This window comes from Lolium rigidum, chromosome 3 (assembly GCF_022539505.1).
Source record: "Lolium rigidum isolate FL_2022 chromosome 3, APGP_CSIRO_Lrig_0.1, whole genome shotgun sequence".
In the NCBI taxonomy this organism is placed as follows: domain Eukaryota; kingdom Viridiplantae; phylum Streptophyta; class Magnoliopsida; order Poales; family Poaceae; genus Lolium; species Lolium rigidum.
Genome location: NC_061510.1, coordinates 344,070,053 through 344,142,141, shown reverse-complemented (window position 1 = coordinate 344,142,141; position 72,089 = coordinate 344,070,053). Strand labels below are relative to the sequence as shown.

The window sequence follows — 72,089 nt, the reverse complement described above, 5'->3', positions numbered from 1 at the left end:
GTCGATGAAGAAGGAGATGTCTTGGGCATCCCCAAGCTTAGACGCTTGAGTCTCCTTATAATATGCAGGGGTGAACCACCGGGGCATCCCCAAGCTTAGAGCTTTCACTCTCCTTGATCATATTGCATCATACTCCTCTCTTGATCCATGAAAACTTCCTCCACACCAAACTCGAAACAACTCATTAGAGGATTAATGCATAATAAAAATTCACATGTTCAGAGGTGACACAATCATTCTTAACACTTCTGGACATTGCATAAAGCTACTGGACATTAATGGATCAAAGAAATTCATCCAACATAGCAAAAGAGGCAATGCAAAATAAAAGACAGAATCTGTCAAAACAGAACAGTCCGTAAAGATGGATTTTATTAGGCCACCAGACTTGCTCAAATAAAAATGCTCAAATTGAATGAAAGTTGCGTACATATCTGAGGATCATGCACGTAAATTGGCTTAATTTTCTGAGCTACCTACAGGGAGGTAGACCCAGATTCGTGACAGCAAAGAAATCTAGAACTGCGCAGTAATCCAAATCTAGTACTTACTTTACTATCAAAGACTTTACTTGGCACAACAAAACTCAAAACTAAGATAAGGAGAGGTTGCTACAGTAGTAAACAACTTCCAAGACACAAATATAAAACAAAAATACTGTAGTAAAAACATGGGTTGTCTCCCATAAGCGCTTTTCTTTAACGCCTTTCAGCTAGGCGCGAAAGTGTATATCAAGTAACATCAAGAGACGAAGCATCAACATCATAATTTGTTCTAATAATAGAATCATAAGGTAACTTCATTCTCTTCCTAGGGAAGTGTTCCATACCTTTCTTGAGAGGAAATTGATATTTAATATTACCTTCCTTCATATCAATAGTAGCACCAACGGTTCGAAGAAAAGGTCTTCCCAATATAATGGGGCAAGATGCATTGCATTCAATATCCAAGACAACAAAATCAACGGGGACAAGGTTATTGTTAACCATAATATGCACATTATCAACTCTCCCCAAAGGTTTCTTTTTAGCATTATCAGCGAGATTAACATCCAGATAACAGTTTTTCAATGGTGGCAAGTCAAGCATATCATAGACTTTTTTAGGCATAACAGAAATACTTGCACCAAGATCACATATAGCATTACAATCAAAATCTTTGACTCTCATTTTAATGATGGGCTCCCAACCATCCTCTAGCTTTCTAGGAATAGAAGTTTCAAGTTTTAGTTTCTCTTCTCTAGCTTTTATGAGAGCATTTGTAATATGTTTTGTGAAAGCCAAGTTTACAGCGCTAGCATTGGGACTCTTAGCAAGTTTTTGCAAGAACTTTATAACTTCAGAGATGTGGCAATCATCAAAATCTAAATCATTACAATCTAAAGCAATGGGATTATCATTCCCAAGGTTGGAAAAAATTTCAGCAGTTTTATCACAAGCAGTTTCAAGCAGTTTTAGCAGGTTCGAGGTAATTTTGCGCGCTTTGCACTAGGAGTAGAAGCATTGCCAACACCAATTATTTTACCATTGATAGTAGGAGGTGCAGCAACATGTGAATCATTAGCATTGCTAGTGGTGGTGATAGTCCAAACTTTAGCTACATTTTCCTCTTTAGCTAGTTTTTCATTTTCTTCTCTATCCCACCTAGCATGCAGTTCAGCCATTAATCTTATATTCTCATTAATTCTAACTTGGATGGCATTTGCTGTAGTAACAATTTTATTTTCAATATCCCTATTAGGCATAACTTTCGATTTCAAAAGATCAACATCAGAGGCAAGACTATCAACTCTAGAAACAAGAATATCAATTTTATTGAGCTTTTCTTCAACAGATTTGTTAAAGGCAGTTTGTGTACTAATAAATTCTTTAAGCATAGCTTCAAGTCCAGGGGGTGTATTCCTATTATTGTTATAAGAATTCCCATAAGAATTAGCATAACCGTTACCATTATTATAAGGATATGGCCTATAGTTATTACTAGAATCGTTCCGATAAGCATTGTTGTTGAAATTATTATTTTTAATGAAGTTTACATCAACATGTTCTTCTTGGGCAACCAATGAAGCTAATGTAACATTATTAGGATAAACATTAGTCCTATCATTCGCAAGCATAGACATAATAGCATCAACCTTATCATTCAAGGAAGAGGATTCTTCAACAGAATTTACCTTCTTACCTTGTGGAGCTCTTTCCGTGTGCCATTCGGAGTAATTAACCATCATATTATCAAGGAGCTTTGTTGCTTCACCAAGAGTGATGGACATAAAGGTACCTCCAGCAGCTGAATCCAATAAATTCCGCGAAGAAAAATTTAGTCCTGCATAGAAGGTTTGGATGATCATCTAAGTAGTCAGTCCATGGGTTGGGCAATTTTTAACCAAAGATTTCATTCTTTCCCAAGCTTGAGCAACATGTTCATTATATAATTGTTTAAAATTCATTATGCTACTCCTCAAAGATATAATTTTAGCAGGGGGATAATATCTACCAATAAAAGCATCCTTGCATTTAGTCCAGGAATCAATACTATTCTTAGGCAGAGATAGCAACCAATCTTTAGCTCTTCCTCTTAATGAGGAAGGAAACAATTTTAATTTTATAATGTCACGATCTACATCTTTATACTTTTGCATTTCACATAGTTCAACAAAATTATTAAGATGGACAGCAGCATCATCAGAACTAACACCGTGAAAATTGCTCTCTCATGACAAGATTAAGTAAAGCAGGTTTAATTTCAAAGAATTCTGCTGTAGTAGCAGGTGGAGCAATAGGTGTGCATAGGAAATCATTATTATTTGTGCTAGTGAAGTCACACAACTTAGTATTTTCAGGGGTAGCCATTTTAGCAGTAGTAAATAAAGCAAACTAGATAAAGTAAATGCAAGTAAACTAATTTTTTTGTGTTTTTGATATAGCAAACAAGACAAGTAAATAAAGTAAAACTAGCAACTAATTTTTTTGTGTTTTGATATAATGCAGCAAACAAAGTAGTAAATAAAATAAAGCAAGACAAAAACAAAGTAAAGAGATTGAGAAGTGGAGACTCCCTTGCAGCGTGTCTTGATCTCCCCGACAACGGCGCCGTAAAATATGCTTGATGGCGTGTATTTCACACGTTCGTTGGGCAACCCCAAGAGGAAGGTATGATGCGCACAGCAGCAAGTTTTCCCTAGAAAGAAACCAAGGTTTATCGAACCAGGAGGAGCCAAGAAGCACGTTGAAGGTTGATGGCGGCGGGATGTAGTGCGGCGCAATACCAGGGATTCCGGCGCCAACGTGGAACCTGCACAACACAACCAAAGTACTTTTCCCCAACGAAACAGTGAGGTTGTCAATCTCACCGGCTTGCTGTAACAAAGGATTAACCAAATTGTGTGGAAGATGATTGTTTGCAGAGGAAACAGTAAAAACAAGTATTGCAGCAGATTTGTATTTCAATATTAAAGAATGGACCGGGGTCCACAGTTCACTAGAGGTGTCTCTCCCATAAGATAAAAGCATGTTGGGTGAACAAATTACAGTCGGGCAATTGACAAATAGAGAGGGCATAACAATGCACATACATGTCATGATAAGTACGAGTGAGATTTAATTGGGCATTACGACAAAGTACATAGACCGCCATCCAACCGCATCTATGCCTAAAAAGTCCACCTTCAGAGTTATCGTCCGAACCCCTCCGATATTAAGTTGCTAAACAACAGACAATTGCATTAAGTATGGTGCGTAATGTAATCAACAACTACATGCTCGGACATAGCGCCAATGTTTTATCCCTAGTGGCAACAACGACAACACAACCTTAGAACTTTCGTCACTCGTCCCGGTGTCAATGCAGGCATGAACCCACTATCGAGCATAAATACTCCCTCTTGGAGTTACTAGCATCAACTTGGCCGGAGCCTCTACTAATAACGGAGAGCATGCAAGATCATAAACAACACATATGCAATAACTTGATAATTAACATAACATGGTATTCTCTATCCATCGGATCCCGACAAACACAACATAGAGTATTACAGATAGATGATCTTGATCATGTTAGGCAGCTCACAAGATCCAACAATGAAGCACAATGAGGAGAAGACAACCATCTAGCTACTGCTATGGACCCATAGTCCAGGGGTGAACTACTCACTCATCACTCCGGAGGCGACCATGGCGTCGTAGAGTCCTCCGGAAGATGAATCCCCTCTCCGGCAGGGTGCCGGAGGAGATCTCCAGAATCCCCCGAGATGGGATTGGCGGCGGCGGCGTCTCTGTAAGGTTTTCCGTATCGTGGTTTTTCGCATCAGGGGTTTCACGACGGAGGCTTTAAGTAGGCGGAAGGGCGAGTCGGGGGCCGACGAGGGGCCCACACCACAGGGCGGCGCGGGCCCCCTTGGCCGCGCCGCCTTGTGGTTTGGCCACCTCGTGGCCCCACTTCGTATGCTCTTCGGTCTTCCGGAAGGTTCGTGGCGAAATAGGCCCCTGGGTCTTTGTTTCGTCCAATTCCGAGAATATTTCGTTACTAGGATTTCGAAACCAAAAACAGCGTAGAAACGAGAACCGGCACTTCGGCATCTTGTTAATAGGTTAGTTCCGTAAAATGCACGAATATGACATAAAGTGTGCATAAAACATGTAGGTATCATCAATAATATGGCATAGAACATAAGAAATTATCGATACGTCGGAGACGTATCAAGCATCCCCAAGCTTAGTTCTGCTCGTCCCGAGCGGTAAAAACGATAACAAAGATAATTTCTGAAGTGACATGCCATCATAACCTTGATCATACTATTTGTAAACATATGTAATGAATGCAGCGATCAAAACAATGGTAATGACATGAGTAAACAAGTGAATCATAAAGCAAAGACTTTTCATGAATAGTACTTCAAGACAAGTATTAATCTTTACTATTAAATTGGAGTTGGTCGTTTGACACTCAACGCGTTTGATGGTCGTCATTGGAAGCATCCGGACCATCCAATATAATCTTACGGTCTCCGCTTCGTCCGATCTAATTTCATTGCAAGTTGCCTCCTTCCATTTGTCAACCCTCACAACATATCAGTCACGATTGAAATTAACTAGGAAACAATCTCATTCCCTTTGTTAATGCGGCAGCAATGAATTAGGAAATTAATTATGAAGAAAACAATCTCAAGCGCTTTAGGAAACAAATCAATCACGTTCTAAAGATACCTTTCCTTGCCAGAAGAAAATATATCTCTCAGTCTGGTGCATACTCATACATGTCTTGGAAACAATCTCTCAGCACCACACAGATGAATGACGTGCGGGAGTATACGCGCCTGCTAGCAGCCGCCTCCGGCCTCCCCCTCTCCCAATAATGTCGCCCGCCACCGCTCATACGTCGCCCTCCGCCCTAAGATCCGACGAGGCTTGTCTACTAGAGAGTGACCAGCTTCACAACCAAAGAGAGGAAGGGCCTTGGGGCATAAACACGCTGAAATCAGATGATCACGTGCTGGACTATGAAGGTAACATGTTCATATTCATTGAATTTTTAAAACGATTAAGGAGTTGGATTTACCCGTTATATCACTGAAATACTATGCCAAGGAGCATATAGTACAGATAAGCTAGAACAGTGACAGTCTGTCAAAAGGGCTAATCTATTCTCGAACTTACAGAAATCCAGTCAATGCAAAACAAGTCTAATTAATATAGAATACACAATATTTCATGGAATGAAGTATTGCACTGAGAAGTTCCATGTCCATGTCCAGCTGCCAGAATTTGTCTGCTTGTTTTTGTGTTATTTAAATAGGAAGCACGTCGGACAGTTTATGCACCACGATGTTGGCAAAAGTTTGACATCAGGGACTTCTCAGCATTCTACAAACTTTGACCACCGGTTGCATTATTATTTTCTTTTTCAGGATTCACAATGGATGGACTCCCACGTGATGCCGTGGTTCATGATGTTTCTTTTTCAGGATTCACAATGGAGGGACTCCATGCATGATGCCGTGGTCCATGATATCTGGAGCCTGAGATGATGGAGAATTGTAAGGACAAGGTTAACTTTTAGATGCAAAACTTCTTTGCCACGCATACTTAAAACACTGCATTTATTTTCTTACTTATCAAATAGACTACTCATCACATTACTATAAGCTTAACTCTGATATTTAATTGGGCTATTATTGAATTTGGTTATTTCCTAGGCATGGTTGTCCGTGTACTTTTTCTAAATGAGGTTACATGTGCACCATTTTGTGTTGACGATTATAGTTTTGCATTACCTTTCGCACTATGCCTACTGACATGAAGTTCTATGCTATCATACTGTGGTTAAATTATGTTCATCGTTTGCTTCTAATTCTCAATCTTTAACTAGCTTTGATTTTCTCAGAAGGTGAAATAATGATCTACTTCGAGTTCTAGCGACTATTCATGTTTATCGACTGAGTGTTTACAATCTATTCATACAAGGGTATAAGCTATGAAGCTGTGTTCAAGTATGTAAATTCCTATGGGGTCACAAGGTTATTTATATGGGTATTATGTTGGTGCACATGCAAGTGTCTACATTGAGTGTAAGTACATATATTTATCCAGAATTTAGATGTGCAAATGGTTCAATTTATTGATGTAGTATGCTTTTTTCAGACTTTAAATTAGGTGATACTTTTTGGTCATTTATTTTCTTCTCCAAAAATTAATTGGTAACTTTTTAGGTGATAAGTTTGTAACTACTCTGACACGGTTAATATGTTGCATTTCTGAACTTTCAACATTTTCGTTTGGTTCATCAACATTACTAACATCATTACCTTTTTTATATTTTCTAACTCTAACATCATTACATTTTTATTACTAACATCATGCGCGCGGGCCAACTAGCCAGCGGACCGAATGGGCCGCGCCGCTTCGCGTGTTGTCCGGGCAGGCCGGACAGCGCGACACATCCTATCCGCGGGCCGACCCAAAGGGACAAAAATGAACCGTTTGGGTCGCTGATTTGGATCAGTCCACTGGAAATGCCCTTAGTTCCTGTACAACTACCTCAGATGTGCCATGTCCGTGTGAATAATCTCATTTGTACTTTAATTTTTATGTTCTATTATTTCAGCTTCAACAGAAAACACTTTTACATTGAATCTAATTCTCCTAGATCACATCTCTTTGATTAATATCTCACTTGTGCGATATAGCTTTCGAACGGCTCAGATATTACAGTCGAGCAGCTAATGGCGCGCGAATGACCTTCCAAAGCGGATCACCTTGTTGTTCCAGTGGTCATATATTAAGCACACCAATGAGTATCTAAAAAAAAAAGAGGTGTTTACTTTATTTCGTAAATCCAAGAAAACTTTTCTGTACTTATGTTCGCCAATTTTCCTTTGATAAAAACTTGTGTTGTTATAACTTATGATGTAGGCTTTCATAAAATTGACACGGATTGTCACGCTAAAAATATTTGCATCACCTGACTTGGGATGGCCAGATGGGATAAAGTGTGGTTGTAAATTTGGTGAAAGGATCTACGTGTCATCAGCAAAGAAAATAGTTGTGTATGTGCCGAGAGACATTTGATATTTCATAATAATTGTTTTTTAAACACTAGATACCTCTCTTCTTGAAACTAACAAACTTTAGCTTACACTACATCGGTATTTTTTTCGGAGTAGCCAATAGTTCTCTCGATTTTACTTTTCTATGAATATGCATATTTCGTCAAACTACATGAATTGGAAATTCTAACGTTTACATAATACTATGTGGCTATATTTTTTATGTGCATTTTACATGTGTGACATATGTGGCGATGAAAATAAATATATGTGACCGTAGCAACGCACGGGCATTAAACTAGTAAGTCTTGCATAAGAGTTAACTCATAAAGCAATAAATCAAAGTAAAGGTATTGAAGCAACACAAAGGAAGATTAAGTTTCAGCGGTTGCTTTCAACTTGTAACATGTATATCTCATGGATAATTGTCAACATAGAGTAATATAACAAGTACAATATGCAAATATGTAGGAATCAATGCATAGTTCACACAAGTGTTTGCTTCTTGAGGTGGAGAGAGATAGGTGAACTGACTCAACATAAAAGTAAAAGAATGGTCCTTCAAAGAGGAAAGCATCGATTGCTATATTTGTGCTAGAGCTTTTATTTTGAAAACATGAAACAATTTTGTCAACGGTAGTAATAAAGCATATGAGTTATGTAAATTATATCTTACAAGTTGCAAGTCTCATGCATAGTGTACTAATAGTGCCCGCACCTTGTCCTAATTAGCTTGGACTACCGGATCTTTGCAATGCACATGTTTTAACAAAGTGTCACAATGGGGTACCTCCATGCCGCCTGTACAAAGGTCTAAGGAGAAAGCTCGCATTTTGGATTTCTCGCTTTTGATTATTCTCAACTTAGACATCCATACCGGGACAACATGGACAACAGATAATGGACACCTCTTTAATGCATAAGCATGTGGCAACAATTATTATTCTCATATGAGATTGAAGATATGTGTCCAAAACTGAAACTTCCACCATGAATCATGGCTTAAGTTAGCGGCCCAATGTTATTCTCTAACAATATGCATGCTCCAACCATAAAGGTGGTAGATCTCTCTTACTTCGGACAAGACGGACATGCATAGCAACTCACATGATATTCAACAAAGAATAGTTGATGGCGTCCCCGAAGCATGGTTATCGCACAACAAGCAACTTAATAAGAGACAAAGTGCATAAGTACATATTCAATACCACAATAGTTTTTAAGCTATTTGTCCCATGAGCTATATATTGCAAAGGTGAATGATGGAATTTTAAAGGTAGCACTCAAGCAATTTACTTTGGAATGGCGGATAAATACCATGTAGTAGGTAGGTATGGTGGACACAAATGGCATAGTGGTTGGCTCAAGTATTTTGGATGCATGAGAAGTATTCCCTCTCGATACAAGGTTTAGGCTAGCAAGGTTATTTGAAACAAACACAAGGATGAACGGTGCAGCAAAACTCACATAAAAGACATATTGTAAACATTATAAGACTCTACACCGTCTTCCTTGTTGTTCAAAACTCAATACTAGATATTATCTAGACTCTAGAGAAACCAAATATGCAAACCAAATTAGCAAGCTCTAAGTATTTCTTCATTAATGGGTGCAAAGTATATGATGCAAGAGCTTAAATATGAGCACAACAATTGCCAAGTATCAAATTATCCAAGACATTTTAGAGTTACTACATGTAGCATTTTCCAATTCCAACCATATAACAATTTAACGAAGAAGAAACTTCGCCATGAATACTATGAGTAAAGCCTAAGGACATAATTGTCCATATGCTACAGCGGAGCGTGTCTCTCTCCCATAAAGTGAATGCAAGGATCAATTTTATTCAAACAAAACAAAAACAAAAACAAACCGACGCTCCAAGCAAAGTGCATAAGATGTGACGGAATAAAAATATAGTTTCAGGGGAGGAACCTGATAATGTTGTCGATGAAGAAGGGGATGTCTTGGGCATCCCCAAGCTTAGACGCTTGAGTCTCCTTATAATATGCAGGGGTGAACCACCGGGGCATCCCCAAGCTTAGAGCTTTCACTCTCCTTGATCATATTGCATCATACTCCTCTCTTGATCCATGAAAACTTCCTCCACACCAAACTCGAAACAACTCATTAGAGGGTTAATGCATAATAAAAATTCACATGTTCAGAGGTGACACAATCATTCTTAACACTTCTGGACATTGCATAAAGCTACTGGACATTAATGGATCAAAGAAATTCATCCAACATAGCAAAAGAGGCAATGCAAAATAAAAGACAGAATCTGTCAAAACAGAACAGTCCGTAAAGATGGATTTTATTAGGCCACCAGACTTGCTCAAATGAAAATGCTCAAATTGAATTAAAGTTGCGTACATATCTGAGGATCATGCACGTAAATTGGCTTAATTTTCTGAGCTACCTACAGGGAGGTAGACCCAGATTCGTGACAGCAAAGAAATCTGGAACTGCGCAGTAATCCAAATCTAGTACTTACTTTACTATCAAAGACTTTACTTGGCACAACAAAACTCAAAACTAAGATAAGGAGAGGTTGCTACAGTAGTAAACAACTTCCAAGACACAAATATAAAACAAAAATACTGTAGTAAAAACATGGGTTGTCTCCCATAAGCGCTTTTCTTTAACGCCTTTCAGCTAGGCGCGAAAAGTGTATATCAAGTAACATCAAGAGACGAAGCATCAACATCATAATTTGTTCTAATAATAGAATCATAAGGTAACTTCATTCTCTTTCTAGGGAAGTGTTCCATACCTTTCTTGAGAGGAAATTGATATTTAATATTACCTTCCTTCATATCAATAGTAGCACCAACGGTTCGAAGAAAAGGTCTTCCCAATATAATGGGGCAAGATGCATTGCATTCAATATCCAAGACAACAAAATCAACGGGGACAAGGTTATTGTTAACCATAATATGCACATTATCAACTCTCCCCAAAGGTTTCTTTTTAGCATTATCGACGAGATTAACATCCGGATAACGAGTTTTTCAATGGTGGCAAGTCAAGCATATCATAGACTTTTTTAGGCATAACAGAAATACTTGCACCAAGATCACATAAAGCATTACAATCAAAATCTTTGACTCTCATTTTAATGATGGGCTCCCAACCATCCTCTAGCTTTCTAGGAATAGAAGTTTCAAGTTTTAGTTTCTCTTCTCTAGCTTTTATGAGAGCATTTGTAATATGTTTTGTGAAAGCCAAGTTTACAGCGCTAGCATTGGGACTCTTAGCAAGTTTTTGCAAGAACTTTATAACTTCAGAGATGTGGCAATCATCAAAATCTAAATCATTACAATCTAAAGCAATGGGATTATCATTCCCAAGGTTGGAAAAAATTTCAGCCGTTTTATCACAAGCAGTTTCAGCAGTTTTAGCAGTTTCAGGTAATTTTGCGCGCTTTGCACTAGGAGTAGAAGCATTGCCAACACCAATTATTTTACCATTGATAGTAGGAGGTGCAGCAACATGTGAATCATTAGCATTGCTAGTGGTGGTGATAGTCCAAACTTTAGCTACATTTTCCTCTTTAGCTAGTTTTTCATTTTCTTCTCTATCCCACCTAGCATGCAGTTCAGCCATTAATCTTATATTCTCATTAATTCTAACTTGGATGGCATTTGCTATAGTAACAATTTTATTTTCAATATCCCTATTAGGCATAACTTTCGATTTCAAAAGATCAACATCAGAGGCAAGACTATCAACTCTAGAAACAAGAATATCAATTTTATTGAGCTTTTCTTCAACAGATTTGTTAAAGGCAGTTTGTGTACTAATAAATTCTTTAAGCATAGCTTCAAGTCCAGGGGGTGTATTCCTATTATTTTTATAAGAATTCCCATAAGAATTAGCATAACCGTTACCATTATTATAAGGATATGGCCTATAGTTATTACTAGAATCGTTCCGATAAGCATTGTTGTTGAAATTATTATTTTTAATGAAGTTTACATCAACATGTTCTTCTTGGGCAACCAATGAAGCTAATGTAACATTATTAGGATCAACATTAGTCCTATCATTCGCAAGCATAGACATAATAGCATCAACCTTATCATTCAAGGAAGAGGATTCTTCAACAGAATTTACCTTCTTACCTTGTGGAGCTCTTTCCGTGTGCCATTCAGAGTAATTAACCATCATATTATCAAGGAGCTTTGTTGCTTCACCAAGAGTGATGGACATAAAGGTACCTCCAGCAGCTGAATCCAATAAATTCCGCGAAGAAAAATTTAGTCCTGCATAGAAGGTTTGGATGATCATCCAAGTAGTCGATCCATGGGTTGGGCAATTTTTAACCAAAGATTTCATTCTTTCCCAAGCTTGAGCAACATGTTCATTATCTAATTGTTTAAAATTCATTATGCTACTCCTCAAAGATATAATTTTAGCAGGGGGATAATATCTACCAATAAAAGCATCCTTGCATTTAGTCCAGGAATCAATACTATTCTTAGGCAGAGATAGCAACCAATCTTTAGCTCTTCCTCTTAATGAGAAAGGAAACAATTTTAATTTTATAATGTCACGATCTACATCTTTATACTTTTGCATTTCACATAGTTCAACAAAATTATTAAGATGGGCAGCAGCATCATCAGAACTAACACCAGAAAATTGCTCTCTCATGACAAGATTAAGTAAAACAGGTTTAATTTCAAAGAATTCTGCTGTAGTAGCAGGTGGAGCAATAGGTGTGCATAGGAAATCATTATTATTTGTGCTAGTGAAGTCACACAACTTAGTATTTTCAGGGGTAGCCATTTTAGCAGTAGTAAATAAAGCAAACTAGATAAAGTAAATGCAAGTAAACTAATTTTTTTGTGTTTTTGATATAGCAAACAAGACAAGTAAATAAAGTAAAACTAGCAACTAATTTTTTTGTGTTTTGATATAATGCAGCAAACAAAGTAGTAAATAAAATAAAGCAAGACAAAAACAAAGTAAAGAGATTGAGAAGTGGAGACTCCCCTTGCAGCGTGTCTTGATCTCCCCGGCAACGGCGCCGTGAAAATATGCTTGATGGCGTGTATTTCACACGTTCATTGGGCAACCCCAAGAGGAAGGTATGATGCGCACAGCAGCAAGTTTTCCCTCGGAAAGAAACCAAGGTTTATCGAACCAGGAGGAGCCAAGAAGCACGTTGAAGGTTGATGGCGGCGGGATGTAGTGCGGCGCAACACCGGGGATTCCGGCGCCAACGTGGAACCTGCACAACACAACCAAAGTACTTTGCCCCAACGAAACAGATGAGGTTGTCAATCTCACCGGCTTGCTGTAACAAAGGATTAACCGAATTGTGTGGAAGATGATTGTTTGCAGAGGAAACAGTAAAAACAAGTATTGCAGCAGATTTGTATTTCAGTATTAAAGAATGGACCGGGGTCCACAGTTCACTAGAGGTGTCTCTCCCATAAGATAAAAGCATGTTGGGTGAACAAATTACAGTCGGGCAATTGACAAATAGAGAGGGCATAACAATGCACATACATGTCATGATAAGTACAGTGAGATTTAATTGGGCATTACGACAAAGTACATAGACCGCCATCCAACTGCATCTATGCCTAAAAAGTCCACCTTCAAGTTATCGTCCGAACCCCCTCCAGTATTAAGTTGCTAAACAACAGACAATTGCATTAAGTATGGTGCGTAATGTAATCAACAACTACATCCTCGGACATAGCGCCAATGTTTTATCCCTAGTGGCAACGAGCACAACACAACCTTAGAACTTTCCGTCACTCTGTCCCGGTGTCAATGCGGGCATGAACCCACTATCGAGCATAAATACTCCCTCTTGGAGTTACTAGCATCAACTTGGCCGAGCCTCTACTAATAACGGAGAGCATGCAAGATCATAAACAACACATATGCAATAACTTGATAATTAACATAACATGGTATTCTCTATCCATCGGATCCCGACAAACACAACATAGAGTATTACGGATAGATGATCTTGATCATGTTAGGCAGCTCACAAGATCCAACAATGAAGCACAATGAGGAGAAGACAACCATCTAGCTACTGCTATGGACCCATAGTCCAGGGGTGAACTACTCACTCATCACTCCGGAGGCGACCATGGCGGCGTAGAGTCCTCCGGAAGATGAATCCCCTCTCCGGCAGGGTGCCGGAGGAGATCTCCAGAATCCCCCGAGATGGGATTGGCGGCGGCGGCGTCTCTGTAAGGTTTTCCGTATCGTGGTTTTTCGCATCAGGGGTTTCACGACGGAGGCTTTAAGTAGGCGGAAGGGCAGAGTCGGGGGGCTGACGAGGGGCCCATACCACAGGGCGGCGCGAGCCCCCCCTTGGCCGCGCCGCCTTGTGGTTTGGCCACCTCGTGGCCCCACTTCGTATGCTCTTCGGTCTTCTGGAAGGTTCGTGGCGAAATAGGCCCCTGGGTCTTTGTTTCGTCCAATTCCGAGAATATTTCGTTACTAGGATTTCGAAACCAAAAACAGCAGAAAACAGGAACTGGCACTTCGGCATCTTGTTAATAGGTTAGTTCTAGAAAATGCACGAATATGACATAAAGTGTGCATAAAACATGTAGGTATCATCAATAATATGGCATAGAACATAAGAAATTATCGATACGTCGGAGACGTATCAGTGACTATAGCCCAGTTTTGGTGAAGCAATTCTTTGCCACTTTGGCAATCAAGAGAGATGAGGAACGCACTATGGAATGGATGACTGGCTCCACTCACTGCAGTGCCACTCTGCGCCAATTTGCTGGTTTTCTTGGAGTTCCTGTTGATGGGGGTCGTCGCCTTCATGGACCACAACAGACAGATAAGAATGCTCTTATGCATCTCTATACCTCAGCGGGAAAAATTGGTTTTACTAAGGGGCTGCTTCCCATATACAATCAGCTGCTTCGGTTCTTTCGGGCAACCATTTGCCCAAGTGGTGGTAACAATGATGCTCTCCGGGGAGTCCTTGTGAACCTTATGCACCTCGGCTATAAGTGTGCTCGTGATGTGTCCGAGGAACGGAACTACACTCGTTGATGTCATGGACTTTATCTTCCATGAGATCCATGATGCCATGGTTTCCCGGACCACCATACCCTATGCTCCCTACATTCAGCTTCTCATCAACAACTCTGTGGCTGTGGTTGGTGAAGACTTGAGTGGGTACCCTTTGGTGAAGCACCATGTCAAGAAGGCCTACAAGGTTAAGCCAGTCTCTTCAGCTGTACCTGCTCCTGACTCTTTCATGGGTGATGCTCGTTCTAGTGGTTATGCTCCCGCTCGTCATCGTGATGTCCCGGCTATGAGGAAGCAAGTGACCCGGCTTAGTTGGTTCCAGCGCCACATCCTTTGCATGAACATTGAGATACATAAGGAGAACTATGCAGCTAGCCGAGAGCGTTCTGAGATTAAGCATACTCAGGCGGTTATTCTTCACAAGCTCAGTGGTGATCAAGGACCCCCGCCTCAGCCTCCAACTCACCAGGGTTACAGTGGATGGCACTCAGCACAGGTTCCATGGAGTGATCTTGATGATTGCCTTCAAAGATCCAACACATCTCGCCGTTCTCCGGATGCTCCTGACACTGATGAGGAAGAAGAGGATGCGGCGTACGAGTCCGATGATGATGATGCCTCCGAGTGATTCCCATGGGACGTGTAGCATCGCGCTTGTCCCCTTTTTGGCGTCTCGATGTCAAAGGGGGAGAAGTGTTCTATTAGGATTCTCGGGGATTTGCATGGTTTGGGCACAAGCATATGCGTTTATCATTCTTATATTGCTTGTGTTCCTTCTTATTTGAACTATTTGGTTTGTTTGTGTGCCGTTCAAAACTATGTGCTATGTGGTGTGAGACATTGTTATGGTTTTCGGATTTCTATTTGTTGAGATCAAGGATATTACATTATGTGTGATGCTATATCTCCGCATTATATATCTACACATGGGTATGATTTCTTGCATCCTATCTCAACTTCATATGTGTCAATGTCTTTTGTTAGAGCTCATGTTGGATATCTCTTGTGTTGAGGCACCATACTCCTATGTGTTGTGTATTTGTATTCAAATGCAAATTACTTATATGCACACATGTAGGGGAGTGCCTCTATGTTTTGCCATCATGCTTGTCTCTATAGTGATTCCTTTGCAAATCCGTATATTGTCATCAAACACCAAAAAGGGGAGATTGAAAGAACATCTCTCACATTATGTTTTGTGTGTTTGATGTCAATATATGTGTTACACTAATGTTTGTTTAAGTGGTACAGGGATTACATAGATATTTATTCATGTGTGTTGGATTTGATCGTCTGTCAAAAGTTATCAGAAAAATTTGGCCAGGCCGGATAATCCGGGCCGGATATTGTTGAAATATCCGGCCCCCTGTTTTTGGCTAAGTCTTCGAGGAAAAGCTTCTCTGGCATAGGGCCGGACTTTTGCCCGGATATTGTCCCGGTTTTGTACCAGGGCCGGAATATCCGGGCCGGATATTTTGGAAATATCCGCCCCCCCCCCCCGATTTTGGCTAAGGACTGGAAGAAATGCTTCTCTGGCATAGGGCCGGACTTTTGGCCGGATAATGTCACGGTTTTGTTCGATAGGCCGGATTATCCGGGGGGGCGGATTATCCGGCCCTTACTTAGGCCGGATTATCCGGCCCCCCGGCAGCTGCAACGGCTCATTTTTGAGAGGGGGTATAAATACCCCCTTCTTCTACCTTGGTTGCTTGCTCAATCATTATACAAGAAATCTGCCAAGCCACCTCCATTAGAGCCACCTCAAGAAACACAAGATTTGCAAGATCTCCTTCCTCCCCCAACCAAAGCTCTTGATCTTTGGAGATTCGAAGGAGAAGACACCGATCTACATCCTCACCGAAGCGTTCTTCATTTCCCCTCTCTTGTTTGAGGGATCTCATGCTAGTGTTCCTATTTGGTTCCCTAGTTGATTTGTTGTTGATGTGTTGTTGTTGATTGTTGTATTGTTACAGATTTGGGAGCCTCCAATTTGGTTGTGGATGTGTGCCCCAAGAACTTTGTAAAGGCCCGGTTTCCGCCTCGAGGAAATCCCTTAGTGGAAGTGGGCTAGGCCTTCGTGGCGTTGCTCACGGGAGATCTGAGTGAAGCCTTCGTGGCTGTTGGTTTGGCTTGCGTAGCAACCACACTCCTCCAAACGTAGACGTACCTTCTTGCAAAGGAAGGGAACTACGGGAATCATCTCCGTGTCACCGCGTGCTCCACTCTCGGTTACCTCTATCCCACTCTATCTACTATTGCGTAGCTATACCTTGCTTAGTTGATATCCTTGTCATATAGGTAAATTCACTTAGTTGCATATCTAGAGAATTTACCTTTTGTGTCAAGCCTAAATTGAAAAAGAACTAAAAATTGGTTAGCACCTATTCACCCCCCCCTCTAGGTGCGGCATACGATCCTTTCAGACGGCAACAATGTTCGTTCATGCTGATTGCTGATCACTTTGTTATCCTTGTGCACCATGTATCTGCCATGAGTGATTTATATGTGTTAGAACTATCCGTGGCTTGCTTGAATTTTCATTTGGAAAACCCTGTAGCTTTGAACCTTCGACCATTGGCAAACAATAGTTACTCGTCATACAATTGATTCACCGGACTAGAGTTTTTGTAATCCTCCTTGCCTCCCTGTTATTCTGTTGGTGGTATGTCACTTTAGGTCATTTTATTTTGGTTGGACAGATAACTGAATTCTTTCACTATACCATGCTTTTTCATTGGATGAATTTTTGGTTTCTTAAACAACATTGCAGACTTTGGTCAGCTATTATGATCTTACTCCATGTTTGACCAAAGGTAAATATAAGAACTTATTAAAAAGCATTCCTGGCGACATATTTTGTTCCTTATTAAAGAGTAGACTTGTTTACTTGCTCTCCAGTTTTGTTGATACCTTCCTAATTCCTACTACATTCGAAGGAATTATTCATGTATATAGTTCTAAATCTGAAACTGTTAATATAATCATTAGTTTTACCATCTTATATTTGTTAATATCACTGCTTCTAATTCACTGGAAACTTTTCAAACAGATTGCGTCCAAGAAATACAGTACTCTTGGCGATGAATCCACAGCAACGATTATTTTGGACCTACAAATCTTGAGCATGGGCTTATTGGCTGTTGCCAACAGTGCTAACCCAGTTGCTTTGCTTTGGGAAAGGGCATTGACAAATTGTTCATGAACTGATTGTGATCTTGAAGACTAAATGTATCACCTGTGAGTACAAAGGGGGACATAAAAAGTAATCTTCATCTCCTGGGAAATCCCTGATGTTGGATGAAAAAATGCCAAAAAACAAGAATGAATAAGCTACTACTGGTTTTTGTTCTCAGATGTTGTTACCGAATTTTCAGCATGTAAGTTGATGCAATTCAAAAATGTCAGAGTAATATAATGCAGACGAAATGATCTTTTGTGTTGTTCCCAAATACTATCACCTGGTGGAACGACCATAACTTTATTAGTACAACAACTATTTAATTGTACTTTCGATGCTTTGCAATTCTACTTGTCCACAAAGATGTAAATGGTGTAGGTTTGTGATGTAGCATGTCCTCTGGCTGGTCGAGGCTACAGGGTTACCGCCAACGTCCACACTTCCGTGTATAGGGTTTAAACTGTTGCTACGATTGTCTCTTGGGCATGTCTATTGGGGGCCTTGCCCAAAGCCAATCGTCGAGTTTCAGATCTGGGACGCCCAAACAAAGCCCGATATGCCGGCCCATGCCACATGAACCTTCACAGATCTCATTGCGCTTCGATCTTCCGCCGGCAACGGCAGCTTGAATCAATTTGTCACATCTGATCTCTGATGTGGGTCACGGATGATTCCTGACACTACATGTCATATTCATCTCACACCTCCTCTCTGGCTCTCTCTTCGAATACTTCCTCGACTCCACCCATAGACAAGCCATCTGAGGCGGGGGCAATGGAGAGTTTGCCTCCCTAGCGACCTCAAATGCCTAGCTGCAGGTCACGTCGTCCGGTGGATCAACAGAGGCGGTGCAAAGCTGGTGCCGCCGGCCATCATTTGTCTGCTCTGCGCTGCCGGACATCCATTGAGTTCTCGCGTCGCTAAGACACTGTGGAGCCGCCATATTCTTCGCCAAGGACCACCTTTCCCTCTGGTTCTTCCCGTTTCAAGATAAATGGAGTTCAAAATCACTATCTCGTGCACTGATTATATGTATTTCCTGGTCCCATTATTGTTTCTTGATATGATTCTTTTCTCCACTTGTTACATGTACAAAAGCAGTACGGATTATTTTTTGCTGCTACAAATACACAAGATTCATAGTACCATATTTTAATACGCTCTTTCTTCTGTAAAGATAAGGCACGTTTTGCACGTGCTCTCGAAAAAAAAAATATTTTAATGTACAGTCAGAAAATTATCTAGAGAAAAGCAATGAGATAATGCTATTGGTTAAACTGCAGTTTGTTGAATGGTGATTCTATATGTGCTTTGTATTGTAAATTTTGTAAAAAAAAAAACTTGGACGCATGTGTTCATGGACACCTTCATACACGACCAATGATTGAGACTCACAGCTCCAGCCACACCTTTTGTGCGATGCGACAAGGAGGAACGAAGCTTGTCGGCATCTGGTTCGTCCACTTTGGAACATATTTGATATAGTATGCCACTAATGTGTTTGGTAGCATTTTCTATTGTAATCTGACAGTAAGGGTGACCACAACGCGTCGAGCCGGGGCACTCAGCTCCTATAACTTATGCCTGCACAACAATGAACTACGAGGAACACCTCTCCCTCGGTGCCGTTGGCTGAGAGAGAGTACTTCACAGGACCGTCTTCACTAGGACCTTGGCACCAGTATGCGACTCTGCTATCTACCGTCACCAACATGAGAATACATGCACGTGTTGTCGGACGCTTCATCGCCATTCCAGATCAGGTGAGATGAAAGGTTTAGGCCAAGTTTGGTTGCAAAGTATTCAGAAAACCAAAGTATTAGAAAACTGCACTACTCTTTTGCGCTTCGACACACCATAGTACTAGCATCGAGAATACTATGACATGTTTGGTCATTGTCGTCATGAACTATATAGAAGATGGCCATGTGGACGTTGAGCATGGCCTCATTGGCAGCACACGTCTCCTAGGTCTACCGTTTTTGTGCACGTACTAAGTCATCGATAAGGGGAAATCATGATAAGCTCTTGAGGCTACAGGATGACGGTGGCGACTAGGAACGACGATGACGAGCAGCGTTGCATTTCTCAGTTTTAGAAGAAAGGGTTATGGGGCGCCTTTTTCAACATTTCAAAAAACACAGTTTTCGGCATACTATCGATTTTAAAACTTACTTTTGTAAGACCAAACACCTCAAAGAGCCATAGGAACCCGTTATCACCAAACCTGCCTAGAGGACTATGCAACAATTACATATCTCCGGTGTTGCTAGACTTGTTCCTTCTTACATGGCACCAACAACTTAAGAGATCGTAGCAACGCACGGGCATTCAACTAGTACCACATAGGGTAGCACCCTAGAGAAAGACGCTACTTAGAATGGTTATTTTTATGAAATAGTTTTGGCTAGAGTTTTTCATCACAAGGGTTAGTTTTGTCGTTTTCATCACATTTTTTGCTCCAATTAGACAGATCTCCTAGAACACCACGGACACAGGTGGATGCAATTAGAATACCGATATCAGAAGCCGGCAAAGGTGGATGCGATTTGAATACCCATCTGCCATCTGGAAGGCTCGAACACTCTAGTGCTATTTTGAAAGAAACAAACTCAGATTTCCTTTTTAAAAGGAGCAAACTGCCTCATTGTTTATGTTTAAGAGCTTCCATCATTCGTGACGTTGCCTTGTGGCGATACACTACGAATTCAAAGCAGGCACCGCCTACTCCGCTCACTTCGCTCCTCGCGAGACGTCAGCTGCAGCGCCCACCAGATTTCCCCTTGGCCCTTGCTCGCCCAGTTCAGCGGCCGTGCGTGTCCTGTTGTCGCCATGGACAACAGCTCATCCTCTTCCTCGCCGCTGCACGTCGTGATCTGCCCGTGGCTCGCCTTCGGCCACCTGCTGCCCTGCCTCGACCTCGCCGAGCGCCTCGCGTCGCGGGGCCACCGCGTGTCCTTCGTCTCCACGCCCCGCAACATCGCGCGCCTCCCGCCTGTCCGGCCAGCCGTGGCGCCGCTAGTCGACTTCGTCGCGCTGCCGCTCCCGCACGTCGAAGGGCTGCCCGAAGGCGCCGAGTCCACCAACGACGTCCCGTACGAGAAGTTCGAGCTCCACCGCAAGGCCTTCGATGGCCTCGCCGCTCCATTCTCGGAGTTCATGGGCGCCGCATGCGCCGAGGGTACCAAGAAACCGGACTGGATCATCGTCGATGTCTTTCACCACTGGGCTTCCGCCTCCGCCATTGAGCACAAGGTACAACGAAAGCAAATCAGCTCAATTTGTTTTCGGTAACTGGATCCTTTCCGCCGACGCCGATCGGTTCAGTTCTTGATGTATGTACTAACCAGCGTGTACTATTTAGGTTCCTTGCGCGATGCTGGTCCTGGCCGCGGCAGGTATCACCGCCACCTGGGCCGCCAACGTGGCCAAGCAAGCAGCGTCTTGGGGAGGAGAACCGGAAGCAGGGACGCCAAAGTTCGAGGTGGAGAGGAGAAAATTGGCGAGAACACTGCGCGAGTCAGGGATGTCCATCGCCGAGCGTGTCTCCTTGACGCTCCAGAGGTGCAACCTAGTCGTCATCCGGAGCTGCCTCGAGTGGGAGCCGGAGAGCTTCCCTCAACTGGCAACGCTCGGCGGTAAGCCGGTCGTCCCCCTTGGCCTCCTGCCGCCATCACCCGAGGGAGGCCGCGGCGTCAGCAAGGACGGAGAGGACGCCACCGTGCGTTGGCTCGACGCGCAGCCGGCCAAGTCGGTCGTGTACGTGGCCCTAGGAAGCGAGGTGCCCCTGCGCACGGAGCAGGTGCACGAGCTGGCCCTCGGGCAGGAGCTCGCCGGGACGCGCTTCCTGTGGGCTCTGCGGAAGCCCAGCGGCGTGCCGGACGCCGACGTCCTCCCTCCGGGGTTCGAGGAGCGCACGCGCGGCTGCGGGCTCGTGGTGACCGGGTGGGTTCCTCAGATCAGCGTGCTTGCGCACGGCGCCGTGGGCGCGTTCTTGACGCACTGCGGGTGGAACTCCACCATCGAAGGGCTCCTGTTCGGGCATCCTTTGATCATGCTGCCCATCTTCGGCGACCAAGGGCCTAACGCGCGGCTCATGGAGGGGAGACAGGTCGGGGTGCAGGTGCCGAGGAACGAAAACGATGGTTCGTTCGACCGAGATGGCGTCGCGGCGGCGGTCCGTGCCGTCGCCGTCGAGGAAGAAAGCAGGATGATCTTCGTGGCCAAGGCGAAGAAGATGCAGGAGATCGTGGCGGGCAGCCAAGCACTACACCACATCATAGAATTAGGGGCACTTTTCCTAGTGGCACTTGTCAAATTGCGGCTAATAGCAGTCAATTTGTGGCACTTTTCGGAGTGCCCCTAATCGTATACCTACTGGGGCACTTCTCAAATGCCCCAATATGTGTATACCTATTAGGGCACTTCTTCTAATGCCCCAATAAATGTATATCTTTTGGGGCACTTTTAAGTGCCCCAATTTATCATTACTCACTTGACAATTATATACAACCTGTAATTATAAACACGAATAAACACAACATTCCGTACTAACATTGCAGTTCATACATACTTACCCACATTGCATACTAGCATTACTTAATAGTCCATACCGACACTGCACATCATATTTAGCAATCCATATTGACCTCACATTGAAACCCATATTTATAATTATTTAATAGTCCATAGTGACATTAGAGTTTAGTACACTTAATAGTCCATACAGATTTGGACATCGGAACAGATGTTGGTTTCGTCGGAGACGATGCGATCTGATGGGGCATGCAAGACGATCGAACATATGTGTGCATCAGACTTTCGTAAACATGACAAGGCGACAAGGCGCAAGATCTCTCCTTCGACGATGGACCATGGCCGGCGTTCGATGACAACAAACCTTTGGCTTTGATACCAATGTTAGAAAAATTAGTGAGGGAACCGTGCGGGAGAGAACTAACACCATCACCATCAACGGTAACTGTCCGAAAGTAGCGATAGGAGCACACCAGGCCACCAGGCCCCACCGAGCCCAAAGCCCATATGGCCCAAGGCACCACGCGGGCTTAACCCGGTGGCAGCTGGGAGGGAAGGGGGATGGTGGCGGCTGCGCTAGGGTTTGCTAGGGTTCGTGTTTCCTGCCCATGGGAAGGCCAAACCAATTTTTCTTTCACACTCTTTACTCAGTGCCTTCCATATCTTCGCAATCATGTCGCTACGAAGTTGCCGTGAAGGGCCAGAGCTTTTCCCCACTATCCATGAACGTATGGGTGATCAGCTTTGCAGCAATAAATTTCCCATCATATTTAATTAAGGCTAAAGCTACTTTAAAAAAAGACACGAAATGTTATATCATATATGTCGTTGCCTAATCGACGATACCTCGGAGGAGGGATCCTCACGAGGGGGAGAAGAAGTAGGGGCCATAGGGCGGAGTGCACACGGGACGGTGGTACGCGAGTTACCCAGCTTCGGAACACCTGCACGATGACAGGGCCTACTGCTGCTTGTCTGAAATTATCTGGGCGCTTTCGCGTTGTTACAATGAGTTGTGGTTGTGCCTCTAGGGCTCCCAGGATCCGGCTTATAAAGACGCACGGATCTAGGGTTTACATGGAGAGTCCTAGCCGGATTACAGATAGCCTAACTACGGTACAATGTCTTGCCGTGTACGCCACGGATCCGCCTTCCATATACGTCGTACTGGATCCGGGTTCCTCATGGGCCTCCACGGATCCGGGTTCCTCCTAATGTCGGTACGGATCCGGCTTACTGATCCTGGGCCGGACTTCTTCCTTCATGATCAACAGCAACTGGGCCGCCCGATGGGCCACATGCCTCATCACCATCTGTGGGCCACCCGGGCTTGCCGGATCTAGGCACTGTCGATGGTACACCCATGAAGTATACCCACAACAATATACTTTAATAAATATATATATAATACAAAGTATAATTGATTTTATAATAAATATATATATATGTTATTGTTTTCCCAATCGATACTTCTTGCACGCAGGAAAAGTTGACAAGTTCGATTTTTTTGCTGCTGTTTTTCTGACAAGTTCGATTCGATTCCTACAACTCGTTTTGTTTTTTTACTGGTTTTTGCTATTTCCAATTATTGCTCTAAAAATAAAAATCCAGAGACTCAATTTTTGGTTAACAGTACTTATCGCACGTCAAAACATAGTCAATGTTTTTGTAAACTATAAGCTATAACTAGGTGCACAAATTTTAACAAAAAAAATTCTCAATTGCCGTGTATTTATTTAGGGGTCCAATTACTCATCTTCGTATGGAGAGGTATTTGTTCCAACCGAGCAGGCCCAATAGGCCAAGCTGGTCAGCCCAACCTCTTTCTCTTTCTCTTATTTCTCTCTCTCCTGCCCTTCACGCACGCGACCCCCATTTCCTTCTCCTCTTGAGCCTGCGATGCCGCCGCCGCCGCTGCGCGCCTACCGTCGCCGTGCCGGCCAATACTGGCCGCAACCGCCCCGCAATGAGCAAGCCACGCGGGGACGGAGCACGCCATGCCCACTTCCCCGACCACGGCCTCGCGATGGACACGCCGCGGCGGCCGCGCCCTCTTCGCCGAACCCTAGCTTCTCCCCGAGCGGGGCGGCGGCGGCAGGTAGAGGGAGAAGGAGACCTTCGCGGCCGACCGATGCTCGAGCGGTTGCTGGAGGACCACGTGCTCCACCGCCTCCTCCACTACCTCCATGCGCAGCTCGAGGACCACTACGCCACCGCGCACCGCCGCGCTCGGGCTCCGCCTCATGGGGCGCAGGATGCGGGCTTCATGCTCTTCGGCCAGGAGCTCGCGGCCGCGCTGGTCGGCTGCGCACTCTTCTTCCTGTTCCCCACCTCCGGCCGCCGCGAGGCGTTTTGATACATTGTTCATGTATGTCCCTTGGCTGTTGGATTATCTTATTTTTGGTATTCTAGGGTTTAGTTAATCCTCGTAGCCTAAAATTTATCAGCTGTTATTACTGATCACTCGTGATTTTGTGGTTCATGATCGGCAGGGCCCTGAATTACAACTCGAGGAAAATCCAGGAGCACGAAGTGAGGTTCCTTTTGAGCGGAAGCCTGTCTCCGTTAGCATTACCTTTCCTGACATTGATGTTTGGAAGAAATCTATAGCGTCTGTTTGCCCATTCCGGGTAAGTGACTTCATATTTTCCATTGTAGCCGTCTTGCACGGTTCTTCTAGAATTAAAGTTGAGCCAATATGTGTTCGTCAAATCAAAGCTGAACTTATTAATTAGCAATGTTTCATTCCAGATGCCTACTGTCACTTGTACGAATTCCAAACTGTGTAAAGATGCGCAGAATGAGTTAGTACGGGCTTGTTGATGAATTTAGAGATTCACCATTTATTTTTGTTAAGTATCTGTCACGTGTATACCATCCTATAGGTACACTATTATCTTAATATGAAAGAATAATCTTAGACACAGAGATTTGTTAGTATTTTTGTACTTAGTGCTATATTGCTTACGGTCAAGTAAGTCCATACATATATGGGGAATTTATCATCCATTTATTGATATGGCAATGAACGATTGGACTGGTTTATCAACTCTATTCATCCCCGGCTCCTCACGTAGGACTCTTATCTGTATTGTTAGGCACAACTAGATATATAGTACAGTGTCATGCTTCTGACTTGTATCAAAGTGTAAGATAAACATGAATAAATTGGTAGTGCTCTATTAGGATGTTGAGCACAATTTGGCATGTACATCTCATGAACCTGGCAGCATATTATTGAATTAATTAGGGTCCCAGTTGCCGAGGTTGCATATATTGGAATTTGGAACATGGTGAAATGAGATATTTCAGAATCACTAGCATATCGGGCAAACACAATGTCTAATCATGTTCGAGTTTGATGTAGAAGTGTTCAACTTTTAAGAGTTGATTTGGCCACTAAAAGGAAACTGCACTTCAACTTTACGGACAAATATGCAATATTTCTGTTTTTAAGGGATCGATGTAAGTTTTTAAATACCTGTAGTTTTGTAGTTTGCATCTTGTTTACACCCACTGGTTAATGTTTGAATTGTTTGGTTCATCTACAAATGTCACTGAACTGTATGGTAATTTAGGACAGCCATCTAGCAAACATGAAAATGTATCCGTTCTATGATGCGTTTCGTACATGGGCAGTTTTAAAATTGGAGTGTTTTGTTGGTCTTCATTACATGTCTGAACATTTACAGTATGAAAATTCTGAAATAAGTTGTATATAAAATGGCGGGCAGAGCTAGCAAGGCAGCGGCGGCGGAGGAGCGGCGTTCTCTCAGGTCGGTGGGGGCGGAGGCGCGGCGTTCTCTCAGGGAGGTTACAATACACGTAAAAAAGTACCAAATCTCAGGGAGGTTACAATACACGTAAAAAAGTACCAAATCTATGTTGCTATAATATGAACATATTAGCTGGTTTGTATCATTTTCTTTTCAAGGGCATCGTATCATTTTCTTGTGTATCTTATTTATTTTTAGAAGGCATCATTTCCTTGTCTATTCATGGTATAAAAAAGTACCAAATCTCAGTGTGTGCTAGCGCTTATTTCTAGCATTTTATGTTAAAGTTAAAAGATGGTTTACAATACACGTAAAATTCTGTATATGGTTTGACATGCTCAAATGCCATGGCTTCAAGTACTAGAGCAACTAATATTGGTCCATAGTCTTGATATAAAGTTTGCTGATCTTTGCCTCTCTGTACAGGGGATTGTTAGAGCTATCAGTTCTCTCAATAGTAGGCCTGATGCAATGCAAGCACCGACAGTATGTGTCCTTGTTACCCAACTGATTAAATGCACAAGTATTGCAGCATACTCTTTATTTCTTTGCTTTGCCGACGTTTCCTTATTGACCTTTCCTTTATTTTTAAAGATTTGCTATTTATCTGTAAGACTGTTTCCTTGTTGCCCAGCCGGTTCATTGGTGAGAGTAGCTTAACAGGTCCGCAGATTTTATGCACGATTATCCTTTAATTTTCCCCCCTTTGTTGATGTGTGTATACTAGTTTTTCATTTTATCCAACCTGGTAGAAAGAGCCGCAGGGATTATTATCCAGGATGTGCTTGTACCCCTTCCCAGAGCCCTTTTTTTTACATATCATACAGTACAATTTAGTGTGTACCTGGTGAATTGCTGCTGACATCAATTCTGTAGCTTTAGCCTATCTGCTATTACCTCTGTTTACTTGGCTAAAACATGCTTTTTGGTAGTACAATTTTAATCTCCGTTTTGCTGAATCATATTACTACTTCTCTCAAGGTACAATGCTAAATACTCAAGGTGATGCTGATCACTGATGCCGTACCATCTCAGTCTTGTGGGTTCAACTGAAGGTGATGCTGATCAGTGATGATGTTCGAAGTCCAAATATGGTGATGATTTTGACAGTATACAAACTGAGAGTGTCATAATTTTCGTCTCCGTTTTGCTGAATCAAATTACTACAAACTGAGTGTCATAATTTTCGTCTCCGTTTTGCTCTGTGAGACATAGTGAGATATTATGTTGAACGCAACAAAGTGCATTGGATTCTTGTATGACAGTGTATGACAGTATATATGTTGGTACTGTGTGTTCTTATTCTTGTATGACAGTATGTGCTTATTCTTGTATGACATAATGTTCATATTATGTGCTCATTCTTGTATGACAGTGAGCAGCACATGAAATGATTTTTGAGGAATTTTAGAAAATGCCACAAAGTAGGTTTTGGGGCACATCTCAAAGTGCCCCTAATTAGATGTAGTGGCACTTGGCAAAGTGCCCCTAATTGGATTTAGTGGCACTTGGCAAAGTGCCCCTAATTCGATTTAGTGGCACTTGGCAAAGTGCCCCTAGTTGGATTTAGTGGCACTTTTAGAAGTGCCCCTAGTTGGATTTAGTGGCACTTTTAGAAGTGCCCCTAGTTGGATTTAGTGGCACTTGAGAAATGTCCCTAATTGGATTTAGTGGCACTTGAGAAGTGCCCCTAGGTAATGCCCCAAATACCTTTAGAGACGCAAGTAAAGGTGGCACTTGAAAAAATACCCCTATAGCTAATTAGTGGCACTTTGGTTCAAATTTGGGGCACTTTGAAATGCCCCAAATCTTATACTGTGATGTAGTGAAGTCCATGAGAGGTGCATCGACGGGTTTATTCAGCGTCTGAGATCTTACAAGGAGTGAAGGGATCTCGCTGATCGTCGATCGATAGCACTGGGAAAAGTTGTTTAAGCAGTGGCACGGTGTCAGTTTGAAATCCTTCGTGCTGCGATCTGTTCAGCGTGAATCACTTTTCAAGTATGATCATTGTTCACTCAAAACTACCCCAGCTGAATATGGAAATGTATATGCTGACAACAATCGAAATAAATATGCAATACCTATTGAAAAGATCTATTATAAAACCGGGTGTATGGAGTACATGGTTTCTACACTTTCACACCTACGATCAACATGTGAAACATTAACACGTAAAGTATATTTCCACACAAATATAAAGTTGTGAATAAATATCATGTTCTTTGTCAATCTAGTAAAAAACTAACTATCAACATTAAAATTAGGAATGAAGGAGTGTTCATGTTTAAATGAAAGATATCTTACAAGACCGTCCTGGGTGACTGGGGAGAGAAACAAAAGGTGCAAAGACGACAGGAACAAATGGTATCCCAATAGCAAGGATGACTCGTGGCAAACAACGCCCAGAGTGACGGACTGGTGCTTCCTAGGAGCCGACCCCAGGATGTAAATTCTCTAAAGAAGGTCTAGACTACATTCAATCGAGAGAACAACTTCACTATAATGCTTCTCAAACTGCTTGAGGCGGGCAAGCAACTGCACTTGCCCATCCACACGCTATCTAGTTCTTTTCCAATGCCTACAATTCCAACAAAATGAATTAAAACTCTACATGCACTCACATATGTTGTTCTAATAATGTATGCACCATCCAAGATGTCGTCTATATATGTTGTTCCATCAATATCCATTGTGTTCATTTTTCGCTAGCACATATCATGGAGTGGATGTGTATATACTAATGTACGACATGGATAATGTCTTGTATATATATTGAAAGATTGATGAAGATCAAGGACATGTCGATATAAATGTTAGTGGTGGTGTATAAGGTGTGGTGGGTATGAACGACCCTTTGGGATTATTTCCGATAGTACACTGCTTGTTCCATATTTTCTTATCAAAATAAAATAAAGATTGTGGATATGGTTCAATAGTAGCACGATCCTATCAAATAATTTTACATAAGTTAATGCAAATATAATTCTCATATATCACATATTCCATGGATACACGACAATCCTCTCTAAGCAACTACATACATCTCGGATGCACTGCGTGTCTCTACAACAAATGAATACTTCGGGCATGTTTGATACAAAGGATTTAAAAAGTACATGAACAGAAAAAGCGCGGGATCAATATGTAATGATATATGAAATCCTACAAAAGCAGAAACGCAGGAATTAGTTGCAGAATTCACTTGGTTGCACCATAGGAAAAACGCAGAAAAAATCTGTAGAGATTGAATACACATCATAGTTGTCATAAACAAATACGAAATAGTCCAAGAGATCTAACCTCTTTCTAGAAATCTCGTGAGATTGTAGTATAGGAAAGCAATCTATAGTGATTTTGTATGCCTCAATCCTTTAAATCAAATGGTATCTAAAGAGAAAGTTTCTATGGGTAAGAATCCTACAAAATTCAAATATAATTTTATAGAGATTGAGTACATGTCATAGTTTTCATACACAAATAAGAAAATTTTCCAAGAGGTCTGTCAACACACACAACTAATGGTACATATGGTACTTACTAGGGGTCTGCCAACACACACAACTAACGGACTTGAATATTAGCGTGATTGATCTCAAAAAAACATTGCTTTCAATATGTGGAAACTTATCACTTTCAAAAAGAAAAATATAGAGGGTTATCACGCAAAATGACCACATGATCAGTTTTTTAAAACTACGACAATGCTTAATTTGACCTTTTCATTTATTAAGAATAACTTATGCATAAAGTATGCGAAACTAACACAAGCATGCCATATCCTAGCCTTGATATAATTTGAGACATAAATATGTCAGAAATGTTGGAAGTGTTGGGATCTTTCCACCAGACATATCCTTTTGCAGGAATCTAGTTGGTCAGCGACTACAAGCATGGAATGACTCGGTTGGATTCTTTACACTTAGAACAACATACCTACCGATGAATTCTGATGGAGCTTACATCAAGATGGTCAGTTCTGTAAATTCATACATCAAGATGTCTAGTTCTGTAAATTCATTATTGATGTGGGCACGATCCTTCGGGTGCCTTTATTAAGATACCTAGTGCAGCGTAACAAGAGGCCCACCTAACAACCTGCTAAGGTCCAATTGGAATCCCATGTAAGGGTTGCAAAGCCGAGGTACCTAGCGTGCGGGGCAAGGTCAAGCCCAAGATAGGAAAGCCTTACTTGTATTGGACTCGGTCACATGGTCCCTAATACCTAACCTCCTATATAAAAGCTGGGAGGGGCCTCCAAGCGATCAATCCGAAACCCTAGCTACGCTACACTACAAGCCAAACTTCATTGTCATAGCCATCACGACAGCCTTGTAATTCATCTATCAATCAAGAACAGACAAGCATCACGTAGGGTTTCCCTCTCGAGGGGGGGGGGGGGCGAAGATGGGTAAATAGCGTCCCCTATGTTATTTGTAAGTCCACGAAACCACCGGTGCGCCCAAGTCCATCATCCATGGGCATTGTCGTGGTAACCCCACGTCAATTGGCGGTGTCTATAGGAACCTGCGCGCTTGAGTCATGGCTTCTGCGGCTCCAATCTCGGTGACCCGGTTGACATTCGCCTAGTACCTGGGCAGTTCTTAAGCGCCCTAGGCGTAAGCGAGGCGGTTAACATTCGCTTACTGCCTAGGCAGTGCTTAAGCGCCGTAGGCTCGGCCTATGACTAGGAGGGTATATGTTTTTACCATCAAGTGTGCCTAGGCAGTGCTTAAGCGCCGTAGGCTCGGCCTATGACTAGGAGGGTATTTGTTTTTACCATCAAGTGTGTGTATAGGTTCTTATACGTGAAAGCATATTAATTTAGATCATGTAAATGATTAAACTACCAACAATTACCATTTTAATATTACCCAACCGACTTGTTAGTGAGACATGACATGATTTTTTCTTGGAGATGGAAATTTGTTGGTTGCAATGCCTAAGTTTCTGCTTATATTATAGGCGAGGTGTTTGTCTGTCGCTAGTGCTTAAGTGTGATTAATCATTGTCTAGGTGTCGCCTTCTCTAACAGTAATTATCATATACAGTAATTGGTTTTACCACCTAATAAAAGACAAGTAATTATATTGTATATGAGTTCCTTAATTCAGAAACGTACTAGCTCACATGATGGAGCAGATACATTTATAGATTATAATTGTTCGAACGCAAAATAGTACTGCAAGAAAAAAGTCAGTGTTTTCAAGCAAAAGGAAAGTTGTGAATCATGTGAATTATGTCCAAGTGTGTACCAATCTAGCAAAAGGTAATTATCGGTAAAGTAGTGTTTCCACGTAAATAAAATATGTACACTTGGAGGAATGGTCCTAGGTGGCTAGGTGTCCGACGGGAGCAACAAAGGTAACAAAAGATACAAGACCAACGGAAGTAAAGGGTACACCGGTAGAATGACGACTCTCGATCAAAAGCAACCAGAGCGCCAAAGTTGGGCTTCCACCGAGCCTGTTTGTTTGAGAGGAGTTGCATTGAGGGAATGGGAGTTTGGAGAGCTGAGTCTATTAGTCCCTCATTTGTTCGGGGATCTTGGGAATTTAGATGGGATTGGGAAGGGGAGTTGGGTTGTCTAATTCCCACCGATCTCTTCCCTAGGGTACCCTGTTAATTAGTGAGATTGAGGTAGAAAAGGTTTCAATCCAAAGTCCCAAGAACAATTCTGATCTCAGTGACAAACGGAGGATTGGGACTAAACAGCCAAGTCCCACGCCCAATCCCTCCACTAATTGCATCCTCTAAACTCCCATTGCTCTTCCCATTGAATGCCAAACATGTTGTGAGCAACTTCGAGATTGCATGTTTCCTAAAGAAGGTCCATACTACATCACCAGGCCTAGTATCTATACTGTTGCTCGTCAAACTACATGCATGCATGCAAGCAACTTTATTTGTGCACTTGGACATTATCTGGTTCTTTTCCAATGCCTACAATTCCAACAAAATGAGTAGAACCTCTACCTGCACTGCATGCGTGGTTTTATTACTGCATGCACCGCCCAATACTTGCCCCATCTACACACGTTGTAGTGATTATTCAACAACACATATCGTAGAGTTGGTGTGCACATACTGATAGACTACTTGGATATGACTTGTATATATACATTAAAGGATTCATAGAGAAGACATGTTGCTCTAAATGATAGTGCTGATGTATAAGACGTGGTGGGTACAATGGATTCTCTGGGCTTTCTCATAATACAACTACTTATCAAAATGAATAAATATTAGGGATACAATCCAATAGTAGCATGGTTGTCTCAAGTAGCCTTATAGAAGTTAATGCAAATATAAGTCTCATATATCACACATTTCATGGATGCACGGCAATCCTACATACATAATTATACAATTGTATCTTAATCCCCCCGTTCCCCTAATAGCGTGCCAAAATGTCTTATATTAGTGGATAAAGTAAGTACTAACTAAATATTTTATGAAGCACATCATGTTTCTACGTCAATAAATATAATTCTCGAGACCGATACAATAAACATTTCACATGCGCGTCTAGACTCTAGACAAAGCTTGTTTATGTTTTTACTTCTTTGCACACTGCATCCAAGTTAAAGCACAAGGTCATTTCAATAATACATGGCGCAATTATTTTTTGCATGCACAGTAAAAATTGCAAGCATTGGTATCATTCGAAGCAGGAAATACTTCTTCCTTTTTGAAATAACTTAAGTTACAAGATTTTTATAAGTCAAAATACTTTAATTTTAACTAAATTTATAGAGAAAATACATTAACATATAGAACACAAATTTAGATTCATCATAAAATATATATGCCATATTGTTGAGATCGTCTCCCTATCCTACACCGGAAAGAAAGAAAAAACTCGAGTACATCACATACCTAGTATTTCCTCCGATCTTGAAAACTTAATATAAAATTTATACTAACTTAATACTCCATCCTTCGATAAAGAAATGTCGAAGATTTATCTAAATTTGGATGTATCTATATACTAAAAATTGTCTAGATGCATCGGAATTTACTCTTACAGTATCGTTTTATGGAGAGAGATAATATTAAATTGAGAGAATTCCTTATTTGACACTCCTTAAAGTTTCGGTTCCTTTCTTGGCTCGAGAAATTTTTTATTTCCTATTTGACATTCTATCTTTATCTCTTTCCCTATTTGACACTCTAGTGCAATTTGAGCACTAACAATGTTAGCTAAGCACCTAAGAAGACATTTTTGCCCCTGGTTCAATATTTTACCAAATTTTGAACCATGACCAAAAAAACAAGTAGTACCGTCATAGATTTGGTCATGGTTAAGTGATTAAATTACACACGTGAACATTTGGTAATGGAACCAAACTTTAATTTGAAACTTAGTCCAATTCTAAAAATTTAAAATTTTGGCAAAACCTCCCCCGTATTTTGACGCTATATCCCCTACACAATTCATGTCTATAGAAAATGCATAAGATAGCATATACAAGTTCCATAATTCCCAAATTTAAACTCGTACGTGCACACATATTGACATACTTGTGGTCAAGTCCACATAAAGTCTAGGGGAAGTGCACAAAAGAGCTTTGTTACACCACTTCAAGTCTCCAAAAGTAAGTTTGACGTGGGCATTACCCTTCGGGTAACCAATGTTGCCCTACCCTATATTTTCTAGTTGGAGGCCCATGAAGGCACTCGGTGGCGAGATGGGCCGCTAGAGCGGTGCAACGAGAGATTCCTTGAAGTACAAGACACGGAAGGAGCCGAATAAGAAAAGCTTAGAGATAGATCTACTGTAAACCTAGTCGTACTCGATTGGACCTCTTGAGACCTGGCCTCCTATATAAAGGCCAGGAGAGGGGATGTCGAGGGACACAATCAATCTTAGCGATCTTAGCCAACAGAAGCTTAGAGCTAGGTCTCCCTAGCGATTAGCCATCTCGACGAGATCTCAGCCGAACTATTCGGCACCCCATTGTAACCCATTATCATCATAATCAAGAACAGACAGGCAGGACGTAAGGGTTTTACCTCATTGAGGGCCCCGAACATGGGTAAATCGCCCTCCCCGCTTGTCTGTGAACCGATGTCTCGTGTCAGCTTGCAGGATTCCACCAACCCTAAGCCCCTATCGGAGGGCATTACCGAGGAGCACCCTCGACAATTGGCGCTGTCTGTGGGAACCCTGTCGGCACAAGGCAGGTCATCGGCAGTACCAGTCACGTCTGCGGCGTTCTTGCTCGAATCACCGACACCAGCAGAGCAAAGAGACTCGACCCGCTGCGGGACCTTCGAGTTCGCGCCGCACCGCGAAACACTTCACCCGACCTATACGAGATCGTCCCGCAATATGGACACTACTTTCGGCGGTGTCCGCTTCATCATCGGCTCTGGAGGTTTTCTTCGCCTCCCTACGGACAGTGCATCTGACCCGAAGGTCGCGGCTTCGGAAGACGTTCCTCAAACAGCAGCCCTAAAAAGTTCTGCCCAGGGGCATACAAGAGAGAAATTGAGGAAGTTTCGACATCATAACAGGACAGAGGAAAAAACGAAAGGGCTCACACCGTGAGGAGGAAGGCAGAACAGCAGTTCATCTTCGACAGTTCGAGCAAGGATGCCACGACACATCATCAATCAGGGGCCGCACCCGTTCTCCGTACCTTTCGGCTACAGAGCAACTTGAGGCACCATGTTACCTCCACTCCTACATTGATCCAAAGGATGGTCGGGAGAAGTCCAGTCATTTGTTGAGGAACTGTCGACACTTCCTAGAGATTCGGCAGTTATGTGATGATCTTAGAGCCGAAGCTATATCAAGAGTTCACATGATGGAGAAGAGGGCAAGGTCCTACGGCCATCCGCCAGAACCGTATGTACCAGAACCGTACGAACCAATGGAAAAATACGAGTATGTATCAGCCGAAGTATTCCCAGAGCCACGCGGACAGGTCAACATGATCCATAAAACCAGCTTTTCAAAGAGGGAAATCAAGAAGTTCTCGCAAGAAGTGAAGTATGCAGAAGTATTCCCAGACCCATTGGGAATATTTTCGATAGTACATTGGTTGTTCCATATTTTCTTCTCGGAATAAAATAAAGATTGTAGATATGGTTTAATAGTAGCATGACCCTATCAAGTAGTTTTACAAGAGTTAATGCAAATATAATTCTCATATACAAGTAGTTTTACATCTCGGATGCATTACATGTCTCTACGACAAATAAAAACTTCAGACATGTATGATTCAAAGGATTTTAAAAGTATATGGATAGAAAAAACATAGGAATAGCATGTAATGATATATGAAATCCTACAAAAGTAAAAAACGCATGAATTAGTTGTAGACATCATTTGGTTGCACCAAGGAAAAACGATAGAAATTTCTAAAGAGATTGAGTACATGTCATAGTTGTCATAGATAAATAAGATATTTTTCAAGAGGTCTAACCTCTTGCTATAAACCCTTATAGATTTTAGTATAGGAAAGCAATACATAGTAATTTTGGAGGGCTCAATCCTTTCAATCAAATGGTCTCTAAAGGAAAATTTTCTATGGGTATGAATCCAAAAAAATACTTTTCGTAATCCTTTGAATCAAACAAGCCTTTCATATGTCTGCATGTGCATGATTGGTCCCGAGATGGTTTGTGTTTGTATTTCTCCACATATCGCATTCAAGTGAATACACGTATGGTCAGATTAATAATTTTTCGACAAAAAATAGGTCAACATGTATAATAAAAAAATTACTTGCAATGAGCATGGTTTCAAGTAAGAAATAGCATGAAAAATGATGTAGCGGCAAATGCATACATGTGAAAATGTGATGAACATGGATATGTGTGCATGATGTCGGACAGAATAACAAGATAGACCACAATACATATGGTACTTACTAGGGAGTCTGACAACACATATAACTAGTGGACTTAAATAGTAGCGTGATTGATCTTAAAACAACGTTGCTTTGAATATGTTAAAACCTATCACTTTCAAAAGGCAAAATATAAAGGGTTATCACGCAAAATGACAACATGATCAACTTTTTTAAAAACTGAGACAATGCTTAATTTGACCTTTTAATTTATTAAGAAGAACTTGTGCATAAAACTGAGAGGATGACCAACCTGATCCCCGAAACGAAGACTGTGGATGTGACGCACTGTTCGGGCATCCGCTGATAATGCTGCCCATGTTTGGCGACCAAGGGCCGAATGCGCTGGCTGATGGAGGGGAGACAGCTTGGACCTTGGAGTGCAGGTGCGGAGGAACGAAAACGATGGTTCATTCGATCGAGATGGCGTCGCGACGGCGGTTCGGGCCGTCGCCGTCGAGGAAGAAAGCAGGAAGATTTTCGTGGCCAGCGCGAAGAAGATGCAGGAGATTATGGCGGACAGCAAAGTCCATGAAAGGTGCATGGATGGGTTTATTCAGCGTCTGAGATCTTACACGGAGTGAAGCTTTCTTACAAGGAGTGAAGCTTTTGGGGAATCTTGCTGATCATTGATCGAGAGCAGTGGGAGAAGTTTTTTAAGCAGCATCACGATGTCAATTTGAAATCATGTGTGCTGTGATTTCTTCAGCGCGTGAATCGACATGAGTTTTCTAGTTCCATACATTTTAAAAGTTCGACCCTCTGCAATGCATGTGATTGCTCCGGACAGCATGTGCCACCCTTGAGGAATGATAAACGTGGGTTTTTTTCCTATAAATTTTCCCACCGAGCATACATGGCCTAGTGCCTTAGTTGAATGATTTTGTGATAATATACCAGATCAGCTACTCCCGCCATACCGGTTTATAGGGCTATTACACATATCAGAAAAAAGTTGACTACTAATTTAATTAATAAAATAGAAGATATATCACAAATATTATATTATTAGAAACATTTTTTGGAAACGAATCCAATGGTATAATTTTTATAACATATATCTCATATTTTGTTGATCGAATTTGTAGTCAAACTTGTTTCTCGAAGTGCGTAATTTCCCTGTAAACCGGTATGGAGGGAGTAACTAAAATTTAATGTGAACTGGTGTGAATGCAAACCGAGATTTTAAAATACTCAAGCATTTGACAAGCTCATTCTTGAAGGTATTGTTTGGAGATTGGACCGTCTCTAGGATAAAAGCTTAGGATCTCACCATGATTGTTGGACCGGACGGCGATGGTATTTGTGTTTCTTTCGAGAGATGTTGTTTTGGAGAACCTTTTTTCAGATTATATGTCTCGTATTCTAGATCTTCATACTTTTCTAATTATAGTTGGTCAAACTTAGGAAACATCTAATTTTGACTATGTTTGCACGCCATGTATTTGGAGAATGAGTTAGTACAAAATAATAAATTCAAAATTATGAATTAATTCTTTTATATAGAACCTAAAATATAGGTTGACTCAAAAACAAGATATCCGGCTACCCACATGCGTCCAAAATTACCATCCCATCAGTTAGAAAAAATTTAATATTTTTATGAATGTAACTTGTGGTGCACAATTAATTTTTATGCATCATAATATTTATCATTACTACAAAGCCATGTTAATGATCATTGTATAACCAGAAAATGTTTTAGAAAAATATTCAGATATTGCCCTCGCATTTGCAAGGGCCATCCTGCTAGTTCTAACAAACTTTATGAGAGTTTGCTAACTTTAGTCGGTTGTAAAATATTTTCAAGCTCTAAAGATTGGGATAGATTCAAATTAATTTCACAAAAGTTAATTTAAGATAATTCTAAATTTTGGGCTAAAAGGACAAGTTGGTGCTTATTAATTAAAAATATCTATATTAGAGGTCTTACAAAAACGACAAGCAATTTAAACAACACATATATACATTCAGGAGGCGTAGCTGAAGGAAGGTAATTTGCAGCGGGCGGAAGCTACTAAATAGCATAGAAATAGCTCATTTGGTCACTAATTTATACTCCCTCCGTGCAGAAATATAAGACGTTCTAGTATTTTTCCGACCAGGTGAAAAGTCTGTGAAAAGACATCGCTATCCCTAATTTCGGATCTCATCGTTCTGGATCCCAGCTTCGTCTTCCTCGATCCCGATCCCGGCGGCGGCGTTCTCAGGCACAAAAGCCCGAGCCAGCACCTCCTCCCGCTGCAGGATCCATCCATGACCCGAATTCATCCCCGCGCGCGCCATTCCAATCCATCCGCGGGCCGCCGAAATCCATCCGCGCGCGCCGCCGAAGAGCAGAATTCTCGGGCGTTTCCGGCAGCTGCACGTCGCCTAGCTGCACCTCCCGGAGGCCGGCCATGGACCCCAATCAGCAGCACCATGCCTGCCCACAGCCAGTAGTCGGCGTCCACGCACGCCGAGCAACCAGCCAGCAGAGCTCCGTACCGCTGGCAAACACCAAGCACCATATCCAGCACCTCCATGCTCAGGGCACCTCCAGGCTTCTCGGCAGTTGCGCTAGCATCTCATCTCCTTGGCAATGTCAGCGGCTCCCGCTCAGCTCGCTCGCAGCTGTGCCCGGTCTCAAGGTCGTGGAGGCGCCCGAACCTGTCGTGCCTCAAGAACAATGGTGGTTCCAGATTTTATAATTAGTCCACCTGAAGAACAAGAAGAGGAAGTTAATAATCCACCTGCAAGTCAATACCTGTTTCCAGATCTTAATACTCCTTGTGCTTGCTTAGTTGTGATGGAGTATTGTTAAAAACAGTGTCATGAATATTTGCATAGTTCATATTTGTAAGTAAATTATGCACTGAATATTGACAACAGTTCAAGAATATCAGAGACGAACATGATGTCATTTGTTCTCTGACATATTCCCATCAGTGTGCCAGTATTTTTGTGTGAGTAATACAAGTGCGGGAGTACTTTTGTGCAAATAATACAAGTGCTCGAGCAATCAACAGATTAGTTGACATAAAAAAGCACAGTATCTACTCTACAACACAAGCACAATATCCACTCCCTACAGTACAAGCACAAAGCATGAACAACTCAGCTGAACTCGCTGAAAAGGAAGCGTGAACAATACTCCAAAATCATAAGCTCTCTTTCGTGTATAGAAAATGAGAGAAATTAACAGATGTAAACAAGCACAAAGAAGTGGTAATGGTGGGGTTCAGTCTGTAGTCCTTGATAAAACCTACTGTTGCAAGTAGAACAAGTTAGCTGACTGCAAAATTCAGATTAGACACATACCCTTGTAGAGCGGACAAGCCCAAAACTGAGAACGCCCTGCTTCATGGAGAAGCCCTGCTGGTCAAGGCCTACCATACATTTTTTCGATAAAGGGAATATATTAATATCAAGAAGATACCAATTACACCCAGCCTCTGCAACAACGCACCACCCTAATGGCACTACGGATGCACACAGCCAAAAACAAGAAAAGAAAACTAAGAAAGAAAAGTCCCGCTACAGTATCTCGGGCCTAACAACAGCAATACATCCACCGCCAAGACAACACCTGAGACTAGTCCCCGCTCTCAAAACAAATGCCTCCACCAAGGACATTGCCAGGCACAACCAATTAAGGCCAGACCTTGGGTTTTCACCCTGAAAGGTAGGACTCTGCACTTCACCTGTGTTGTCGCTCCTACCATACATAGCCATTGAATTCCTATAGGAACACAAACAAACCTACTGTCGATGCCATGCATGCTGGGAATAACAGCTTTGAGGGAATTAACAAAAAATTGAAATATCACAATGCAATCATCACAGAAATATGGAGTACAGTAGTTACTGAATATTGAAAATACACGCAAGAAGAAAAAGATGCCGTGTACAAGTAGATCAAGATGCAGTAGCTACTCACAGCAAGATTCATCCAGTACATACACATCCCAAGGAAGCACTGCATATTACCCAAGTAATCAGTACATGATGATCCAACTCGAGAGATCAAAGTTTACTCAAGCAAGTAGTGCATATTACTCACTGTATTACCCAAGTAATCAGAATTTGAGAGCAGATTAATTTGAGAGCATATTTAAACTGCTCGAGAGATCCAATCAATCACTAGTAAAGAAGAAAAAGGAGATTCTTCACAAAAAAAAAGAGATGCAGGCACGAGTAAAATCAATTACTCACACGTATGGCTGCAAATCCACAAATAAAGATTCTATCCCCACTCCGTTTGAAGTCACAAGTCGAGCACACACGTATGGCACACATTCTGTGCTATTCCATTCACTGAACAATCCACAAATACAGATTTTACCCTTACTTAATCTATTCCATTCACTGAACAATCCACAAATACAGATTCTACCCTTACTTAATCTATTCCATTCACTGAACTCACTGAGCAATATGGACAGCAATATGTACAATTCACTGAGCAATTAGTACTCACGCAATTTAGGGATAGGGGAAGGGATACCTGACCTCCGCCGTACGGAGAGAGATAGCAGTGTAGCTCCAGAGGCAGCAGCAGCTCCTCCGTAGAGAGCAGTGCAGCCGGCGCTCCAGGCGCAGGCGCCGTCCTCCCGCTGCTCCGGCGCTCCGGACGCATGCACAACTGATGGAAGAGGATCCCAAGACAGTCGACGGCGGCTGGACTTCAGCAGCCCAAATGGGCACCGCGCGGCTGGGGCAGAGTGGCGCCACAGGGTCCATCGCCGAGGCCAGGTTGAGCAGCAAGAACAGGCCGACGCCTGCGAGCACGGACGCACCCTTCTCGCCTCATAGCCTCAGCTGGTCGGGCTCGAGGTTCTCGACGCCATCCAGGCACGGGACCTGGCAGATCCGGCGGCGTCGTCCTGGTTCCCCGCAGATCGGGCGTCATCGTCATTCTTCCTGCAGACCCGGTGCATAAAATTGCCACCTTTGACCGTGAGCGGAGCGGAGGGGATTTCTTCGGGGAGAAAGGAGCGGTGGGGAGCGAGATGGGATTCAAGCGAGGAAGAAGGTGGCGGTGGAGAGAGAGGGAAGGTAGGTAGGCGGCGATACGGGCCATGGAGGGAAGGCAGAGGAATGAGACTGCGACGGAGCCGAAGGGAGAGGGAGACGAGCGAGACCGCAATGCGACGCGACGGAGGGTAAATTTGGAAACCCGGGATTTTTCCATGCCTACGAAAAATTGAACGTGAAATCCCAAACGTCTTATATTAAAAAATGGAGGGAGTAGTATGTTTAAAGAGACATATCAATAATCATCAACGGTCACAAAAAAGGACAAATCATCATATACACCACTTGGATGATCACCCAATAAAGGCCAAGTGATAAATTATGCTCTACCTGCACTCACATAATGAATTGAAACTCTACATGCACTCACATATGTCTATATGAATTTCTTGATTTAGAAATCTACCGACTCACATGTTGGAAGAAATACAATTGATATTATACCATTCTATATACAAAATGGTACATTTAGAAGAAAGTCAGTGTGCTTTATATAATTCAAAATAGTCGGAACTCCCCTACTTTAACTTTTCAAGTATGATCATTGTTCACTCAAAAAGACCCCAACTGAATACGGAAATGTATATCCTTACAACTATCAAAATAAATATGCAATACTTGTTGAAAAGATCTATTATAAAACCGGCGTATGGAGTACATGGTTTGTACACTTTCACACCTATAATCAACATGTGAAACAGGATGCACTCCTACCAAGTTAACATAGAAGTAGATTTTCACACAAATAGAAAGTTGTGAACAAATTTTCGGTCTTTGTCAATCTAGTAAAAAATAACTATCAACATTACAATTTAGAACATGAAGGAGTGTTTATGTTTAAATGAAAGATATCTTACAAGATGTGTGGGACAGTAGGACCGGTCATGGGTGACTAGGGAGAACAACAAAAGGCATAAGGGCGAGGGGAACAAATCGTATCCCAATAGCAAGGATGACTCGTTGCAAACAACGCCCAGAGTGACGGGCTGCTGCTTCATAAGAGCCAACCCCAAGATGTAAGTTCTCCAAAGAAGGTCCAGACTACCGTCAATAGGAGAGAAGCTGCACAATAATGTTTTTTCAAACTGCTTGCCGGCATGCACAAACTTCACTTCTTCATCCAGACACGATCTAGTTCTTTCCCAGTGCCTACAATTCCAACAAAATGAATTAAAACTCTACATGCATCACATATGTTGTTCTAATAATGTATGCACCATCCAATAGTGTGTCTATATTTGTTGTTCCACCAATATTTGTTGTGTTCATTTTGAACTGGCACATATCGTTAGAGTGGATGTGTATAGACTAATACACAACATGGATAATATCTTGTATATATATTGAAGGATCGATGACGATCAAGGACATGTCGCTCTAAATGTTAGTGGTGGTGTATAAGGTGTGGTGGGTACGAATGACCCATTGGGATTATTTCCGATAGTACACTGGTTGTTCCATATTTTCTTCTCGGAATAAAATAAAGATTGTGGACATGTTTTAATAGTAGCATGATCCTATCAAGTAGTTTTACAAGAGTTAATGCAAATATAATTCTCGTATATCACTTATTCCATAGATACACAACAATCCTCTATGCAACTATATACATCTCGGATGCACTACATTTCTCTGCGACAAATAAACACTTCGGACATGTTTGATTCAAAGGATTTTAAAAGTATATTAATAGGAAAAACGCAGGAATAGCATGTAATGATATATGAAATCCTACAAAAGTCAAAAGCGCAGGAATTAGTTGTAGAAATCGTTTGGTTGCACCAAGGAAAAACGATGGAAATTTCTAAAGAGATTGAGTAAATGTCATAGTTGTCATAGATAAATAGCATATTTTTCAAGAGGTCTAACCTCTTGCTATAAATCCTTTTAAATTTTAGTATAGGAAAGCAATCCATAGTAATTTTGGAGGGCTCAATCCTTTCAATCAAATGGTCTCTAAAGGAAACTTTTCTATGGGTATGAATCTAAAAAAAAAAATCGTAATCCTTTGAATCAAACAAGCCTTTCATATGTGTGCATGTGCATAATCGGTCCCGAGATGGTTTGTGTTTGTATTTCTCCACATATCGCATCCAAGTGAAGACATGTATGGTCATATTAATAATTTTTTGAGAAAAATAGGTCAATATGTATAATAAAAAATTGTATGCAATGAGCATGATTTCAAGCAAGAAATAGCATGCAAAATGATGTAGCGGCAAATGCATACATGGGAAAATGTGATGAACATGGATATGTGTGCAGGATGTTGGACAGAATAACAAGATAGACCACAATACATATGGTTCTTAGTAGGGAGTCTGCGGACACATACAACTAGTGGACTTGAATAGTAGCGTGATTGATCTTAAAACAACGTTGCTTTGAATATGTTAAAACCTATCACTTTCAAAAGGCAAAATATAAAGGGTTATCACGCAAAATGACAACATGATCAGCTTTTTTAAAAACTAAGACAATGCTTAATTTGACCTTTTAATTTATTAAGAAGAACTTGTGCATAAAACTGAGAGGATGACCAATCTGATCCCCGAAACGAAGATTGTGGATGTGGCGGCGCTCTGCTTTGCGAAAACCTCGGTGCTTCTGGATAGCTAGTTTTTTCAGGTATATATGGGTGTACGTCAAAGGAGAGGTCGAGATGACGCTCCAGGCCCGAAAGGGCATGGGTGGCGCCCCCACTAGAGGGGGCGAGCCACCTATGCTCATTTTGGCATTGCGGCCTCCCTCGTGTGATTCCAAAGCTACATGCCCCTTGTTTTGGTGAAAAACTTTTGTGGTATTTTTCTCGATTTTATTTCCTGCAGAAACAACGTCATATTTAACATTTTTATCCAAGTATGGTAAGATTTTAGATTAAGTCATCGAGCAAAGTACTTGAAAAAGTAGATACATTTGAGATGTATCAGCAAGCTAAGCAAATAATTTAACCTTTGGTGGTGACCAAACCTTTCACAGCATTTTGTTCATGTTAGCGGCAATAGAGCCCAAGAATGAATCTCATAAGCCGTCTTTGAAGTGTATTCACCGTTGGCCGTGAGCCTCCACACAATATTATCCTCCACGTCCTCTTGTAAATGGAAATTGTCAAAAAGTCCCCAAAGCTCAACGAATTGCCTAAATTGCTCGAAGTTGATTATTTTCTCCAAGTCGATCTTCTTCACACAATTGTTGTCATTCAAATCTTGATGAATTTTCCAATTCTTCCTCTTGGATATCTCGAAGATGAGAGGTGCGTTCTCAATTAGTTTCCTCCCATGCAGCCATGGGGGATGCCAAAATGGAGCTTTACGCCTATTATTAAGCGTGATAGTAGTCTCGGCATAGAAAATCACCATATCCTTCTCGTCGCATGGATTCCTGGATCCCACCCAAAAAAAATTGGGGTCATTCCACTCAAGCCATGGCCAACAAACCTATCCATATTAAGCACATCAAGGCCACCAAGCTTTTTTTGGGCAGCACACCGTCTCCCTGTTGGCTTTGCACTTTGCATTGGTTGTTGTGTCTTTAGCGGACCAAAGAAAGACTCTCTCTCTCAATCTTGGTGATGAATTTTATGGTTCCTAGCGGTATCACAAGTGGAGTCATGTAGTATATCGATTGAGAGGTAATGACGGATTTCACAAAGGTCGCACGACCGGCGGTGGTGACAAGCTTTCCATTCCAAGTCGGAAGCTTGCCGGCTTATTTGTCTTCAAGATGTTGAAAGTCTACCCTCTTGAGGCACCAAACCGAGAGAGGTAGCCCAAGTATTTCAAAGAAAAGGAAGTGCGCGTCGTGGAGATGCCCGTAAGAACACCATTGAGGTCTATGTAAGGGCAACAAATAGGGACGATAGAGCTTTTTTGAAAGTTAGTGCACAAACCAGTATCATCCCCAGACTTCTCAAAGAAACTACGACGCATGGTCTCCTCCATAGGTTTTCGTGGTCGCGGTGCCATTTTAAGGACTTCACTCGGATGCTGGTGTTCGTGGCGCCAATAAACAAGGATATTTAAAGGCAGGAACACTCTTGTACTATCCCAAATTTAGCAAGGAACAAACTGCCTGATTTACATCATTCATGACGTTGTCTAATTTAGCAAGGAACAAACTGCTGATTTACATCATTCATGACGTTGTCTAATCGTAAGTTTTCATGATTCGTGACGTTGTCCTGGACTGAACAGCTCCAGTGCCTACCAGATTTCCCCTTGTTCGCTCTGTTCAGCGGCCGAGCGTGTCCTGTTGTCGCCATGGACGACAGCTCCATCGCCACCTCGCCGCTGCACGTCGTGATATGCCCGTGGCTCGCCTTCGGCCACCTGCTGCGCGCCCTGCCTCGACCTCGCCGAGCTCCTGGCGTCGCGGGGCCACCGCGTGTCGTTCGTCTCCACGCCGCGCAACATCGCGCGACTCCCGCCGGTCCGGCCAGCCGTCGCACCGCTCATCGACTTCGTCCCGCTGCTGCTCCCGCACGTGGAGGGGCTGCCCGAAGGCCTTCGATGGCCTCGCCGCGCCATTCTCGGAGTTCATGGGTGCCGCATGCGCCCAAGCGGGCAAGAAACCGGACTGGGTCATCGTCGATGTCTTCCACCACTGGGCTTCCGCCTCCGCCATTGAGCACAAAGTACAACGAAAGCAAATCAGCTCAATTTGTTTTCGGTAACTGGATCCTTTCCGCCGACGCCGATCGGTTCAGTTCCTGCTGTACTAACCAGGGTGTACTATTTAGGTTCCTTGCGCGATGCTGGTCCTGGCCGCGGCAGGTATCACCGCCACCTGGGCCGCCAACGTGGCCAAGCAAGCAGCCTCTTGGGAAGGAGAACCGGAAGCAGGGACGCCAAAGTTCGAGGTGGAGAGGAGAAAACTGGCGAGAACACTGCGGGAGTCAGGAATGTCCATCGCCGAGCGTGTCTCCTTGACACTCCAGAGGTGCAACATCGTCGTCATCCGGAGCTGCCTCGAGTGGGAGCCGGAGAGCTTCCCTCAACTGGCGACGCTCGGCGGTAAGCCGGTCGTCCCCCTCGGCCTCCTGCCGCCGTCACCGGAGGGAGGCCGCGGCGTCAGCAAGGACGGGGAGGACGCCACCGTGCGTTGGCTCGACGCGCAGCCGGCCAAGTCGGTCGTGTACGTGGCCCTAGGAAGCGAGGTGCCCCTGCGCACGGAGCAGGTGCACGAGCTGGCCCTCGGGCTGGAGCTCGCCGGGACGCGCTTCCTTGCTGACCGGGTGGGTTCCGCCATTGAGCGGTGCATCGACGGGTTTATTCAGCGTCTGAGATCTTACAAGGAGTGAAGGGATCTTGCTGATCGTCGATCGATAGCACTGGGAAAAGTTGTTTAAGCAGTGGCACGATGTCAGTTTGAAATCCTTCGTGCTGCGATCTGTTCAGCGTGAATCACTTTTCAAGTATGATCATTGTTCACTCAAAAATACCCCAGCTGAATATGGAAATGTATATGCTGACAACAATCGAAATAAATATGCAATACCTATTGAAAAGATCTATTATAAAACCGGGTGTATGGAGTACATGGTTTCTACACTTTCACACCTACGATCAACATGTGAAACATTAACACAGAAAGTATATTTCCACACAAATATAAAGTTGTGAATAAATATCATGTCCTTTGTCAATCTAGTAAAAAACTAACTATCAACATTAAAATTAGGAATGAAGGAGTGTTCATGTTTAAATGAAAGATATCTTACAAAACCGTCCTGGGTGACTGGGGAGAGCAACAAAAGGTGCAAAGACGACAGGAACAAATGGTATCCCAATAGCAAGGATGACTCGTGGCAAACAACGCCCAGAGTGACGGACTGGTGCTTCCTAGGAGCCGACCCCAGGATGTAAATTCTCTAAAGAAGGTCTAGACTACATTCAATCAGAGAACAACTTCACTATAATGCTTCTCAAACTGCTTGAGGCGGGCAAGCAACTGCACTTGCCCATCCACACGCTATCTAGTTCTTTTCCAATGCCTACAATTCCAACAAAATGAATTAAAACTCTACATGCACTCACATATGTTGTTCTAATAATGTATGCACCATCCAAGATGTCGTCTATATATGTTGTTCCATCAATATCCATTGTGTTCATTTTTCGCTAGCACATATCATGGAGTGGATGTGTATATACTAATGTACGACATGGATAATGTCTTGTATATATATTGAAAGATTGATGAAGATCAAGGACATGTCGATATAAATGTTAGTGGTGGTGTATAAGGTGTGGTGGGTATGAACGACCCTTTGGGATTATTTCCGATAGTACACTGCTTGTTCCATATTTTCTTATCAAAATAAAATAAAGATTGTGGATATGGTTCAATAGTAGCACGATCCTATCAAATAATTTTACATAAGTTAATGCAAATATAATTCTCATATATCACATATTCCATGGATACACGACAATCCTCTCTAAGCAACTACATACATCTCGGATGCACTGCGTGTCTCTACAACAAATGAATACTTCGGGCATGTTTGATACAAAGGATTTAAAAAGTACATGAACAGAAAAAGCGCGGGATTAATATGTAATGATATATGAAATCCTACAAAAGCAGAAACGCAGGAATTAGTTGCAGAATTCACTTGGTTGCACCATAGGAAAAACGCAGAAAAAATCTGTAGAGATTGAATACACATCATAGTTGTCATAAACAAATACGAAATAGTCCAAGAGATCTAACCTCTTTCTAGAAATCTCGTGAGATTGTAGTATAGGAAAGCAATCTATAGTGATTTTGTATGCCTCAATCCTTTAAATCAAATGGTATCTAAAGAGAAAGTTTCTATGGGTAAGAATCCTACAAAATTCAAATATAATTTTATAGAGATTGAGTACATGTCATAGTTTTCATACACAAATAAGAAAATTTTCCAAGAGGTCTGTCAACACACACAACTAATGGTACATATGGTACTTACTAGGGGTCTGCCAACACACACAACTAACGGACTTGAATATTAGCGTGATTGATCTCAAAAAAACATTGCTTTCAATATGTGGAAACTTATCACTTTCAAAAAGAAAAATATAGAGGGTTATCACGCAAAATGACCACATGATCAGTTTTTTAAAACTACGACAATGCTTAATTTGACCTTTTCATTTATTAAGAATAACTTATGCATAAAGTATGCGAAACTAACACAAGCATGCCATATCCTAGCCTTGATATAATTTGAGACATAAATATGTCAGAAATGTTGGAAGTGTTGGGATCTTTCCACCAGACATATCCTTTTGCAGGAATCTAGTTGGTCAGCGACTACAAGCATGGAATGACTCGGTTGGATTCTTTACACTTAGAACAACATACCTACCGATGAATTCTGATGGAGCTTACATCAAGATGGTCAGTTCTGTAAATTCATACATCAAGATGTCTAGTTCTGTAAATTCATTATTGATGTGGGCACGATCCTTCGGGTGCCTTTATTAAGATACCTAGTGCAGCGTAACAAGAGCCCACCTAACAACCTGCTAAGGTCCAATTGGAATCCCATGTAAGGGTTGCAAAGCCGAGGTACCTAGCGTGCGGGGCAAGGTCAAGCCCAAGATAGGAAAGCCTTACTTGTATTGGACTCGGTCACATGGTCCCTAATACCTAACCTCCTATATAAAAGCTGGGAGGGGCCTCCAAGCGATCAATCTGAAACCCTAGCTACGCTACACTACAAGCCAAACTTCATTGTCATAGCCATCACGACAGCCTTGTAATTCATCTATCAATCAAGAACAGACAAGCATCACGTAGGGTTTCCCTCTCGAGGGGGGGGGCGAAGATGGGTAAATAGCGTCCCCTGTGTTATTTGTAAGTCCACGAAACCACCGGTGCGCCCAAGTCCATCATCCATGGGCATTGTCGTGGTAACCCCACGTCAATTGGCGGTGTCTATAGGAACCTCGCGCGCTTGAGTCATGGCTTCGCGGCTCCAATCTCGGTGACCCGGTTGACATTCGCCTAGTACACGGGCAGTTCTTAAGCGCCCTAGGCGTAAGCGAGGCGGTTAACATTCGCTACTTGCCTAGGCGAGTGCTTAAGCGCCGTAGGCTCGGCCTATGACTAGGAGGGTATATGTTTTTACCATCAAGTGTGCCTAGGCGAGTGCTTAAGCGCCGTAGGCTCGGCCTATGACTAGGAGGGTATTTGTTTTTACCATCAAGTGTGTGTATAGGTTCTTATACGTGAAAGCATATTAATTTAGATCATGTAAATGATTAAACTACCAACAATTACCATTTTAATATTACCCAACTGACTTGTTAGTGAGACATGACATGATTTTTTCTTGGAGATGGAAATTTGTTGGTTGCAATGCCTAAGTTTCTGCTTATATTATAGGCGAGGTGTTTGTCTGTCGCTAGTGCTTAAGTGTGATTAATCATTGTCTAGGTGTCGCCTTCTCTAACAGTAATTATCATATACAGTAATTGGTTTTACCACCTAATAAAAGACAAGTAATTATATTGTATATGAGTTCCTTAATTCAGAAACGTACTAGCTCACATGATGGAGCAGATACATTTATAGATTATAATTGTTCGAACGCAAAATAGTACTGCAAGAAAAAAGTCAGTGTTTTCAAGCAAAAGGAAAGTTGTGAATCATGTGAATTATGTCCAGTGTGTACCAATCTAGCAAAAGGTAATTATCAGTAAAGTAGTGTTTCCACGTAAATAAAATATGTACACTTGGAGGAATGGTCCTAGGTGGCTAGGTGTCCGACGGGAGCAACAAAGGTAACAAAAGATACAAGACCAACGGAAGTAAAGGGTACACCGGTAGAATGACGACTCTCGATCAAAAGCAACCAGAGCGCCAAAGTTGGGCTTCCACTGAGCCTGTTTGTTTGAGAGGAGTTGCATTGAGGGAATGGGAGTTTGGAGAGCTGAGTCTATTAGTCCCTCATTTGTTCGGGGATCTTGGGAATTTAGATGGGATTGGGAAGGGGAGTTGGGTTGTCTAATTCCCACCGATCTCTTCCCTAGGGTACCCTGTTAATTAGTGAGATTGAGGTAGAAAAGGTTTCAATCCAAAGTCCCAAGAACAATTCTGATCTCAGTGACAAACGGAGGATTGGGACTAAACAGCCAAGTCCCACGCCCAATCCCTCCACTAATTGCATCCTCTAAACTCCCATTGCTCTTCCCATTGAATGCCAAACATGTTGTGAGCAACTTCGAGATTGCATGTTTCATAAAGAAGGTCCATACTACATCACCAGGCCTAGTATCTATACTGTTGCTCGTCAAACTACATGCATGCATGCAAGCAACTTCATTTGTGCACTTGGACATTATCTGGTTCTTTTCCAATGCCTACAATTCCAACAAAATGAGTAGAACCTCTACCTGCACCGCATGCGTGGTTTTATTACTGCATGCACCGCCCAATACTTGCCCCATCTACACACGTTGTAGTGATTATTCAACAACACATATCGTAGAGTTGGTGTGCACATACTGATAGACTACTTGGATATGACTTGTATATATACATTAAAGGATTCATAGAGAAGACATGTTGCTCTAAATGATAGTGCTGGTGTATAAGACGTGGTGGGTACAATGGATTCTCTGGGCTTTCTCATAATACAACTACTTATCAAAATGAATAAATATTAGGGATACAATCCAATAGTAGCATGGTTGTCTCAAGTAGCCTTATAGAAGTTAATGCAAATATAAGTCTCATATATCACACATTTCATGGATGCACGGCAATCCTACATACATAATTATACAATTGTATCTTAATCCCCCGTTCCCCTAATAGCGTGCCAAAATGTCTTATATTAGTGGATAAAGTAAGTACTAACTAAATATTTTATGAAGCACATCATGTTTCTACGTCAATAAATATAATTCTCGAGACCGATACAATAAACATTTCACATGCGCGTCTAGACTCTAGACAAAGCTTGTTTATGTTTTTACTTCTTTGCACACTGCATCCAAGTTAAAGCACAAGGTCATTTCAATAATACATGGCGCAATTATTTTTTGCATGCACAGTAAAAATTGCAAGCATTGGTATCATTCGAAGCAGGAAATACTTCTTCCTTTTTGAAATAACTTAAGTTACAAGATTTTTATAAGTCAAAATACTTTAATTTTAACTAAATTTATAGAGAAAATACATTAACATATAGAACACAAATTTAGATTCATCATAAAATATATATGCCATATTGTTGAGATCGTCTCCCTATCCTACACCGGAAAGAAAGAAAAAACTCGAGTACATCACATACCTAGTATTTCCTCCGATCTTGAAAACTTAATATAAAATTTATACTAACTTAATACTCCATCCTTCGATAAAGAAATGTCGAAGATTTATCTAAATTTGGATGTATCTATATACTAAAAATTGTCTAGATGCATCGGAATTTACTCTTACAGTATCGTTTTATGGAGAGAGATAATATTAAATTGAGAGAATTCCTTATTTGACACTCCTTAAAGTTTCGGTTCCTTTCTTGGCTCTGAGAAATTTTTTATTTCCTATTTGACATTCTATCTTTATCTCTTTCCCTATTTGACACTCTAGTGCAATTTGAGCACTAACAATGTTAGCTAAGCACCTAAGAAGACATTTTTGCCCCTGGTTCAATATTTTACCAAATTTTGAACCATGACCAAAAAAACAAGTAGTACCGTCATAGATTTGGTCATGGTTAAGTGATTAAATTACACACGTGAACATTTGGTAATGGAACCAAACTTTAATTTGAAACTTAGTCCAATTCTAAAAATTTAAAATTTTGGCAAAACCTCCCCCGTATTTTGACGCTATATCCCCTACACAATTCATGTCTATAGAAAATGCATAAGATAGCATATCCCAAATTTAAACTCGTACGTGCACACATATTGACATACTTGTGGTCAAGTCCACATAAAGTCTAGGGGAAGTGCACAAAAGAGCTTTGTTACACCACTTCAAGTCTCCAAAAGTAAGTTTGACGTGGGCATTACCCTTCGGGTAACCAATGTTGCCCTACCCTATATTTTCTAGTTGGAGGCCCATGAAGGCACTCGGTGGCGAGATGGGCCGCTAGAGCGGTGCAACGCGATATTCCTTGAAGTACAAGACACGGAAGGAGCCGAATAAGAAAAGCTTAGAGATAGATCTACTGTAAACCTAGTCGTACTCGATTGGACCTCTTGAGACCTGGCCTCCTATATAAAGGCCAGGAGAGGGGATGTCGAGGGACACAATCAATCTTAGCGATCTTAGCCAACGTAAGCTTAGAGCTAGGTCTCCCTAGCGATTAGCCATCTCGACGAGATCTCAGCCGAACTATTCGGCACCCCATTGTAACCCATTATCATCATAATCAAGAACAGACAGGCAGGACGTAAGGGTTTTACCTCATTGAGGGCCCCGAACATGGGTAAATCGCCCTCCCCGCTTGTCTGTGAACCGATGTCTCGTGTCAGCTTGCAGGATTCCACCAACCCTAAGCCCCTATCGGAGGGCATTACCGAGGAGCACCCTCGACAATTGGCGCTCGTCCGTGGGAACCCTGTCGGCACAAGGCAGGTCATCGGCGGCACCACGTCACGTCGCGGCGTTCTTGCTCGAATCACCGACACCAGCAGAGCAAAGAGACTCGACCCGCCGCGGGACCTTCGAGTTCGCGCCGCACCGCGAAACACTTCACCCGACCTATACGAGATCGTCCCGCAATATGGACACTACTTTCGGCGGTGTCCGCTTCATCATCGGCTCTGGAGGTTTTCTTCGCCTCCCTACGGACAGTGCATCTGACCCGAAGGTCGCGGCTTCGGAAGACGTTCCTCAAACAGCAGCCCTAAAAAGTTCTGCCCAGGGGCATACAAGAGAGAAATTGAGGAAGTTTCGACATCATAACAGGAGAGAGGAAAAAACGAAAGGGCTCACACCGTGAGGAGGAAGGCAGAACAGCAGTTCATCTTCGACAGTTCGAGCAAGGATGCCACGACACATCATCAATCAGGGGCCGCACCCGTTCTCCGTACCTTTCGGCTACAGACCAACTTGAGGCACCATGTTACCTCCACTCCTACATTGATCCAAAGGATGGTCGGGAGAAGTCCAGTCATTTGTTGAGGAACTGTCGACACTTCCTAGAGATTCGGCAGTTATGTGATGATCTTAGAGCCGAAGCTATATCAAGAGTTCACATGATGGAGAAGAGGGCAAGGTCCTACGGCCATCCGCCAGAACCGTATGTACCAGAACCGTACGAACCAATGGAAAAATACGAGTATGTACCAGCCGAAGTATTCCCAGAGCCACGCGGACAGGTCAACATGATCCATAAAACCAGCTTTTCAAAGAGGGAAATCAAGAAGTTCTCGCAAGAAGTGAAGTATGCAGAAGTAGCTATGGTTGACACACCCGAATTCATCGACTGGTCGGAGCAAAGCATCTCCTTCAGCAGGTCAGACCACCCGAAAGCCGTCCCTAGACCAGGTCATGCAGCGCTTGTCCTTGAGGCGCAGATTGGGGGGGTACAATATGAGCAAAGTATTCATGGATGTAGGAAGTGGCTTGAACCTATTATTCGCCAACACCATGAGAGCAATGGGTCTAACAGTCGACATGCTAAGAGAGTCTGACACAGGGTTTCACGGCATCATACCGACTCGACCCGCTTATTCTCTTGGTAAAACATCATTGGATGTAGTCTTTGGTACGCCCAGCAATTTCAGGAAGGAGAATATCGAGTTCGAAGTAGTCGACTGGGAGTCTCAATATCACGCCATCCTCGGCAGGCCCGCGTTTGCCAAATTCATGGCCGTGCCTCACTATGCATACCTAAAGCTGAAGATGCCAGGCAACAACGGGACCCCAATAACCGTTCATGGGAGCTTTGCTCGATCAGACACCTGCGATAGGGAGTTCCAGAAGATCGCTTCGAAGTTCGGTGCCAAGGAAGAACTCAACGCCATTGACGCTGCCACAGATCATACGCAACCACCAGCCGACAACCGAAACGTAAGATCCGATGAATTCAATGCTACAAAGGAAGCCAAGAAGCTGCAGGTGCATCCCACCGATCCGAAGAAAACGGTCAATACGTCGGCTGACCTTACGGTCGCATAGGAAGGCGCGCTCATCGAGTTCCTCCGTGAGCGCTGGGAGATATTTGCATGGGAACCATCCGACATGACAGGTATCCCCAGGGAACTCGCTGAGCACGCCCTTAATGTTCATCCGACGGCCAAACCAGTGCAGCAGTCAATGCGCCGATTTTCCGAACCCAAGAGAAGAGCAATTGGCGAGGAAGTCAGTCGACTCCGTAAAGCAGGATTCATTCGAGAGCTCAAAGAATCTGAGTGGGTGGCCAACCCTGTCATGGTGTCCAAAAAGGACACCACCGCTCTGCGTATGCGTATCGATTACACCAGCCTCAACAAACACTGTCCAAAGGACCACTTCCCGCTGCCCCGCATCGATCAGATAGTCGACTCCACAGCCGGATGTGATCGCCTCTCCTTCCTTGATGCGTACTCCGGATACAATCAGATCAAGCTGAAGAAAGAAGACCAGGAGCTAACCGCGTTCATCACCCCACACGGTGTTTTTTGTTACAACGTCATGACCTTCGGGTTGAAAAACGCAGGAGCGACTTATCAACGTTGCATGCAGGCTTGCCTTGGAGAGCAGATCGGGAGGAACATCAAAGTCTACATCGACGATATCGTGGTGAAGACAAAGCACGCTGCTACTCTCGTCGATGATTTGCGGGAAACTTTCGACAACTTAGACAAGTATAAAATCAAGTTGAACCCCAAAAAATGCTTCTTTGGAGTGCCAGGAGGACAAGTACTCGAGTACTTCATCTCTGTCAGGGGGATCGAAGCCAACCCCACGAAGATCAAAGCTATACTCGATATGGAGCCGCCAAAGAATCTGCACCAAGTGCAGCAACTGGCAGGACGACTAGCAGCGCTCAGCAGATTCATCGCCAAGCTGGGGCAAAAAGCTCTGCCCTTCTACAATTTGATGAAAAAATCAGGAAAGTTCGAGTGGACAAAGGAGGCGCAGGAATCCTTCGACAAGCTGAAGGAAATCTTGTCGACATCTCCAGTCCTTGTAACCCCCCGTGAGAAGGAAACACTGCTCATGTACATAGCCGCAACGGCCCAAGTCTTTAGCGAGCGTCCCGGTCGTCGAAAGAGAAGAAACGGGGAGAGTTCATGGCGTACAGAGGCCCGTTTACTACCTCAGTGAAGTACTCACACCCGCAAGACAAAGGTATCCCCATCATCAGAAGCTGGCATACACAGTATGGAGGTCAGCCCGCAAGTTACGGCACTACTTCACAGAGCACCCGATTATCGTCGTGAGCGAAGCACCACTGAAAAGCATAATGACTAATCCGGAGGCCACGGAGTCGAGTGTCCCAATGGGCCATCAAGTTAGCACCACACGACATAACCTACGTCAATCGAACAGCAGTAAAATCCCAAATCCTCCCAGATTTCGTGGCAGATTGGATCCAATCACAGACGCCAGCAGCACCCGACATGTCGGGGTCATGGGTAATGTACTTTGATGGGTCAAAATAGAGCACAGGTGCAGGAGCAGGAGTGGTGCTGATATCACCGCAGGGAGATAAGATGAAGTATATACTACATATGAACTTCTCTCTGCCGACGAACAACGAAGCAGAATACGAAGCGCTACTGCATGGGATGAAGATGGCCAAGGCGTGCGGGGCAACTCGTCTAGAGATCTATGGTGACTCAAACTTAGTGGTGCAGCAGTCGATGAACCTGCACGACGAAGTCAGCGACAACATGATCGCCTATCGGTAGCTGTATCAGAATATGGAAGCTAAATTCGAAGGATGCAAGCTCAAACACATCGGCATAGCTAGCAATGAGGAAGCCGACACTTTGGCAAACATCGGGTCCATGTGCTCCCCTATCCCGGACGGAGTGTTTTACGAGGTGATCACTCAGCGATCAATAAAAGAAAAGACGTCGGCACCTCCAAAACCGTCGGGTGATGAATTGGAGGCGAGTTCGCAGCAAGCTGCCGAAGAATCTCTAACTCCTCCTGCCGAACAAGTCCACCTCCTCGAGCCACTATGGACCAAGCCGTTCTTAGCGTATCTAGCGAGACAGGAGTTACCAGAGGATCCGGTAGAAGCAAGACAAATCGTTAGGCGGTCGAAAGCCTTCACCATAGTAAACGGTGAGCTTTACAAGCGCAGCATTTCTGGTATTTTCCAAAGATGTATCGCCATTGACGATGGAAAAGCACTGTTGCGAGAGATACATGAAGGAACCTGCGGACATCACGCAGGAAGTAGGGCCCTCGTGGCGAAGGCCTTCAGGGCGGGATTTTACTAGCCAACAGCGGCGTCGGATGCTCGAGACCTGGTCATGAAATGCGACCCCTGCCAACGGTTTTCGCCAAAACCACACGCCCTGGCGACAGATTTGATGACGATACCACTAGCATGGCCCTTCGCTCAATGGGGACTCGACCAAGTTGGACCATTGCCAAGGTCGTCACCTGGAGGACACACGTACTTACTGGTCGCAGTCGACAAGTTCACCAAGTGGGTCGAGGCAGTACCTGTACGGAATCAAAAAGCTAAAACAGCAGTCCAATTCTTCAAAGGAATAACCTGTCGATTTTGTATGCCTTACAGTATCGTCACAGACAACGGAACCAACTTTGAATCCAAAGAGTTTCGGAAATTTTGCGACGACGGAGGAATCAAACTAAAGTTTGCATCAGTGGCCCATCCACAGACCAATGGCCAGGTGGAAAGAATCAACGGTCTCATAGTGGATGGCCTCAAGAAACGCCTTACAGGAGTGCAGTCGGAGCCCGGGTCGAAGAGTTACCATCCGTACTCTGGATTTTGCGTACTACACCTAACAGGTCGACACAGTACACCCCGTTCTTCTTGGTGCATGGAGCCGAGGCGGTCCTGCCAGCCGACGTTCGGTTTGAAGCACCTCGAGTGACAACATACACGAAATCCTCTTCCAATATTGCACTACAGGATGCTGTCGACCTCCTCGACGAAGCACGAGACATTGCCTTGGCAAGAACGACGATATACCAGCAGGCGTTGAGAAATTATCACAGCCGACGAATACGCAGTCGAAGCTTTAGAGTCGGGGATATGGTACTTCGGCTGAAGCAGGGGAGACCCTTGAAACTTGAATCTCCATGGGAAGGACCATACATCATCACTGAAGTGATACCAGGAGGAGCCTATCGACTCAAGAACCCAGCCTCAGGAAAAGATGTTGAAAATCCATGGAACAACGCACACCTGCGACGGTTTTATACATAGGATATGATTGTCTCTAATCATTCTACAACCCTTAAGGTCGCTTTTGCATTATGAATAAAAGTTCTAATCAGGTTTTCTACCTTTTTTCTTGCCCCAGGCCTTATCATCCGAACATACCGTATGGGGCCCTACCATTGGCTCTTACTCCCATCGGGAGCGTTGGCCTAAAAAACGCTTACACAGTGTCATTAATTAAATACTCTCAACGGGAGCTAAGATTAATGATGCGTAAAAGAAAACAACCAATCCAAGCCTCGGAAAAATACACGAGTGATGCAGTCGATGGTTACATTATCACAAAACAAGGCTCAAACCGGTGCACCGCGTGACGAAGCCAAGCGTCTAATTCCCTCGACTAAGTCGATGGGTCTCGCTCCTACAAAACTTACATATAGGCTTCGCAATAACATTGCATAATTCAACGAAGTCGTCGAGAGAGCAGGTTGAACTGATCACTCAGCTGCCCTTGACAATAAAATCAAACTAACATAGCGTGCAACGCACGCAACAAATTCATACAAAGCAATCTTATGCAGGTATAAGGTTATTACATTCATAATCGGGCTCCCCGGTCCCAGTGGGCCTTCAGCTCCTTTTCGAGGCATGACTCCATCCGAGAAACGATGGTGTAAGCAGGACCTCTAGCAACATCATAGTACTGGCCTAAATTCCTCTTAGTGTTTGCCACGGCTTTCAAGTCTAAAGACGGATGGCACGCCAATATCGAAGCAAAGGCAAGCTCAGCACCAGCCAGAAGTTCTTTTCGCACCAACTGTCGAATCCTCTCGGGAGACTTGAATCGAGTGAACAGGCCAGATAAGGTTTCGGGTGCTTGGTCCAGAGGGAACAAGGTGTTCCAAACCATCGTGAGATGAGCATGGTACTTATTGAAGTAGTAATGCGCCTTCTCCACCCGGTACTTAAACTTCGCCATGACAACGGCCTTCGGACGATTGATGTCTACGGGTGCTTCTATTCTTCTAGACAGTGTTGGGCCTCCAAGAGCAGAGGTTTGTAGAACAGCAGCAAGTTTCCCTTAAGTGGATCACCCAAGGTTTATCGAACTCAGGGAGGAAGAGGTCAAAGATATCCCTCTCATGCAACCCTGCAACCACAAAGCAAGAAGTCTCTTGTGTCCCCAACACACCTAATAGGTGCACTAGTTCGGCGAAGAGATAGTGAAATACAAGTGGTATGAATGAATATGAGTAGTAGTATCGGCGCCAGAAAAGTGCTTGCTGGCGTGCAGTTGATGGTGGTAATATTGTAGGAAGTACAGATGCATTAAAACAGTAAACAAGCAGCGGTAGCAGTATTTAGGAACAAGGCCTAGGGATTAGACTTTCACTAGTGGACACTCTCAACTTTGATCACATAACAAAATAAATAAATGCATACTCTACACTCTCTTGTTGGATGATGAACACCACTAATTGCGTAGGATTACACGAACCCTCAATGCCGGAGTTAACAAGCTCCACAATATTCAATGTTCATATTTAAATAACCTTAGAGTGCATGACAGATCAACACAATCGAACCAAGTACTAACATAGCATGCACACTGTCACCTTCACACTATGTAGGAGGAATAGATCACATCAATACCATCATAGCAATAGTTAACTTCATAATCTACAAGAGATCATAATCATAGCCTACACCAAGTACTAACACGGATGCACACACTGTCACCATTACACCGTGCAGGAGGAATAAACTACTTTAATAACATCACTAGAGTAGCACATGGATAAATTGTGATACAAAACACATTGCAATCATAAAGAGATATAAATAAGCACTTCACTATGCCATTCATAATAGTGAATAAGTATTCTGTGAAATATAGCCTAAGAGACCCACACGGTGCACACACTCGTCACCTTTACACACGTGGGACAAGGAGTCTCCGGAGATCACATAAGTAAAACCCACTTGACTAGCATAATGACATCTAGATTACAAGCATCATCAAATGAATCTCAATCATGTAAGGCAGCTCATGAGATTATTGTATTGAAGCACATAGGAGAGAGATTAACCACATAGCTACCGGTACAGCCCCGAGCCTCGATGGAGAACTACTCCCTCCTCATGGGAGACAGCAGCGTTGATGGAGATGGCGGTGGTGTCGATGGAGGAGCCTTCCGGGGGCACTTCCCCGTCCCGACGGCGTGCCGGAACAGAGACTCCCGTCCCCCAGATCTTGGCTTCGCGATGGCGGCGGCTCTGGAAGGTTTCTCGTACCGTGGCTTTTCCGTATCGAAGTTTTAGGTCAGGGACCTTTATATAGGCGAAGAGGCTGCGTCAGAAGGTCAACGAGGCGACGACACAACAGGGGGGCGAGGCCCCCCCTTGGCCGCGCCGGCCTACTGTCTGGTGGGCCTGTGGCCCCCCTCTGGCGGCTCTCGGGTGTTCTGGAAGCTTCGTGGAAAAATAGGATGCTGGGCGTTGATTTCGTCCGATTCCGAGAATATTTCCTTACTAGGATTTCCGAAACCAAAAACAGCGAAAAACAAGAATCGGCCCTTCGGCATCTCGTCAATAGGTTAGTTCCGGAAAACGCATAAATATGACATAAAGTATTCATAAAACATGTAGATATCATCAATATGTGGCATGGAACATAAGAAATTATCGATACGTCGGAGACGTATCAACGATGCAGCCACAAACCGTGCGTCGGGTGCGCAACGTCGGTCATCGCCTCGACCTCTTCGTGGATCTTCCTGTTCTCCTCAGATGCATCTGAAGCTACGACTGGAAAAGGGGCGAATGTCAATTAAAAGAACATTTAAGCTATGCCAGAAATCAGAAGATGAGCTAATACTTACAGCCCAAACTTTCGGTAGCAATATGAAGACCATCGAGAGCATACTGTTCGATAGCAGTCGCTATCTCTCCCTTTTTCTACACCAAGGCTGCCATCGCGCGAAGAGAAGTAATGTCTTTATTTAGACAAGACACTTGGTCACGTAAGCGGCGAATAAGGCCTGATTCATCGTCACTCGAAGGGTTTGGAAAAAGCTCGGCACGAGAAGAAGATGAAGGAATCTGCAGTACAGTTCCCAGTTCAGACTAGCATTGGCATAAAAACTCCCATCGGGAGCGCTTAGCATACATTGTACAGACAAAAGGATGTTCGAATTGGCAACAGAGCCGAATTTTAATTGAACTACGTCAAGTTACGGATGATCTTATTTACAACAAGTCAAATAACAGTTCAAGGGTTCGCTGACGATGAACCAGGGGCAAACTCAGGAACAGGCTTGGCTTGTGCTTCATCCACCAGCTTCAGAAGTTGGTTGGCACAAGTTATTGCCGATCTTTTGAAAGGCTCAAGGTCGACCAGATGGTTGTCATCAACAACAGGCAATACCTTAGATAACTTCTCCAATTCTGACCCCATCCCATGGCCCATAAGCAACTGAAAAGTAAGAACCGCCCCAACTAAGCGGCTACGGCGTTTCAATACCTCCACGGGCTCGGAAGGATCAACAAGGAAAGCATCCGCCATCTCGTCGAGAGTCTTGTCCTGCTTCACCTTCGGGAAGATCATCGAGTATAGCCTCGACAACGCTCCTTTGGTCTTTTGCAGAAGTCCAAGGACTTGGACATTAGACTCAGCGGCAAGCGACAAGGCATCGGCTGTAGAGTCCTCCCGAAGCTGATGACGTCGGGCCGACGTTATGTCGGCGGCCTCCGAAAGAAAGACATATCGATAATCAATGAAAAAACACCAAGAAAGAAGCGGAATACCATGGGTTTTACCTAATAAATCCTTGATGGATTCGCGGAGGACGCCTTCCTTCTTGTCGACTGCAGCCGCCGCCGCACGCCTGGCATCTTGTTCATCCTTCATCTGCCGCTTCAGCCTCTTCACCTCCTCCTTCAGCAAGGCGTTCTCATTCTTGGCGTCGGTAGCAAGCCTGTTGGCCTCAAGCACATGGTCAGCCGAAGATTTGACGGCCTTCCGAAGTTGGGAGTTTTCAGCCTCGAGGCGAGTGAATTGCTCGGCGAAATCCGCCACAGCATCAACTGTAACGTAAATCGGCTGTTGATGGCGTGTAACTCACACGTTCATTGGGAACCCCAAGAGGAAGGTATGATGCGCACAGCAGCAAGTTTTCCCTCAGAAAGAAACCAAGGTTTATCGAACCAAGAGGAGCCAAGAAGCACGTTGAAGGTTGATGGCGGCGGGATGTAGTGCGGCGCAACACCGGAGATTCCGGCGCCAACGTGGAACCTCGCACAACACAACCAAAGTACTTTGCCCTAATGAAACAGGTGAGGTTGTCAATCTCACCGGCTTGCTGTAACAAAGGATTAACCGTATTGTGTGGAAGATGATTGTTTGCGTAAAACGAGTAAAGAACAAGTATTGCAGCAGATTTGTATTTCAAGTATAAAAGAATGGACCGGGGTCCACAGTTCACTAGAGGTGTCTCTCCCATAAGATAAAAGCATGTTGGGTGAACAAATTACGGTCGGGCAATTGACAAATAGAGAGGGCATAACAATGCACATACATGTCATGATAAATATAGTGAGATTTAATTGGGCATTACGACAAAGTACATAGACCGCCATCCAGCATGCATCTATGCCTAAAAAGTCCACCTTCAGGTTATCATCCGAACCCCTTCCAGTATTAAGTTGCAAAACAACAGACAATTGCATTAAGTATGGTGTGTAATGTAATCAACAACAACATCCTTAGACATAGCATCAATGTTTTATCCCTAGTGGCAACATCACATCCACAACCTTAGAACTTTCTGTCACTGTCCCAGATATCAATGGAGGCATGAACCCACTATCGAGCATAAATACTCCCTCTTGGAGTTAAGAGCAAAAACTTGGCCGAGCCTCTACTAATAACAGAGAGCATGCAAGATCATAAACAACACATAGGTAATAACTTGATAATTAACATAACATAGTATTCTCTATCCATCGGATCCCGACAAACACAACATATAGTATTACGGATAGATGATCTTGATCATGTTAGGCAGCTCACAAGATCCAACAATGAAGCACAATGAGGAGAAGACAACCATCTAGCTACTGCTATGGACCCATAGTCCAGGGGTGAACTACTCACTCATCACTCCGGAGGCGACCATGGCGGTGAAGAGTCCTCCGGGAGATGAATCCCCTCTCCGACAGGGTGCCGGAGGAGATCTCCAGAATCCCCCGAGATGGGATTGGCGGCGGCGGCGTCTCTAGAAGGTTTTCCGTATCGTGGCTCTCGGTACTGGGGGTTTCGCGATGGAGGCTTTAAGTAGGCGGAAGGGCAACGCGGGGGGCCACACGAGGGCCCCACACCACAGGCCGGCGCGGCCAAGACCTAGGCCGCGCCGCCCTAGTGTGGCGGCGCCTCGTGGCCCCACTTCGACTCCCCTTCGGTCTTCTGGAAGCTTCGTGGCAAAATAGGACCCTGGGCGTTGATTTCGTCCAATTCCGAGAATATTTCGTTACTAGGATTTCGAAACCAAAAACAGCGAAAAACGAGCAATCGGCTCTTCGGCATCTTGTTAATAGGTTAGTTCCAGTAAAATGCACGAATATGACATAAAGTGTGCATAAAACATGTAGATATCATCAATAATGTGGCATGGAACATAAGAAATTATCGATACGTCGGAGACGTATCAGCATCCCCAAGCTTAGTTCTGCTCGTTCCGAGCAGGTAAAACGATAACAAAGATAATTTCTGAAGTGACATGCCATCATAACCTTGATCATACTATTTGTAAACATATGTAATGAATGCAGCGATCAAAACAATGGTAATGACATGAGTAAACAAGTGAATCATAAAGCAAAGACTTTTCATGAATAGTACTTCAAGACAAGCATCAATAAGTCTTGCATAAGAGTTAACTCATAAAGCAATAAATCAAAGTAAAGGTATTGAAGCAACACAAAGGAAGATTAAGTTTCAGCGGTTGCTTTCAACTTATAACATGTGTATCTCATGGATAATTGTCAACATAGAGTAATATAACAAGTGCAATATGCAAGTATGTAGGAATCAATGCACAGTTCACACAAGTGTTTGCTTCTTGAGGTGGAGAGAGATAGGTGAACTGACTCAACATAAAAGTAAAAAGAATGGTCCTTCAAAGAGGAAAGCATCGATTGCTATATTTGTGCTAGAGCTTTTATTTTGAAAACATGAAACAATTTTGTCAACGGTAGTAATAAAGCATATGAGTTATGTAAATTATATCTTACAAGTTGCAAGCCTCATGCATAGTATACTAATAGTGCCCGCACCTTGTCCTAATTAGCTTGGACTACCGGATCATCGCAATACACATGTTTTAACCAAGTGTCACAATGGGGTACCTCCATGCCGCCTGTACAAAGGTCTAAGGAGAAAGCTCGCATTTTGGATTTCTCGCTTTTGATTATTCTCAACTTAGACATCCATACCGGGACAACATGGACAACAGATAATGGACTCCTCTTTAATGCATAAGCATGTGGCAACAATTATTATTCTCATACGAGATTGAGGATATATGTCCAAAACTGAAACTTCCACCATGATTCATGGCTTTAGTTAGCGGCCCAATGTTCTTCTCTAACAATATGTATGCTCCAACCATTAAGGTGGTAGATCTCTCTTACTTCAGACAAGACGGACATGCATAGCAACTCACATGATATTCAACAAAGAATAGTTAATGGCGTCCCCGAAACATGGTTATCGCACAACAAGCAACTTAATAAGAGATAAAGTGCATAAGTACATATTCAATACCACAATAGTTTTTAAGCTATTTGTCCCATGAGCTATATATTGCAAAGGCGAATGATGGAAATTTAAAGGTAGCACTCAAGCAATTTACTTTGTAATGGCGGAGAAATACCATGTAGTAGGTAGGTATGGTGGACACAAATTGCATAGTGGTTGGCTCAAGGATTTTGGATGCATGAGAAGTATTCCCTCTCGATACAAGGTTTAGGCTAGCAAGGTTATTTGAAACAAACACAAGGATGAACGGTGCAGCAAAACTCACATAAAAGACATATTATAAACATTATAAGACTGTACACCGTCTTCCTTGTTGTTCAAAACTCAATACTAGATATTATCTAGACTCTAGAGAAACCAAATATGCAAACCAAATTAGCAAGCTCTAAGTGTTTCTTCATTAATGGGTGCAAAGTATATGATGCAAGAGCTTAAACATGAGCACAACAATTGCCAAGTATCAAATTATCCAAGACATTTTAGAATTACTACATGTAGCATTTTCCAATTCCAACCATATAACAATTTAACGAAGAAGAAACTTCGCCATGAATACTATGAGTAAAGCCTAAGGACATACTTATCCATATGCTACAGCGGAGCGTGTCTCTCTCCCATACAGTGAATGCTAGGATCCATTTTATTCAAACAAAACAAAAAACAAAAACAAACCGACGCTCCAAGCAAAGCACATAAGATGTGACGGAGTAAAAATATAGTTTCAGGGGAGGAACCTGATAATGTTGTCGATGAAGAAGGGGATGCCTTGGGCATCCCCAAGCTTAGACGCTTGAGTCTTCTTAGAATATGCAGGGGTGAACCACCGGGGCATCCCCAAGCTTAGAGCTTTCACTCTCCTTGATCATATTGTATCATACTCCTCTCTTGATCCTTGAAAACTTCCTCCACACCAAACTCGAAACAACTCATTAGAGGGTTAGTGCACAATAAAAATTAACATGTTCAGAGGTGACACAATCATTCTTAACACTTCTGGACATTGCATAAAGCTACTGGACATTAATGGATCAAAGAAATTCATCCAACATAGCAAAAGAGGCAATGCGAAATAAAAGGCAGAATCTGTCAAAACAGAATAGTCCGTAAAGATGGATTTTATTAAGGAACCAGACTTGCTCAAATGAAAATGCCCAAATTTAATGAAAGTTTAGTACATATCTGAGGATCACTCACGTAAATTGGCATAATTTTCTGAGTTACCTACAGAGAATTAGACCCAGATTCGTGACAGCAAAGAAATCTGTTTCTGCGCAGTAATCCAAATCTAGTATTTACTTTACTATCAAAGACTTTACTTGGCACAACAAAACACAAAACTAAGATAAGGAGAGGTTGCTACAGTAGTAAACAACTTCCAAGACTCAAATATAAAACAAAAATACTGTAGTAAAAACATGGGTTGTCTCCCATAAGCACTTTTCTTTAACGCCTTTCAGCTAGGCACAGAAAGTGTGTATCAAGTAACATCAAGGGATGAAGCATCAACATCATAATTTGTTCTAATAATAGAATAATAAGGTAACTTCATTCTCTTTCTAGGGAAGTGTTCCATACCTTTCTTGAGAGGAAATTGATATTTAATATTACCTTCCTTCATATCAATAGTAGCACCAACGGTTCGAAGAAAAGGTCTTCCCAATATAATGGGGCAAGATGCATTGCATTCAATATCCAAGACAACAAAATCAACGGGGACAAGGTTATTTTTAACCATAATATGAACATTATCAATTCTCCCCAAAGGTTTCTTTTTAGCATTATCAGTGAGATTAACATCCAAATAACAGTTTTTCAATGGTGGCAAGTCAAGCATATCATAGACTTTCTTAGGCATAACAGAAATACTTGCACCAAGATCACATAAAGCATTACAATCAAAATCTTTGACCCTCATTTTAATGATGGGCTCCCAACGATCCTCTAGCTTTCTAGGAATAGAAGTTTCACGTTTTAGTTTCTCTTCTCTAGCTTTTATGAGAGCATTTGTAATATGTTTTGTGAAAGCCAAATTTATAGCACTAGCATTAGGACTTTTAGCAAGTTTTTGTAAGAACTTTATAACTTCAGAGATGTGGCAATCATCAAAATCTAAATCATTACAATTTAAAGCAATGGGATTATCATCCCCAAGGTTGGAAAAAATTTCAGCAGTTTTATCACAGGCAGTTTCAGCAGTTTTAGCAATTTCGGGTAATTTTGCGCGCTTTGCACTAGGAGTAGAAACATTGCCAACACCAATTATTTTACCATTAATAGTAGGAGGTGCAGCAACATGTGAATCATTAGCATTGCTAGTGGTGGTAATAGTCCAAACTTTAGCTACATTTTTCTCTTTAGCTAGTTTTTCATTTTCTTCTCTATCCCACCTAGCACGCAGTTCAGCCATTAATCTTATATTCTCATTAATTCTAACTTGGATGGCATTTGCTGTAGTAACAATTTTATTTTCAATATCCCTATTAGGCATAACTTTCGATTTCAAAAGATCAACATCGGAGGCAAGACTATCAACCTTAGAAGCGAGAATATCAATTTTATTGAGCTTTTCCTCAACAGATTTGTTAAAGGCAGTTTGTGTACTAATAAATTCTTTAAGCATAGCTTGAAGTCCAGGGGGTGTGTTCCTATTATTGTTGTAAGAATTCCCATAAGAATTAGCATAACCGTTACCATTATTATAAGGATATGGCCTATAGTTATTACTAGAATTGTTCCGATAAGCATTGTTGTTGAAATTATTATTTTTAATGAAGTTTACATCAACATGTTCTTCTTGGACAACCAATGAAGCTAACGGAACATTATTAGGATCAATATTAGTCCTATCATTCACAAGCATAGACATAATAGCATCAATCTTATCATTCAAGGAAGAGGATTCTTCAACGAATTTACCTTCTTACCTTGTGGAGCTCTTTCCGTGTGCCATTCAGAGTAATTAACCATCATATTATCAAGGAGATTTGTTGCTTCACCAAGAGTGATGGACATAAAGGTACCTCCAGCAGCTAAATCCAATAAATTCCGCGAAGAAAAATTTAGTCCTGCATAGAAGGTTTGGATGATCATCCAAGTAGTCAGTCCATGGGTTGGGCAATTTTTAACCAAAGATTTCATTCTTTCCCAAGCTTGAGCAACATGTTCATTATCCAATTGTTTAAAATTCATTATGCTACTTCTCAAAGATATAATTTTAGCAGGGGGATAATATCTACCAATAAAAGCATCCTTGCATTTAGTCCAGGAATCAATACTATTCTTAGGCAGAGATAGCAACCAATCTTTAGCTCTTCCTCTTAATGAGAAAGGAAACAATTTTAATTTTATAATGTCACCATCTACATCCTTATACTTTTGCATTTCACATAGTTCAACAAAATTATTGAGATGGGCAGCAGCATCATCAGAACTAACACCAGAAAATTGCTCTCGCATAACAAGATTCAGTAAAGCGGGTTCAATTTCAAAGAATTCTGCTGTAGTAGCAAGTGGAGCAATAGTTGTGCATAGGAAATCATTATTATTTGTGGTTGTGAAGTCACACAACTTAGTATTTTCAGGGGTGGCCATTTTAGCAGTAGTAAATAAAACAAACTAGATAAAATAAATGCAAGTAACTAATTTTTTTTGTATTTTTGATATAGCAAACAAGATAGTAAATAAAGTAAAGCTAGCAACTAATTTTTTTGTGTTTTGATATAATGCAGAAAACAAAGTAGTAAATAAAATAAAGCAAGACAAAAACAAAGTAAAAAGATTGGGAAGTGGAGACTCCCCTTGCAGCGTGTCTTGACCTCCCCGGCAACGGCGCCAGAAAAAGAGCTTGATGGCGTGTAACTCACACGTTCGTTGGGAACCCCAAGAGGAAGGTATGATGCGCACAGCAGCAAGTTTTCCCTCAGAAAGAAACCAAGGTTTATCGAACCAGGAGGAGCCAAGAAGCACGTTGAAGGTTGATGGCGGCGGGATGTAGTGCGGCGCAACACCGGAGATTTCGGCGCCAACGTGGAACCTGCACAACACAACTAAAGTACTTTGCCCCAACGAAACAGTGAGGTTGTCAATCTCACCGGCTTGCTGTAACAAAGGATTAACCGTATTGTGTGGAAGATGATTGTTTGTAGAAAACAGTAAAGAACAAGTATTGCAGCAGATTTGTATTTCAGTATAAAAGAATGGACCGGGGTCCACAGTTCACTAGAGGTGTCTCTCCCATAAGATAAAAGCATGTTGGATGAACAAATTACAGTCGGGCAATTGACAAATAGAGAGGGCATAACAATGCACATACATGTCATGATAAATATAGTGAGATTTAATTGGGCATTACGACAAAGTACATAGACCGCCATCCAGCATGCATCTATGCCTAAAAAGTCCACCTTCGAGGTTATCATCCGAACCCCTTCCAGTATTAAGTTGCAAAACAACGAGACAATTGCATTAAGTATGGTGCGTAATGTAATCAACAACTACATCCTTAGACATAGCATCAATGTTTTATCCCTAGTGGCAACAGCACATCCACAACCTTAGAACTTTCTGTCACTGTCCCAGATATCAATGGAGGCATGAACCCACTATCGAGCATAAATACTCCCTCTTGGAGTTAAGAGCAAAACCTTGGCCAGAGCCTCTACTAATAACGGAGAGCATGCAAGATCATAAACAATACATAGGTAATAACTTGATAATTAACATAACATAGTATTCTCTATCCATCGGATCTCGACAAACACAACATATAGTATTACAGATAGATGATCTTGATCATGTTAGGCAGCTCACAAGATCCAACAATGAAGCACAATGAGGAGAAAACAACCATCTAGCTACTGCTATGGACCCATAGTCCAGGGGTGAACTACTCACTCATCACTCCGGAGGCGACCATGGCGGTGAAGAGTCCTCCGGGAGATGAATCCCCTCTCCGGCGGGGTGCCGGAGGAGATCTCCGGAATCCCCCGAGATGGGATTGGCGGCGGCGGCGTCTCCGGAAGGTTTTCCGTATCGTGGCTCTCGGTATCGGGGGTTTCGCGACGGAGGCTTTAAGTAGGCGGAAGGGCAACGCGGGGGCCACACGAGGGCCCCACACCACAGGCCGGCGCGGCCAAGACCTAGGGCCGCGCCGCCCTAGTGTGGCGGCGCCTCGTGGCCCCACTTCGACTCCCTTCGGTCTTCCGGAAGCTTCGTGGCAAAATAGGACCCCGGGCGTTGATTTCGTCCAATTCCGAGAATATTTCGTTACTAGGATTTCTGAAACCAAAAACAGCAGTAAAACAAGAATCGGCTCTTCGGCATCTTGTTAATAGGTTAGTTCCAGAAAATGCACGAATATGACATAAAGTGTGCATAAAACATGTAGATATCATCAATAATGTGGCATGGAACATAAGAAATTATCGATACGTCGGAGACGTATCAGCTGTAGCCAGAGAAATCAAGAGGAATCAGTTGACAGAAACTCGACAAAGCAAGATAGATTAAATACTTACATGATTCATGGTGGAACAACAGACTGCAATCTAAACTTCTGCTTCAAGAAGAAAGAAGGTATAGTGAAAAATTGGACGCCTGCCGCACCTTGGATTATTCATCATGACGACCATGTAGCAAGTATGAAGCCTGACAAAGCTACTCACCCTTGTATCCACGAAACTGCGGTGCATATCTTCTATTTAAAGTTTAATCGGGAATCCATCAAGAATCTAGAAAGTAATTAATATCTTTTTTATCCTGCTCTTTTGCCAAACTGGGAAGAAGTAAATTTTTGAAGCAATGAAAAAAGTAACAGTAAAAAGGAAGATTATGACAAAACAACTGAAGGTGACTAATCTACTGAGATTTTGTGATATTAAAATTAATGATTAAAATAATTAGCAGGACATATACGCAGCACTTTTAACGATGTGAGGTCAAGATTGAATCTACACTTTAGAATAAACAACTTGTCCAGAATCAGAACTTGAAAGACTGAACTCAAGCACGGGATCTCCAGACAGAGAACTCCTATCAGCTGACCTGAAAAGAGAATAAAAAATAGGACTCTCACTAGATGCAGAACCCTTGACCATTCCATTGCAGTAGGAGAGATCGAGGACAGATATCCCCTCCAACGAACAATGAACATGCTCTGATCAGGTAACTTGGGTCGGTCTCATGGTGTGTGCGGGGCGTGCTTCTCGTGGCAGAGTTTCCCGTACAGGCTATTTGGGTGGCGCGGCGACACCTCACCGGTTTGAGGAGTGTCGACCGGATCTAGAGCAAAGGGGAAGGGAGTGAGATGAAGATCTACGGAAGTACTAATGTGGTGTTTGTCCTGGTATTTAAAAGGAAGAGAAGGCTGATCACCTACCTCCTTCTGGAGATCGTGGATTGGTCGACTCCCCTTCTTTGATTTCAGGTCAGATTTTGTTGCAATAATGAGGAAGAGGAACGGAGCAGTTGGAAATCAGAAGGGCGACCAGAAAGAGGAACCTGTGAATAGAGGAGCCAGCAAAGGAAGAATTAAATGGGCTATGCGCCGTGAAGAATTAATGGGATTTATTGTGTTTAATGGTAGGGGATTGGCATAAGAGCAGAGCCGTTGGGACTTGCGAGCGGGGGCAAACAAAGAAGCCGAACGGAGGCGGAGTAGTGCGAGCGGTGGCCATGGAGGAAGACGAACGGAGGCGGAACGTGGTGGGGGAGAGATCGATGGGGGAGAGACGGAATGTACGCGAGGAAGAGGAAGACTGTCGGCCGGGTCATGGGCCGGTGTCGGCCCATGTGGTCCACGCGCGGTTCTGGCGAGGAAGGGCAGCAGAGATCGATGGAGAGAGGGCAATCGGACGTGGCGTCTGGAGCGTGTCGGTTCGGCCAGATTTTTAATCTAGTAACGTAGTTGGCTGTGAGACCAGCAAATTAGAGCCATCTATTAAGAAAGAGAAGATTTCATCCTGAGGTGGCACAGTTGTGTAAGATATTTCAGTTATTTCTGTCTATAAATTCTGTTTTATGTGTAATCTCGCATTCATTGCCGACCTTAAACCCCTTGAGTGTCAGTAACTTCAGTTTTACGTCTGATCTGATATTCTTGGCTGACTCTACTTCTAGAGCATTTTTTTGTTTATGGCAAGCTCATCCTGCCTGCCGATCTCGAATGATAGCTTCTTAATTTCTTCAGATCATCCAACATATATGTTACGATTCGTTTGTTCGGAACTTTTCAACTCTTTATCCTCTGATGATGGCAGTGAGATGTTCAGACACAACTAGTTAAGATCTTTGAGCATGTTGTAGATCTAAGTACATGAATCAATAGATCTGTTCTCGCTTGTTGCTTGTTGCTATTGATTGATGTGTATGATGTACCCTATAGGTGCTCAATATTGACCAAATCTTGCTCAATCTAGATTATCGATGTCGATATTGTAGTCTTGTATAGTGTGGTTGGTTATGCTTTATTTAGGTATTATGCATTACAATGTCGTAGTTCTAACTGGCCTCTACATAGGCGTATACCTGCGATGAGTTTGCACAAGCCATCATTGGTACACAAGAGATGTAATCATTTGTACTTGAGACCCAGGAAAATGTTGTAAAGCTGCTCACATATCCACAACAAGCAGATATTATATTTCCGCACGGCCTTCATTCATTAGTTGTGGACGAGGATGACAAGCTTGTTGCAAACATACTTGCTAGGAAGAGGGGGATCAAGGTAGGTAAAGTCGAAAATGCTGGTGGGTTGAAGGGGGTGAAAGGCACTATGAAGTTGCCTCCATTCTTGTCCACATTCGTCTTGAACAAGATGTGTGAACTAATCATGAGCGGTGTGACAAAAAAGGGGTTCAAGAAGGTGCACTTGACCAATGTTGCCAAGAAGGTCTTCAACTACTGCTAGCAGGAAGTATCCTTACAGGAGGTGTACAACCACCTGTGTATGTGTAAGTGGAGAGGAAGGTGGCCTAAGATCTCTAAACTTAGATACCTTAGTGGTGCCTGATGGAATGAGGACACTCACACTCAGAG

At 42.8% G+C, this 72,089-nt stretch overlaps 1 protein-coding gene, 1 long non-coding RNA gene and 1 pseudogene across 2 annotated transcripts; all 3 read left to right on the top strand.

Moving 5' to 3' along the window:
* Positions 1 to 20,573: 20,573 nt before the first annotated feature.
* LOC124700196 (putative UDP-rhamnose:rhamnosyltransferase 1) lies at positions 20,574 to 36,503 on the top strand. The gene is made up of 3 exons (XM_047232363.1): positions 20,574 to 21,002; positions 21,112 to 21,939; positions 36,381 to 36,503. Exons 1-3 carry the CDS (start codon positions 20,580 to 20,582, stop codon positions 36,501 to 36,503), a joined length of 1,374 nt encoding a protein of 457 aa, XP_047088319.1. The 5' UTR covers positions 20,574 to 20,579.
* On the top strand, positions 26,320 to 27,450 carry LOC124700197. Its single transcript, XR_007001671.1, has 2 exons — positions 26,320 to 26,582; positions 27,041 to 27,450. It is a non-coding gene; the product is annotated as an uncharacterized LOC124700197 (long non-coding RNA).
* An 8,685-nt stretch (positions 36,504 to 45,188) lies between the features above and the next one.
* On the top strand, positions 45,189 to 46,234 carry LOC124697159 (annotated as a pseudogene).
* The last annotated feature ends 25,855 nt before the right edge of the window (positions 46,235 to 72,089 follow it).

Bases quoted from the DNA above. Each gene is read 5' to 3' on its own strand.
- LOC124700196 (XM_047232363.1), top strand. From the start codon at position 20,580: ATGGACAACAGCTCATCCTCTTCCTCGCCGCTGCACGTCGTGATCTGC. The intron at 21,003-21,111 runs GTACAACGAAAG...TGTACTATTTAG, and splicing joins CCTCCGCCATTGAGCACAAG to GTTCCTTGCGCGATGCTGGT. The intron at 21,940-36,380 runs GTCGAGGAAGAA...GTCGCCGTCGAG, and splicing joins CGGCGGTCCGTGCCGTCGCC to GAAGAAAGCAGGAAGATTTT.